This window comes from Canis aureus, chromosome 27 (genome assembly GCF_053574225.1).
Source record: "Canis aureus isolate CA01 chromosome 27, VMU_Caureus_v.1.0, whole genome shotgun sequence".
Classification (NCBI taxonomy): Eukaryota; Metazoa; Chordata; class Mammalia; order Carnivora; family Canidae; genus Canis; species Canis aureus.
The window spans coordinates 4,608,258-4,660,998 of NC_135637.1; the positions used below are offsets into that span (position 1 = coordinate 4,608,258).

Here is a 52,741-nt window from a genome sequence, read left to right on the forward strand (position 1 = left end):
CCGGGACCTGGCTTTGCCCGCAGCCTGAGCCGGGAGCAGCCCTGCCCTCTGCGTCCTGCCGGACTCCCGGTCCTGTGCTTCCCATCAGGTACGGACTCCCCAGCAGAGAGTTGAGACACGGTGGCCTCTGCAAACCCGGGCGAGGGTCTTGGTGGACAGTTCACGTGTCGACCTGGCTGGGCTGCGTGCCCCGACATGCGGTCGATGTTCCTGTGGCTGTTTCTGGATGAGGCTGCCTGTGACGTCAGTGGAAATCAGTAAAGCACGTTGCCCCCACCCCCGCCCAAGGGTGGGCCCAAGGGTGGGCGTCCCGATCAGGGGACGGCCCGGAAGGTGCTGGGGGTGGGAAGGACTCACAGGGGAGACTGGCGCGGCCCCCTGCCTCCGACCCTCTCTGGACGTCTCCCCTGGAGCATGATACCTCTCCGCCACCCGTCAGCACTGCGATCCTTCGTGCCCTTTCTGTCAGCTTCTCCCAGAAGGGACGAGCTCCTCCCTGAATCACGGGCTGCTGGGAAACGTCTCGAGTCCCACGCGTCCCAGCGCGGGCCCATCAGGACACCCAGCGCCGAGGGTCCCGCTCACTTCACAGGGAGCACGTCCCTGCATCCAGGGGCCCAGAGGGCTTTCTCGGGGTCTGAGGCGGGCTGTGATCTGGTGTCCGGCTGTGCAGGCAGAGAACGTGCTGAAGCTCGCAATATTTTTACAAAAACTCCTTCCCAAAATTTATGAGCCTGAGCAACACATTCATTTTTGTGACACAGGATGAAATAAGGCATACATTTCCCCCATTTCTTTTTTAATTCATTGCGTGCGTTGTGCATTCCTCCAGCCTGTCAAAATGTTTTAATTCAAGAATTTGTTTTCAAACCGTGTGTGATTAGCACGACGGTGGGGGAGGGTGGCCCCTGTGAGAGTAACCGTGGTGATTATTCCAATTTGTCCGTGAGGGGCCGTGGTGGGGACAGGAGAGCGGGACGGAGGGTGGGGCGGGAAGGTGCCGCCCTGGACAGACAGGCTCCCAGCTGCTCTGCTCGCCTGTGTCCACAGACCTGGGCTCAGCGCTGCCCTCGGCTCCAAGGGCTGTTGGGGAGGGGGTGTCACGGGCGGGGGACCTCCTAGAGCCTCCCCAACCTCCTGCGGGAACCTGTCCGCAGCCTGCAGTCCTGGGGCCCCACGAAGGCCTCGGCACGAGGAGCGGGTGCTGGAAGGGCCCCAGGTGTGCCCACCCCATGTCCCAAGACCCCCAGTCACCCCCATTCTCAGGCCCCTTCACCTCCCTGGGGGTTGAAGGAGCCCCAAACCGCAGAGCTTTCCCCCAGTGACCTACAGGAGCTCCCACCACAGCCAGCAGAGCTGGCCTCTGGGGAGTGGGGCACCAGGCACAGGAGCCCAGCTCCCCACTGCTCATCAGGGCTTTGCTGACGGGCAAGTGCAGAGCAAATGCCCCCTCACTGGTCGGGCCGGATGCTCTGCCTCCATAGCCACCCCTGGCTTGGGGGAACGTGCCATCCTCTGACCAAGACGGCGGCCCAGCCTGGGGAGGGAAGGTCCACCGCGTGCAGGGCTGCCCCGCCCGGACCCAGACGCTGACCAGGCTGCGGGGGCTCAGGGGAGGGCAGCTCAGAGCAGAGGGAGCCCCCCCAAGCGGCATCCTCCTCTAAATGCACCCCCTCTAAATGCTGCCCTGTGCCCTGTGGATTCTTCAGAGCCCTCCCCCGGCGCCAGCCCCCCTGCCCCTCCCGCACCCTGGGAAGAGCTGGCCCCAGGTGACGGCCCCCCGCGGTGACGGCCACTCCACCCCTGACCTCTGGGCAGAAGTAAGTCAATCGGAGAAGGACAAACAGTGTATGTTCTCATTCATTTGGGGAATATAAATAATAGTGAAAGGGAATATAAGGGAAGGGAGAAGAAATGTGTGGGAAATATCAGAAAGGGAGACAGAACGTAAAGACTCCTAACTCTGGGAAATGAACTGGGGGTGCTGGAAGGGGAGGAGGGCGGGGGGTGGGGGTGACTGGGTGACAGGCACTGAGGGGGGCACTTGATGGGATGAGCACTGGGTGTTATTCTGTATGTTGGCAAATTGAACACCAATAAAAAATAAATTTATTATTAAAAAAATAAAAGAAAAGAAAAAAGAAAATTGATGTGGGGAAAAAAAAAAAGAAGTCGGGCCTGGTCACAAAGGCCTCCCTCCGGCTTGACTCCATCTCCTGGGCAGGGCGTCCCAATGGAAACTCTGCCAGGAAAATGACTTTATTTAGACTTCCTCTCTCCTGCTGGGCGTCTGGTTTTACAAAGCTTTGTCCTGAAGTTGATGCGGCAGAGAAACGTCCCCTGGTTGTTGGGGGCAGCAGAGCGCACACGCGGGACAGAAAGTGATTTCAGAGCCTTGGGTTCACTGTGGGCTCCGCAGGGCAAGGCGCAGGGAGGGGAGAGGACGAAGGGCGGCCAAGGAGGAGGCCCGCCTGGTGTGTGACGGAGGAGGCGAGGTGTGTGCGCTGTGTGCGGAGCCCCCGCGACGGGGAAGTGCCCAGGCATCAGGACCAGGGATGTGTGAGGAAAGGTGAGAAAGGCCCATGGAACTTGAGAAAAGATGCCTCACCTTCCTAATAATCAGCAGGATCTGACCTTTCTGCCCTCCCAGTCCACACTGTTATAGTTGGAGTGTAGACAGGAGCCTGGGACACCAGACCCACCTCCCTTGTGGGGGCAGCTCCCGTGTCCCCCCAGAAATGCCCCAGGAGGTGGGCCTCTCCTGTGTCTGATGCTTGGAGGTTCTCCGTGTTCCTCTGGGCCCAGGGGGCTCTGCGGGACCACGGGACAGCGACCTGCCCGCCCCTCTCTGAGCCCTCTGGCCCCTCCCCGCCCCCGCTGGCCCCTCTCCGCTGCGTCTGCCCTCCCGCCCCCTGCCCCCTCCCCTGCGCTGGACCCCCACAGCCCACTGGCCCCACCCCAAGCCTACTGCCCCTTCACCGCCCTCAGGCCCCTCCCCGCCCCCGCTGCCCCCCCTTCCCCCAGGTCTGAGCTGGAGCCAGAGAAGTGCACGGGAGTGTGATCTGAACGTTTCTAATGATCGCCCACCCAGAAAGCATCTTCGTCACTTCTCCCTGTTGCTCCAATTCCTCTATAGGGGCTTTAAAGGGAGGGAGGCACCTTGTCTTAAGTTTATGGGTTTTTGTATTTTCCCCAGAGCTGCTGGGAGCCGGAGCCGGCAGGAGGTGGACATGATGCCCCCACCCGGGGCGGGAGCCCCGTGCCCGGTTCCCCCGTCAGACCCCCTTTCCCCCCTTTCTGAGGTAACTTGGGCCTCCTCCCTCTGCTTTCTGACCTGGGCAGCAGGCCTGAGGGACAGGTGCCCCCCCCTCCGCCCCAGGGCGACGACATCTGGGGTCTGGGCAAGAGAGTGGGGCTGTTACTGTAGAATTCCCCAGAGTGAAAACACCGATGAGGCCTCAGCCTCCTGCTCTGATCTGGCCCTGTCTGACCAGGGTCCACGCCTCCCGGGCGAAGGGGGTCAGCCCAGTCCACGTGGGGCCATCCTGGGTGGGTGGTGAGCTGCAGGCCTGCCTGGAGGGAATTATGCTGAGTGAAGCAAGTCAATCGGAGAAGGACAATCATCATGTGGTTTCACTCATACAGGGAATATAAGAAATAGTGAAAGGGATTATATAAGGGAAAGGAGGGGAACTGAGTGGGAAAAATTAGAGAGGGAGACAAACCATGAGAGACACCTAACTCTGGGAAACGGACAAAGGGTAGTGGAAGGGGAGATGGGCAGGGGGTTGGGGTGACTGGGTGACGGGCACTGAGGGGGTCGCTTGATGGGATGTGCACTGCGTGTTATCCTATATGTTGGCAAATTGAATTTAAACAAAAGTGACCGTCAAATGGTCCACGGATCTACATGTCTTAAATGTAAAAGTACAATTCTTAAGAAAGAAAACGTGGGAGAAAGTTTTGTAATTGGTTAGGCAGGGCCTCAAGCACATTCATACCAGAGATACTGGCAAATTCACTTCATCAACATTGAAATCCTCTCTACAAATACGGTGCCGTACGAGCTGCCATGGGCTGGCAGTGAGCTCTGCCATTCAGAGACCTGGCAAGGTGCTTGCGTCTACAAGACATAAATAACTCCTAAAGCTGCATAATAGCGAAACAAGGCACCCTATTTTTTAAAACTGGCAAAAGATCTACACAGACATTGTAGCAAGGAAAGCACACAGTGACAAAGAAGCACAGGATGATGCCCAATGTCATGGGCCGCTAGGAAAATGCAAAGTAGACCACAGGAGACACCAGCGCACCCACTAGAATGGCCAAATACTACAAATATGTTCACAGGAAAAGGAAAAATGACAATGTCAAGTGTAGTTGGGGGTGTGGAGCCACAGGAGTTCAAATGCAGAGTGGCGCAGCCTCTGTGGCGTAGAGCTGGGTGGTTTCCTACGCAGCGAAAGGCGCACTTAGGGAACGCCTGAGCCACACCGGTCCTGGGTATCATTCAAGTGCAGCAGAAGCCTGTGTTTAGACAAACGCATGTGCGCCCACACCCGCGCGCGCACACACACAGACACACACACCCTGGACGTATGACACATCGTGTCACTGAACAAACTGGAAACAATCCAAGTGCCAGTGAGTGGACTGCAGACCGCGGGTCCCCATGCAGTGGACTATGCCACACACGAGAGCGTGGGACGAGTCTCAAGTGCGTTTGCCGTGTGGCCCCACTTACCTGAAGTTCTGGAGCTCCGGAGAGCTGTGAGCAGCTCCAGGAACCAGGGCTGAGAGGAGGTGTGCACACGGAGAAGCCAGGAGGGTCTGGGCAATTGATGAGACCCCCTGCCGGCGGTGCAGCGTCCCCGACACCCTGCGTGTGTTCAAACTCAGAAGGGCCCGGCACAGTGAGTGTGTGGATCAAAACATACTTCACGGTGCATTTCCTCCCCAGCCAAGCGGTTCCGGGGCCTGAGCCCCACAGAGCTGCCCACGTGTGCGCACACACTCATCACTGGAAAGGACTGAGTTCCGTGAAACATCTCCCAGTTGGGATGAGTTAAATGAGTTCTGCAGCATCCAGGCCGTGCAGCATACTATTCAGCTGCTAAAGAAGGAGGCTGATCTCTATTTACTGATAGGAAACACTTTCCAGTGTGTGTGGTTTTATGAGAAAGCAGGTGCAGGGAAGCATATATCATGCACTACCATTTGTATGGAGATAAGAGACGTATCTATGTACTTCCTTTGCAGACACAGAACTCTCCGGAAGGATAAGGAGCTGATTGATAAACTGATTGTCTGGGGAGAAACCGAGAGACGGAGGGACAGTGGAGGATGGGCGCTGCAGTGAGGGAGTCTGCGTCATGTGTTCAAACAGAAATGATTTTAAAGCTGCCACGGGGCATGTGAACAGTGAGGTCCTGTGAGACGTCTGGGGGCAATGTGGTCAAAGCAGGTCCTTCAGGGGCAGCGGGCAGGGGCCAGGCTGGGGCGGAGATGGAGGGGGGGCTGTCAGCAGGTGGCTCTGGAGGCTCGGGGGAGGGGCTGACCTGGGAGCCTGGTCTACCAGCGAGCGCATCAACATGCAGGACACCGTTTGCCTTGAATTTCAGATGAAGAGCACAGGACCCCTGGCATAGCTATGCCCCAGTGTTGCATGGGCTATACACATACAGAAGCTACTCTGGTTATCTGAAATTCGAGTGTACCTGGCCATCCTATATGTTATCTGATAACCGCTGAGGAGAACACGTAAGGTGAGAAGAGACTGTGGGACTGAGCTCTAGGGAATTCAGGCAAGTGGGACCGGAGCTGACAATTCAGCCACACGGGTGGGGGTTGGGGACGCTCCCCCACCTTCTCCGCCTGAACCCCAGGACAGGATGGGGGCAAGGTGCCCCGAGGGGTATTTCTTAGGGTCCTAATCTTGGCACTCGGGACAGCAGCACAGAGCACAGGAGTCCCCGTGCCTCTGCAGATACGTTAAACACACGGGGATGTAAATACCTACATCACGTATGTCAGGACCTCATGCGCTGTATATACGGTTAGATCTATGTTCTATACTTCGTATACGATTTATGTACGATATAAATGCACACATTATACGAATATTTCATCTATTTATGTTGTTTTGAAGATGCGTCCGCTGAGACTGTGATTGTGACTCAATCGGGGAGAATGTTCTACCACTCGGAGCTTTTTAGACGCGGAATTTATTTCAGCGCCTCCCGTACACAGTCAGGGAGGACGGGGAGCAGTGGCTGAGGAGCCTGGAGCACCAGACACCGCCGAAGCAGGGGAGGCAGAAGGAGGGCTCAGAGGACAGGAGGGGAGGAAGAGCAGGTGGTCCTGCCACCTCCTCCCGCGGCTGGGGTTCAAGGGGGGGTCACTGAGGACAGGGAAGTCCCAGTTTCTTTGAGAAAGTCAGTGTTTGCAAGACCCAGAAGTAGATCAGCAGCAGGGTGTTTGCATTTGAAATCAAGTACTCCATCTGCGTGAGGGGCGGGTAGGGACGGAGTCTAGGAGAGGGGGTAGTTAACAGGGGGCACAGAGGACCCGGGGGGAGGGGAGGGGTGACAGAGAGGGGCGGGGAGGGCTCCGTGGAGGTGCAGGCCCCGCCCAGGGCAGCCAGCACCCCAGGGAGGTGCTGGGGGCAGCTGAGGACCAGGTCCTTTCTGCTACCTGGGAGGGGCAGGGGCATCCCAGGGTATCACCTCCTCCAGGAGCCCCCCACACCCCCCAGGAGGGGAAGCGCTGTCCTCATCCCCGCACCCACGGGGAGACTGAGGCTTGGGCCCACCTGGGGCCACAGGGCCCTGGGGAGCTGGGGTCCCCCGCTGCCTGGGCCCCCGCCCCTCAGCGAGCTGCAGGCAGGAGACAAGGAGCACAGGCTGCTCACAGGCACTCCGCACCCCGCTCTGCTCCTCCCTCGAAACAGCAGCGCTGCTGATGCTCCTGGCAGCTCCTGAACCAGATAAATTAACTTAATCTTCCCGAGATTCAGCGAACCTGCATTATCTCCGGTTTCCTCATAAAGTCTAACAGCTTCCATCCAATTAATTACCGGCACAAAACACAGACTCAGAAACAGGGTGGATTCCAAGACTTTGAGTTGCTCCCCACACCAGTTAACCCTTCCCCTCCTGCCGCACTTGGAAGTCTCGCCAGCAGCACAGCTTTGGCCCAGAAGCAACTCATTACAGGGGAGTCTCCTCACTTCCAAGGGTCCTTGGGGCTGCGTCTGTCCTGCTGCCACTGGTGAGCAGAGCGGTCACTCAGATGGCAGCCCAGGTGACCTGCACAAAATGCACGGGCAGCCCGGATGGTGACGGGACAGGGTCCTTGCAGGTGGGTGAAGGCTGCTCAGCTCTGCCCCCCAGGGCGGGCGTCCATGAGGTCTGGCCTTGCCCCCTTGTCCTGGCATCTCCTTCATTAGGAACCTGCGGGCCCCCGAGGAGAGAAAGTCGCCGGCGTCTTGGGGGCTAAGAGGTGGCAGCCCCATTTCCGGAGACGAATTTAGACACCCAGTGTGACAGCTCCTGGGGACCCTGGAGGGCAGCTGAGTGAGCTGGTCCTTCTTCCTCAGGTAACAGCACCTGGTTTCCATCGGGGGGCTCTCCCCACGCTGTCCGGGTGGTCTGGGTAGGGCTGATGGCACCCCCACCCCAGGTGCTCAGCCTCTGCAGACCAGAGCCTTCCGTTCCCAGGACGGGGTGATGGATGCAGGCGTGGCAGGTGGCTGCATCCGCTTGGAGAAGAGAATTTGTCTCGGTGGACGTGACACCGAGGAGATGCTGGTCTGGGACGACGTGGGCACAGGAAACGTGACCCACGAGATAGAGAGGTCAGGCCCTGCTGCCAGGGCTTGAGCTACTGGATCAAACTGCGCCTGAAGCTGCACCATCCTGAGCTTCTCATTACTTCCCCTTTGTGCCTGGGTCTGTTCTGTTTTTTTTTTTCTTTTTTTTTCTCTTTCTTTCTTTCTTTCTTTCTTTCTTTCTTTCTTTCTTTCTTTCTTTTCTTTTCTTTTCTTTTCTTTTCTTTCTTTTTTTTCATTCTGCTGGCTCACAAGCCCACCGGTGTGACATAGGACCCACTCCCCATCAGACATACACCTGGTCCCTGAAATCTCTAGGGGCTTTGGAACATTTCTCATGACTCATTAAGGGTCCTGCTGCTCTGAGCTGGCTCCGCCACAGCCCTGCAGACACCATGCTGGAGTCTGAGCCCCACAAACATCCTGCCCCTTCCTTTGCCACTCCCAGCCAAGGCCCCCGTCACCACTGGTCATGTCCCGCAGGGAGAGGCCCCTCCAGCCCGACCTCAGTGGCCCCCAAGCTCGGGGTGTGCAGAGGGTCCGAGGGGAAAAGCCCTGTTCAGCCTGTCGTGAGGAGGGGTCCGGCAAGCCTGCCCAGTGAAGGCAGAGGTGCCGTGGGCTCTGCCTCAGGGGCCTCGTCACAGCAGGTGGACAGGACACAGAGAAGCTCTCGGAGCAGGTGCAGCTGGGCACGGGGAGAAGGTGGCACCCACCCCCCGGTGTAAGAGGGTCTGCATCTGATCCCAGTCTTCAGAGGACGGGGGCCTGGGGGGTCAGGTCTGCGGTGACCCTGCGTCATGATGGGGGCTCATTTGCACCCCTCCTTCAGCCGCCCCCCAGCTGCGTGAGCACCTACCTCCTGCATCGACCCTGTACTACCGAAGCCTGAGCAACTTTGATCCCACACTGAGCCTGAGGCCGGCAGCAGCTGGACGGTCTGTGAGCACCGCGGTCCCGAGCTGGTGGTGGGGGGGTCTCAGTCTGCAGAGAGAACCTCTGTCCTGACCCATACTGACCCTGGCGAGAAGCCCTGGGCGCTCTGGGCCACCCCGTGCCTGCGGGGTCTTGGTGGGCCCCCGTGGTCACTGCCCCGACTGACCTCAGAGCAGCCCCTGAGGCTCTCTGCTGGGATTCCCAGTCCCACCTCACAGGCAGGGAAACTGAGGCCAGAGAAGCCTGGTGGACCCACCCGCTCCGGCCCCACACTGATCGGACCCATCAGGGCCGTGGACACCCCCACCTCCCCAGGGGCCAGGCTCCTTGACCAGCACCTTCCAGCGGGGAGGGCATGCGGTGCTCACCTCAGGCCTGGGGCCAGGTGTCACTGCGTACACCCCTGCGCCCGTCTCTGCTGAGTGGACTCTGTCCTGTCTTGCTGGGGGTGCCCGGGTTCAGACCGCGGTGCCCTGACCCTGCCTGTGGGGGGCTCCTGGCCTCACCAGGGGACAGAGGGAGGTGGGGGCACCGAGGGTGTGCATGCCAGGGACGACCTCGAGGAAGGAGGGGCCACGGGGAGCCGCGGAAGGTTGTAGGGGAAGGGCATCCTGCCCCCGGAGTCCCCAGGGAGCCTCTTCATTGGTGCTGAGGCCTTGGCCACGTCCACCCTCACAGCTGTGCCCCCCTGAGGTCGATGACCTCTGTGTCCCCTTAGCGAGGGGTCAGCTGCAGGAGGGCCATAGGGAGGGCGGATCCTGCTGCAAAGAGCTTCATTCAGTGCCCCAGTGTCGGGGGGAGCCGGGGCTGGAGCTAGAAATAGACCGGCAGTGGCCCCACGCGGTGCAGGGCACGGGACCGGGTCCCGGGGTCACCCTTCCTGCTTCTGTGGGAGGAAACCCCAGCCGGGGGAGGCTGTTCCCAACAAGGCCGCCTTGTGTGGCTCTCTGAGGACCTTTCACAGGGAAGCCCAGCTGCAGCCCCCTCCCCTCCAGCGACCCGGGGCCTTCCCTGTGGCCCAGGCCAGGAGGCCGGCAGACCCTGGGGGCCTGAGGAGGGCCTGGGAATGGGCCAGACCCACTGGGAGCCCCAGCGCCTCCTCCCAGGCAGAGACTTGGGGTGCTGACCCAGGGTTTCCCATGGCGCACACCAGGGGCTCCTCTGTCAGCCCACCAGGGCAGAGAAGTCCATCAGGGAAGAGTGGACCCTGCTGGTGGGCGAGTTGTGGGCGCACTGCTGGGGACACTCGGGATGCAGGGTGGGTGCAGATGCTCTTCCACCCAGATCCCACAGGGGACTGCGGTTCTGAGCACTCTGCCTGTGCAGGGGGACAGCCTGGATCCCCAGGCGAGCTCGTCCTCCCCGGGAGGGGCCCCTCTAGTGCTCCCCAGGGAGCCCAGGAGGCCGCAGACCCCAGGACCCAGCTGTCTCTCCAGTACCCCCTGCCCGCTCTCCCCGGGATCTGGAGAGCAGAGCTCTGTGGGCACCACGTCCCGTTGGGGCCGCACTCCACACCACCCTGCATGTCCTCACCAGACACACCCAGGGTCAAACGGACAGCAAGGCATTGACCCAATATTGACAGATTGATTGACTGAGTGACTGTGTGACCGGCGACAGGCTGGCCCAACTGTTGCTTGCTGTGAGCGTGGCCTGGAGCTCCCCAAGGAGGAGCAACTAGGGCACACATTGTAACTGCCCCCACGCGCCCCCAGAGCTTCCTTAGGTCATTACATCCCTTCCCGGGCCCGTCCAGCCTTATCGCCAGCATCAGCTGCCCCCAGGTCTGTGTCAAAGAAGGTTCCGGAACATCCCACTGAACCCTCCCTTTTCTGAAAAGGACGAGGACATATACTATGGCTGCAAATCTTCCAATTTTGGGAAAGGCAGGCTCCTGAATGTCTGAAGATGTGACCTGATGAGTTCTGGGTGACCGTGGGGAGCCCCTTCTCAGAGGCAGATGATCGGAGGTCTCCAGGATGGTGAGCTCTGCAGCTGTCCAGATGTTTGAGGGCGGATTCCTGCCCAGGAACCAGAGACGGTCAGCACCCAGAGGGCGGGCTTCTGCGAGGTTTGGGGCAGGTGGCAGATGTGGAAAAAGGCAGCGACAGGAGAAAGTCCTCTCACACAGGGTTATGCACATGGCACGGAGGTGGTGGTGTTTCCTGCACGGCCATGTGTGTGCCTGTGCGCATACGCATGTGTGAATGTCACTGTGCGCACCCATGCGTTCATGGGTGTGTGTGCATGCGTGTCATGTGCACATGCACATGCATGTGTGCATGGATGTGTATGTGTTCTGTGCGTGCATTCGCACGTGTATGTGGGTGTCTGTGCGTGTGCACATGCGTGTGTGTGCATGTGCTGGGGTGTGTATGCACGTGTGTGTCTGGGTCTGCTTGTGCACCCCTGAGCCAGGAGACAGCAGGTGGAGAGCTGGCTTGGGGGGAGTGCTCCGTTCTCTTTGTGGGCACTCTGCCCCACCCTGGCCTTGGGGTTGTCACACCAGTCCCTCCTGCGCCCAGATCCTCCCCATCTCCTCCCTGGGCCACATGCTGGAGCCGCACAGCAGGCCTGCTCTGAAGGAACCCTGAGCCTAGTGGATGCTGCAATTTTGGGGCCCGGTCCTGAGACTGCCGGTCCCCCCGCCCCCCCCCCCAGCCCTGATGAGGAAACAGCCTCGTGGACACAAATTAGTCCCCTGCGTGAGTCCCTGAGAACCTCTTCCTGGAGATGTTTTGTGTTCTCATGGGCTCTTCACAACCATCAGTGTGGAGACGAATCCTCCAGGGTCCAGAAGCAGCAGCATCCTCATTGTCCTCACTGGATCCTGATTGAGGAACGGGATGCGGACAGGGAGGGGAGTGGGAAAATGCTCCTGGGCCTTGGAATGTACTGAGCCGTTTGCGGGGAGCCAGGCCTGCAGGAGGTGGAGCAGGATCCGGCTCTCCAGCTGGGCACACCCCTGTTCTGTTCTGTCAAGGTGGCGGGGGAGGCTGACCTGGCGGGGTCCCCACCTGGCGTCAGGCTAGAAGCCTCTAGAAGGCCTGGTTTGTGTTGCAGGTCCCACGTCCGAGCCCAGACTCTCAGGGAGACCCAGGCCCTTGTCTTTAACCGGCTCCCAGGTGACCCGTGTGGGTCCCACAGCGAGAGAAGCAGCGTGCTGGTGGGAGCGGACTGTGGCTGGCAGTTGAAGCGCCCAGCACCCGCTCACCCACCCACCCGCTCACTCAACAGCCTCTCTCGTGGGGACTCGCTGGCGCAGGGGCCTGTGGTGAGCGAGCGGACCCGGGCCCCGGGGGCATGGCCTTCACACTGAGCTGGGGGACATGGTGTGTGGCCGCGGGGGCCATGCGGGAAACGGTTGGCACCAAGGGGTTACCTGCAGAGGCCGAAAGGAAGGCCGAGGGCTGGAACCCAGGGCGCTCAGGCCAGACGGCAAAGCTCCGGCGGTCTGCGTGGGATGACTTTCGGGAATCCAGCAGCCACCAGGAGCTCCCGAGGCCTCAGTGACAGCACAACTGAATTGCTTTTCAGGCCACTGGTCCATGAACGCAAGATGCGGAGTGAAGCCTTGGAAGGCCTGGAAAGCCTAGAGGCTGTGTCTGCGCAGGAGACCGTTCTGAACGCCAAGTGCTGCCGCGTCAGCTGACACACCACAGTTATTAATTATGGATGCTGCTGGAATCTCTGCTGCACAGTTGGGACCATCAAATATACACAGCGGCACAAACCACCCAGCAAATCGGAGGCAACGGGGTAAAGGACCCGCCAAGAGGGGCGCACGGGACAAACTTGGTGCCAAGTGCCTGTGGGAAGAGCCACCCTTGCCGGTCCCTGTGACCTCCCCTCAGGATCCCAGGGGAGGAGATCCGTGTGTCGGTCACCCAGGGGACTCGCTGAGCGCCCGCTGTGTGCTAGGCCCCGTGCCAGGCCCAGGGGAACGGCAGTGCCAGGGCAGGCCCGCGTCCTAGAGCACCTGCGCTGGGCAGCAGGGGGCACTGGGGCATCTGGGAACAGTGGAGCGCCTGTGGCTGTGTCTTCCCTGCTGGGGCAGGCTCGGAGGAGACCTGCTGGGGATGGAGTCTTGAGTCTGCCTTGGGCTCAGTTTGCCGTCACTGGTCCCCACACAGGTTCGGCAGCTGTGGGTGGGTCCTTTGATGAGGCCCTGTGTCTTCTGGATGCAAAGCACTCGGGATTCCAGTCAGGTCCCCTCTGAATAATGCCGGGGGGTGGGGGCATAACATGTTCTAGGTCCTAGCTTCCGGGGAGCTGGGGGCTGCTGGGCGGAGCCCACAGAGTGCAGCTTCGAACCATCGTGTCATGATTCAGGGGGAAGAGAAGCGTGGGCAGAGCCTGGGGGGGGAGCCCCCTGTGCCCGGGCCACTGATGCTCAGAGGAGGGCCTGCCGCGGGTTGGCCCCCTACCTGTTTCTCTGAGGGCCAGCTCCAGAGCAGGTGCTGCCGGGGGCTTCCTCTCGGGGTCTGGAGCCCAGGAGATGCTCAGCAGCCCTGGGGAGGGAGGTGTTTATGGCTCCATTCACTTGCCCACCAGGAAGAGCCTGGCCTCCCAGAAAACCTGACAGTCCCATGTCTGCCCGCTTGCTTGTCCAGGAGAGGCTTGTTGGTTAAGAATAAGACAGGGTTGTCCTCTGGTGCAGAAGGAGGAAACAACCAGAAACACCATCCTCTTCTCTGCTGTTGCTGGGTGTAAATGCCAATGAATCCCCTCTCGGAGGACAGTGCTGAGTAGAAGACCTGGAGGAAATTTCTTTTAATTTTTTGAATCCTGGGGAAACTCTGTGGCTAACCTGGAGTGCTCACACTAAATAGATGAAAGGGCTTTTCCTGCTCTCCTTCTTTACACAGAAATCACAAAGCAGTCGTGTTTTCATCCCTGGTGCTAATTAGCTCAGTGTGCACACTCAGACAACAGTATGGCCATGGGATTTCCCTGCTTTGTGGGTCTGGAGTCTGCAGTCTGCGGGTGTGCAGTTCTGAGGTCTGTCGTCTGCGGGTCTGGGGTCTGCAGGACCCTTTACTCCTCCCCTTTCCTGCTCTGCACTCAGGACATATGCCCCCTGGGCATGTCTTCTGCCTCTACTGTTAAGTTCTATGGCTCTTTCCAATAGTGTCCTATCCTGTTGCGGAGACAGGACCTCCTTCACCTCCCAGGGACATGAAGAGCCATGCTTTGGAAATTCCCTTCTTGTTCATTTGTAGTCTCTGCCTTCCTTCTGCATGTCTCTCTGTCAGGTGGGCCCACTGCCACCCTGCTGCTGGGGGAGCTGGCATGAGCCTGTGCTGGCACCATGTAAGGCCTCCACGATGGGGCAGAGGGAGCCCCCCCTGAGGGCACCTGGTCAGTCTCTCAGAGAGGGAAGGCTCCTCCATCTCACCAGCAAGGTTTCCACTCCCAAGTGGGTCTGCTGGCTACTGTGCCTATGAACACCAGTCACCTGGAATGTGCTGTCTTCCCCACTTGGGTAACGCCTCTCCTGCTGTCCTCACTTTCTGGTGGGTGTCTAAGGGGACCCGAGGGCAGTGTGTTCAACCTGCATCTTCAACTGGGAGTTCTGACTCTTGAGAGATGGCGGTGTAGACCTTCACAGCTCACACCAGTGTCAGGAGGGAACAGGGGTGCCTGGCCGCTGGGTGGTGGTGCTCCTCAGCCTTGGGTCTTCATGTGAGTCCCCGGACCTTTTGGCAACTCAGCTGGACCAGTAGGTCCAGGGCGGCCTGAGGTTCTGCATTCCCCTAGGCCCCAGCCATGTTGCTGCTGCAGGCCCACAGACTGTGCTTCAGTACCAGGGACCTAAGAGATAGTGCCCAGGCCACAGCAGGCAGAGACTATCGGGCCGCACCATCAGGCTCAAGGTGGCTGCATGTCCTGGGCCTGGCACACATTTCTAAACAGTTCCCTCAGGCACCACTCAGGCCTCCCTCAGGGGCCACTCAGCTGTCATTCAGGCCTCACTCAGCCATTACTCAGGCATCCACACTCCTTCGCCTGCAGGAGTAGCTACACTAGCCTTCTCATCCATGTGCATAAGTGTCACATGGCTGGGTGGAGGCCATGCTGGTCATGGGCCTGGAGGACCTGCAGCCCAGTGCCCACTGCCCAGTGCCCAAGGCCTGTCCTCCTTACTTGCTCCACCCTTCCTGAGGGGCTTGTCACACCCACCACTGCTGATGACTCCCTGTGTACATATCGTCTGGAGCTGGAGCTCTGGTGCCTGTACCCAGCAGGAAGCAGAGGGAAGGAGCCTGGGCAGTACAAGCCACAGGTCAGCCTCAGCTGTCACAGTGCATACCTGGCAGCCTCTGGTGGGAGGTCACAGAGGGGTGCAGGAGAGGGGTGGGGAAACATTCCTTCAGAGTTCAGTGTGTTCATCATCAGGTTTTTTTTTTTTTTTTTAAGATTTTATTTATTTATTCATGATAGTCACACAGAGAGAGACAGAGAGGCAGAGACACAGGCAGAGGGAGAAGCAGGCTCCATGCACCGGGAGCCCGATGTGGGATTCGATCCCGGGTCTCCAGGATCACGCCCCGGGCCAAAGGCAGGCGCCAAACCGCTGCGCCACCCGGGGATCCCTCATCATCAGGTTTAACTGACAATGAGGCTTTCTGGAGTCTGCCCAACAAGGTGGGACGTTTGGCAACACTGAACCGGCCTTTCCGTGTGGTCATCAGCTGCTGGAGGCCTTGGCAGCTGCCCCTGGAGAAGCCACGAGGTCTCTGACCCCACAGCCCACAGGAGGACTTCCTGTGGATGTGACATGCCTGCCTATGGCACGTGGCTGTATGACCTTGGCATTGGCATCTGTGTTATCAGCGCACCATGGATGAGCCATGTGGCCCTGAGCATAATGAGAACATTTTCCCTCAAACAGGTGTGGTTGGTCTCTGCTCAAGTAGTGAGGGAGAAAACCTAAAGTGCTCCTGCCAGCAGTAAAGTAATAAGAAATAGAGACTGGAGCCCAGAGCAGGAAGTGCAGAGACAGGTGGTGTACATTCGGGCCTATGTGTCGATAGGACCTCGAGATATAGATATTTAATTTCTGCTACACCTTTGTCAAAGGCCTCTGTGAGGGGAGTATCAGATCAGATCCCAAAATGAGCAAATAGAGAAATTGCCCTTTAAGTGAAGAGCCTATAGCAAAGTAATTTAATTTTGGAAAATATAATTCAAGAGTCAGGCAGGAGGCAGGAGAGAATCAGTGGCCTCCTCTCCACAGTGGGGGAGGGGACGGTGGAGGCAGGACCTCTGGCAGTCAGGCCATCGGGGTGGAGCAGAGACAGGGCAGGTACACCGTCCCAGAGGATGATCCAGGGTTCCAGTGGCCCCTCAGTCCCCCCTCGGGTCGAGGAACACATGCTTTGGGTTTCTAGCAGGACTGGAGGACCACTTGGTTAGCCCAGAGCAGGGAGCATGTGGGACTGTGAGCAGACAACCCACATACAGGGCAGGTGGTGCTGACACCGTGTGGCCATGCCGAGGAGGACACGGGTCTGCAGCCCACATGGGGCCTTCTGGGACAGAAGCAGTAGCCACCACCTGCTGGGCTGACATATCAGCACCAAGGGTCCTTCGTGGGCTCACCTTGCATTAGACGGCCATGGCCACATGGCCACATGCAGGCTGGACTTCTGTCTACATGTGCCCGGGCCTGGCCTACAGAGCACCCCTGATGGGGATCTGGTCTGGAAGACCCCCACCCAGCCCAGAGTCCCCAGCACAGCACAGCCCGGATAATGCAAGGAGTGGGCAGTGTACACTGAGCCAGCAGCCCCTCGGCCGGCTCTGCTGAGCCCCACACATCCAGACTTGCAGAAAACAGGCTCTTTTAGACAGCCCAGGGCACCAGACTTCTGTTGGCCACAGAGGAACTGAAACCCAGAATTACTCTTGGTGTGCACAACTGAAGAGGGGGCATTGTCGCTGTCCCCCACACTTCACACCCCTGTCCAGTCACGGCCCAACCCACTCCCTATGCAGCTCCCTAATGGTCTCCCCGGCCCACCATGACCCCTCCAGCCCTCTGCCTGTGTCCCCAGGAAGCTGCCTGTCTCTACACGAGCGTCGCGGGGCAGGGCCTGCGCTCATCCGGGGCCTGGGCCCCCACTTCTCTGTATGCCTGCAGGGGAGTCTCCCTTTCAGAAGAGACTAGAGACCTCTCCGCACCCTGTCCTGGGCAACCCCCTGTGGAGCTGGGCACTGGGATGGGCCGGACCTCTCCATAGGCTGAGCACCCTTCTGAGAGGGACACATGGTAGCAGATCGCGGGGACGCCCAGCCCTCGGTCTTCACGGTTCCAGAAAGCCTCAGGAGACCAGCTCAATCACCGAGGCTCACGGCCATGTGACTGTGCCAGCGGCCACCCCAGCTTGGGAGCCTGCAGCCTACAGCTCTCCCCACGAGGACAGCCACCCTAGGGTCAAATGAGTGGCCAGAAGGGCCACCCCAAGTGTGCGCAGCGGGAGAAGGCTGGAGTCACAGTTCTTCCTCAGACTAGACAATTTAGCTGTTACTTCAGTACTTGGGACTCCAAAGAGGGTCTTCAGTGTGCAGGGCACTGGGGGAAGAGAGTGAGCTGTTGGGAACTCATGGCAAGTGACTCACACAGGGCAGACACAGCCAGCAACAGTGTGACCCAAGCAGGGTGGGCGGGAGGCCCCAGGATGCAGCCCAGTGTGGCCTGATCCTGCTCCCATGTTGTGCACAGGGCAAAGGTGGGGGATGGGTTTCCCGGGGTGGCCTGTGGAAGATGAGGGGGACTGGGCCACATGGCAGAGGTGGCCCACTTGGGAAGGGCTCTAGAAGCACACTCATGGGTTCCGTGTTGGCTTAGAACCAAAGGTTTGTGTCCTGAGAAGGGAGGCAGGTGATGGTACTTGTGAGCTGGGAACACACCTAGAAGGGCAGGGGGTGAGGCAAGTGGATGCAAGGCTTCAGGGAGGAAGGAAGGGAGGGAGACGGAAGAAAGGAAGTTAGAGAGTCTGCATGAAGATGGGGCTGCACAGCAGGGAGTGAACTGACAGCTGGCACTGTGGAGCGTGGGTGCCCAAGAGGTGCTCAGTGTGAGCAGTGTGTGGGTGACATCCTGGTGGGGACACGGGAAGCCACTGGATGAACAGGGTGGGGGTCTGGGAAGGGAATGTCCTACACGTGGCTACGAGGAGTGCTGCACGCAGAGGGAACGGGGGGCCCAGGGCTGAGGCTTGAGGACCCTCTGCATTGGGATGTTGTTTAAAGAAGGAGGAGTAACATTGACATTTTCACAATATTAATTCTGCCAATCCATGAGCATGGGATATTTTTCCATCTCTTTGTGTCTTCCTCAATTTCTTTCAGAAGTTTTCTACGGTTTTTAGGGTATAGATCCTTTACCTCTTTGGTTAGGTTTATTCCTAGGTATCTTATGCTTTTGGGTGCAATTGTAAATGGGATTGACTCCTTAATTTCACTTTCTTCAGTCTCATTGTTAGTGTATAGAAATGCCACTGATTTCTGGGCATTGAGTTTGTATCCTGCCACGTTGTACTACAAAGTTGTGGTCATCAAGACAGTGTGGTACTGGCACAAAAACAGACACATAGATCGATGGAACAGAATAGAGAACCCAGAAGTGGACCCTCAACTTTATGGTCAACTAATATTCGGTAAAGGAGGAAAGACTATCCACTGGAAGAAAGACTGTCTCTTCAATAGATGGTGCTGGGAAAATTGGACAGCCACATGCAGAAGAATGAAACTAGACCACTCTCTTGCACCAGACACAAAGATAAACTCAAAATGGATGAAAGATCTAAATGTGAGACAAGATTCCATCAAAATCCTAGAGGAGAACACAGGCAACACCCTTTTTGAACTTGGCCACAGCAACTTCTTGCAAGATACATCCACGAAGGCAAAAGAAACAAAAGCAAAAATGAACTATTGGGACTTCATCAAGATAAGAAGCTTTTGCACAGCAAAGGATACAGTCAACAAAACTAAAAGACAACCTACAGAATGGGAGAAGATATTTGCAAATGATGTATCAGATAAAGGGCTAGTTTCCAAGATCTATAAAGAACTTCTTAAACTCAACACCAAAGAAACAAACAATCCAATCATGAAATGGGCAAAAGACATGAACAGAAATCTCACAGAGGAAGACATAGACATGGCCACCATGCATATGAGAAAATGCTCTGCATCACTTGCCATCAGGGAAATACAAATCAAAACCATCATGAGATACCACCTCACACCAGTGAGAATGGGGAAAATTAACAAGGCAGGAAACCACAAATGCTGGAGAGGATGCGGAGAAAAGGGAACCCTCTTACACTGTTGGTGGGAATGTGAACTGGTGCAGCCACTCTGGAAAACTGTGTGGAGGTTCCTCAAAGAGTTAAAAATAGACCTGCCCTACGACCCAGCAATTGCACTGCTGGGGATTTACCCCAAAGATACAGATGCAATGAAACGCCGGGACACCTGCACCCCGATGTTTCTAGCAGCAATGGCCACAATAGCCAAACTGTGGAAGGAGCCTCGGTGTCCATCGAAAGATGAATGGATAAAGAAGATGTGGTTTATGTATACAATGGAATATTCCTCAGCCATTAGAAACGACAAATACCCACCATTTGCTTCAATGTGGATGGAACTGGAGGGTATTACGCTGAGTGAAGTAAGTCAATCGGAGAAGGACAAACATTATATGTTCTCATTCATTTGGGGAATATAAATAATAGTGAAAGGGAATATAAGGGAAGGGGGAAGAAATGTGTGGGAAATATCAGAAAGGGAGACAGAACATAAAGACTCCTAACTCTGGGAAACGAACTAGGGGTGGTGGAAGGGGGGGGGGTGAATGGGTGACGGGCACTGACGGGGGCACTTGACGGGATGAGCCCTGGGTGTTATTCTGTATGTTGGCAAATTGAACACCAATAAAAAATAAATTTATTATAAAAAAAAAGATGGAGGAGGGAGGGATGACTTGGTGGCTCAGTGGTTGAGCATCTGCCTTTGGCTCAGGCATGATCCCAGGGACCAGGGATTGGGTCCCTCTTTGGGTTCCCCGCAGGGAGCCTGCTTCTCCCTCTGCCTGTGTCTCTGCCTCTCTGTGTTTCTCATGAATAAATAAATAAAATCTTTATATATATATAAAAAAAAGAAGGAGGAGGGAGAGCTGCCCAGGGGGTCACAGAAGAGGGTCCAGAGACCGGGCACAAAACCAGGACAGTCTGATGATAAGGAAGTCAGAAGATGGAGGGTCCCGGGAAGAGAAGGGGCAGCTCACTCCTGCTTTTCTACACAGTTGCTCATTGCTGTTGGCTGCTGACCAGACTTCTCCAAGATCCCATCTGTGGACAGAAGACCCCACTCCCCAAGCCCACCCACCACACACATTGGCCTTGCGGTCAGACATCTCCTCCATCCGAGAAGCAGGTTAGTCTGAGGAAAGAATCTCTTGGCTCCAGGGCCAGTTCCCCGGGGAAGGGACTCAGGTTGGGCCAGCTTGTGTCGGGTGCCACCAAAGCCCTGATCAACTGCATCCTGGATGGTGGGGTCATGTCACAGACCCTTGACATCTGAGACATGCAGAGTGACTGCAGTTTCCGGCTCCTAACATCAAGCTACTCCGGCGACCAGATCCTCAGGCCCATGGTGGGGTGGAGGTGCAGGTCTTAAAGCCTAGATACGAAGCCTAGATGGAGACCCATTGTCTCCATCAATGGTGACACACTGTGGTTTTCTGCCTCAGGTCCCGCCGTCTTCCCTGGGAAGGAGAGCCACTGAGGCCACATAAAATACTGTTTATTTTTAACCACAGCCACTGAGGCCAACATAAAATACTGTGCCAACTTCCCCATGATGGAACTGCTATCTGAGTCCCTCTGTCAGACCCCACCCCCGTCCTGGTAACCTGTGCTACCCACACGGGGCCAAGGGGGAGGCTCAGGGCTGTCCCTGCCAGGCCCCACGGCCTGCCCCCCTCTCCAAGCATTCGAGCATGCTGGGCTGCAGCCTGCTGGGTCTCTGGCTTCAGTTTCTGTCCTCTGAGGCAACAGAGCCACCAAGTTGATGAGCTGCATTAACCCTGCTCAAACACGGTGCTGGTCATGCTGCTTTCTCTCTGGGGTCATTCTGAGCACAAACTGTTCAACCCCAACCTTGTCTGCCAGCACAGGGGATATCTTTAGCCGTTTGAATAAGAACAGACAGCTCCGACATCCCCTTGGAGACCAGTCATCGAAACTTGTATTTCTATTTGTGGCAAAGCCCCAAAATCCATGTGCCGATCGAACCCGGGGACCTCCAGCTCAGCTCATCCAAAGATTTTAAATGCAGAAGTTTCCAAAGCAAAACCTGCGCATCATCTACCATGGAACGTGGCCGGAAGGTTGCCTCCGCATCAGCTGCACGTGCTCTGTGCCAAACACAAAACAGCAGCAAGGAAGCATCTGCATACGTGAGGGCGATATCCAAAACGAGGCTTAAAAAGCAAATCACACATGATATTGCATTTTATCATAAATTATGTATGTTTCCTTAGAAACGACACAGAAATTAGAGGCAGTAAACAATGAACATGAAGTATGCATTTAATTCCATCATAAACAGACCCAGAACTATTCCCCGGATTGCTTAAAATGATCACACGGCAGAACAAATATCTCTAATCTGTTTTTATTTCTATCTCATTTGTCCACTGAACTGATTCCCTCTGAAATGCAAACAAAATAATTACAACAGAACCTGGATCATCCGCAGCTGAGGCAAGTAATAAGCTCAAGTCCCTGTGGTCTTTTAATTATGACGAGGGCATCTCAGATATGCAGTAAGGAAAAACCCACACCAGGACATTTATAGTTTACAGACACCTCCCCATCCATCGAGGTGGCCCACAAGCCTATTTAATATTAAATATTATCACAGCTTCTTACAACTGGCAGGAATCTCAGAGGACTGCTAACTCGACATGTCCAATAGTGTGTGACCGGTTGTCAGTGGATGGTGCCAACAGTCCTGCTTACCTTTGCTCCCAGGGGGCACCCACGTCCAAAAGATGGCTTGCCTGAGGACATCGCACAGCCCATGAGGAAGCCCAGGGCGAATCTGGATCCTGACACCAAGTTGGTGAGAAATGATGACTGGGAGCAACCTGATGAAGGAAGTTTGTGCAGGTGTAAGTGAGGGCACAAAGGTGCAGCTCCACAGCAGTGAGCTAGGCTGGTGCCACTGAGCTTCTGAGTCACAAATGCCCACAGGCCAGGAAATGTGAAACTAATCCCCTGAGTGCTTCCCAAAGCAGAGAGACCTATCGTGGCGCTGCAGGCATCCACCCCGAGAGACCTGGGGAAAGGCCTCAGGAAAAAAGGTAGGCAGTATTAGCTACATAAAGCTCCGAGAAAATTATGGAAAAAAGATATAACCCTGGAGATTACGGTGGTGGGGCAGAGAGAAGGAAGAGTGGTATGTTTGCAGGTAAGGGTTTTTACCATATTGTTAGCGGTGCTGGAAATTTGCTTTGTTGTAGACCTTTCACTCTTCCCCAAATCACAGAATGGGGGGAGGGGCAAACAGATAGAAACCGGGCTATAGGGCAGCCCTGGTGGCTCAGCGGGTTTAGCGCCCCCTTCGGCCCAGGGTGTGATCCTGGAGACCTGGGATCGAGTCCCGCGTCGGGCTCCCTGCATGGAGCCTGCTTCTCCCTCTGCCCGTGTCTCTGCCTCTCTCTTTCTCTCTCTGCGTCTCTATGAATAAATAAATAAAATGTTTTAAAAAAATCTTTAAAAAAAGAGTGGTCATCCTTGTTTAGAATCTTTTTTTTTTAATTTTTATTTATTTATGATAGTCACACACAGAGAAAGAGAGAGGCAGAGACACAGGCAGAGGGAGAAGCAGGCTCCATGCACCGGGAGCCCGACACGGGATTCGATCCCGGGTCTCCAGGATCGCGCCCTGGGCCAAAGGCAGGTGCCAAACCGCTGCGCCATCCAGGGATCCCGGTCACCCTTGTTTAAAAAAAAAAAAAAAAAGAAACCGGGCTATAGAGTTGGGGGTGGAGTGTAGGCATGAAAGGTGGGCTTCATGGGGGCTAGGAGGCATGGTGGGGGAGGGTTCATTGGGTGGGGTGGGGGGCTCACCCTCTCCTAACATTTAAAGCCCTGAGAGAGCACCAGTGACAAAACTCTGAGCCTTAAGCACAGAGGCTTCTGGTATTTTCTTCTGTGTACTAAGGATCCCTGAAGTGAGGGGAGCAGAGTTCCCAAGAAATCTAATCACAGCGCTGACTCTGAATATCTTCCCAGGCTGGAGCTGTGCACCCCGTTCCCCCCCACCCCCACCCGCCACCGCCTGCCCCAACAGAAGCAATTACACAGCAGTCTGGCTTGAGTGCAGCCAGCTCTGCCATGGACTCTGGAGCTTGCCTCCTGTCATTACCTAACTCCACAATTCATGTTTAAAATTTAATTTTTCTCCGTGGGCAGCAGCCTGTTTGGCCCGCACAGAATCTCACTTTGAATGGCATGAAAGGAATTCTTAAATGTAGCCGAGATATTTGGAAAATTTTTCTTCTCCAAATCTTGCTGAGAATTCTTTTCCTCAAAAATGTGCACCGGGAGCTGGGTTGGATCCCCACAGTGGGCAGTTTCTGAGCAGAGACGCGGGCGGAAGCACGGGGCTTTGCTATGGACACCGACTCTGCTGCACAGAGCTTGGAGCAGGAAGACCCGGGCCCACCAGGCAACCTCAGGCTCCCGCTGCAGAAACAGGTCAGGGACAGCTGAGCTGCCCAGCAGCGGTCTCTCCTGCAGTGCGGGGGTCCTGCCACCTTCTTCTCCTGTGCACGGGAGCTGGACTTGTAACGGTCTACAGTTGGTGCCGCCCTACTGCCAAAATGTCCCCAGAAGCTGTGCAAGACAAACCTGTCCTGGGCAGGACGGCAGAATGGCCCTCAGCTTCCCACTTCCCTGGGTACATGCCCTGCCACCTGTCCCCAAGTGGGGGAGAGACTTTGTATATGATAGAATTTCACTCCTGGAATTAGGTGACATTTTTTTGGCCAGAAGGGATTTTTCAGATATAATTAAGGTTGCAAATCAGTTGACTTGAGTTCACCACAGTGGAAGTTATCTGGGGTATGCTTGGTCTAATCAGGTGAGCTCTTTACAAGAGAATCCAATTCTTGTACTCTTGCCACTGAGCCTCCAGGCCATGTGGAGACCAAGGCCATAGGACAGGTCCATGTAGGTGCCTCACCCAACACACCAGCACTGACCACCAGACACCAGCCTGCAGAGGTCCCAGCACGGTCCTCACTCCAGCTGCTGTCTGACTACAACTGCATCAGAGGCTCAGGCCAGGAGCATCTGGCTGAGGCCAGGCAACCCGCAAGACCTTGGCAGGTGATACTAAATTAATAGTTGTCAGGGGAAAAAAAAGAAAAAAAGACAAACGGGTCCAGGCCTTCCCTAAATCAGAGCCTTGAGGCAATGGTCTCTTTCCACTGCCAGGTTTGAAAGGATGCTATGAAATCTACAGCCACAAGGAAATGAGCTCTGCCAATAACTGGAAGGGCCTTATCGGCAGCTCCATCCCCAGTTGAGTCTCCAGATGGGAGCAAGGCCAGGCAGCACTTTGGCTGCAGCCTTGTGAGACGCAGAGCAGCAGAGTGTCCAGAGCTGCAGAAACCAGATAATGTGTGTTGTTGCATGCCACTGAATCTTGACAACTTGTATAGGCACATGACCCTGACACAAAATCTGAGGCCTGGGCACAAAGAAATTTTGGAGTACTTTTATCACATATGAACTACACACGCCTTCCCCGAATGCAACAAGCCCTAAGCACTCACATTGTACTCCCTCCCCCAAGGCCCTTAGAGATGCTCTGTAATCTCTGCGGTGCACATTTTCTGGAGGACAGGAGATGCTGAGAGTACCGGGGACCCTCAACTCACATGAGATGACAAGGGCCTGGCACAGCCTTGACCCCTGGGTCAAGGGCAGGATGGACAATTCGGTGCAGAGGGCAACAGGGAACAATGGGTCATTAGATAACTGTCTCCTCACAACTAGTATGTGGACCCCACAAGATCAGACACCTTTGCTTTGCTCAATGCTGTCCTTCCAGCACATAGTAGGAATGCAAAAAGTATTTGATTGAGAGACTGAGCCATAAGCAAAGGAGAAACAGAAGCTTTATGCGTATTTCACATGGCTCTTCCAGAAGTGGTTCTTAACGTCCTACTCTCTTAATGTAAGCTCCGTGGGTCAAGTGTGACTGGCCTGAAATGACGTAATGTGTGGCACTCAGCTTTGATTGCAATCATGGACCTTGCTCCCAGTCAACAAGCCTAAACCTGCAGGCAGGGCAGTGAGAGAAGCTCCTGCGAACTCATTTTATTTTCTGCTAAAGCTGCCAAGTGTGTGTCTCCCAGGGAGAGATGAATTTGGCCCCAGAGCTACAGGTAGGATGTCTGACAAAGGCAAGACATGTCCTGGTAAATGTCAATTCTCTTTGGTCCCTCGGTTTCCAGACCACGGCAGGACCCCATGCTCCCATGCAGTGCTCTAGGTGGGCGTTTGCTCTTAAGGGGCTCAGGGAAAGACAGTGCCATGTGGTGGATGCCATGCTGGCCGTAAGCAAGAGGTGCCTGGCCATGTGTGAGGTCCAGCAAAGGCTTCCCGGAGGAGGACAGAGCCACCAGTGCCGAAGAGGACACAGCCCGGTGGAAGGAGGAATGGGCAGGTGGGAGGCCCCGGGGAGCAGGGCAGCAGGCACATACTAGCAGCTCTGAGCTGGGGAAGGCCAGGACACGAGCCAGCAGAACCCAGCTCCTCAGCACGTGGTCCCTGGACTGGCAGCACTGGTCTCACCAGGGTGATGCAAGCACGGCTCCTGGATAGCCCCCCACAGAGGTACCCAATCCCAGCCTGCACAGCACCAGCTCTCCGTTGACTCCTAAGTGCCTGGATGGGGAGAAGACACTAGCTGAGGCTGTCACAATGCTCGGGTCAGGGATGAGACTGGCTCTCCCCAAGGTGGTGGCAGGAGGGATGGACGAGAGGACAGAAAGAAATACCAGCACGTGGACCCATAGGACATGGTGTTAGATGGGGTGACTGTCAGATTTCTAGCCAGAGAACCCCATGGTCAAGCCTGAAAATTCCTGTTGGGTATAGGAATAAGGCAGCCCTGGGTGACTGTGCTTGAGGCGATCCAGGGCAAGGGGGCAGGCCAGGTAGGGTGCAGGAGGAAGCGCTCACAGGGCAGGGACACCACGAGGACATACCCCTTAAAGTAGCTGGGAGGTAAATAAGTATAGGGGGAGGAACAAGTGGGGGGCTACCCGATACGTGGCATCAGCGTGGGGACTCAGAGCGAGCTCAGGAAGCTCACACCTGACCAGGAAGGCTGGTGTGCAGGGAGTTGCTCACAGGAGGACAGATCTGTCCTCTGGTCTGGTCTCTCTGGGACATAGGGCCAGCCACCCACAGGGCCTGAGGTCAGGGAGGCTGGGGAAGCAGGGGGAGTAGGAGGTGCCCTCTATAACGGGTTAGGGGGAGCCACATTCCAGGTCAGGTTGAGGAGGCAGTGTTAATGAGCAGGAGAAAAACAAGCGCTAGATCCAAACCGCCAGGGTTTGGACTCCCACCCCCTGAGCATGTCAGCTGGGACCCTGGCCTTGCCTTGCTGATGAATCACACATACCGTATGCCGTGTAGAGCAGGGGTCAGTATCCCTGGTCTGGGACGGACACCCTCTGCAGATGGGTCTCGTGCCCCGATGCCACTGTAGTGCTACTTTTTTAATAGTGTTAAACACAAAAAATGAGGGGATTCCAGTTGAGAATCATGAATTTTTAGCTTTTCCTTGGAATAAGACAATGCGGTCTACAGGGTTTAGTCTTGTGTGGTAATGGGCTGAGTGCTTGCTGCCCCTCCTGTCAGCCATGTACCCTTCCACAGCCCGGTGGCCATGGAAACCACATCCTGGGATGTACCTTCCCTTGCTCCCTGTGCCCCAGGCTCTGAACCCTGGAACAAGGACATATTGAGTCCGGTCTGGTTTGTCAGTGCCATGCCTCGCCAAGCTGTCAAACATTTTGAGCATCACCTTTGCTTGGGGCATTTGAGTTGGTGCTTCTGTGTTAGGTGGCCAGGATTCTCTTTGAACTGCTCTTTGAGACTGTGGGATGTGGGTAAAATATAATTTCTGCACCTAAAGGAGGGAGGCAAGTCAGACCTATACCAGGTATTAGAACCCACCAAGGTTGATAGTGACCAAGTCTCTTAAGAAAGAGGTATCTGGGGGAGCCCTGGGTGGCTCAGTGGTTTAGCGCCTGCCTTTGGCCCCGGGCGCGATCCTGGAGTCCCGGAATCAAGTCCCGATCAGGCTCCCGGTGTGGAGCCTGCTACTCCTTCTGCCTGTGTCTCTGCCTCTCTCTATCTATCTATCTATCTATCATGAATAAATAAATAAAGTCTTTGAAAAAAGAAAAAAAAAGAAAGAGGTATCTGCAGAGTATATGGATGGCTCAGTCGGTGAAGCGTCTGCCTTCAGCTCAGGTTGTGATCTCAGGGTCCTGCGATCAGCCCCACGTCAGGCTCCCTGCTCAGTGGGGAGTCTGCTTCTCCCTCTTCTGCTGCTCCCCCTGCTTATGCTCTCTTTCTCGATGTCTTTCAAATAAATTAATAATAATAATAATAATAATAATAATAATAATAATAATAATAATAGAAAGATCTGCTTAAAAGTGGAAACAAGACTGCATGGAGAGTAGGTTCCACATCTCAGAATGGAGATCTTTGCTCTTTCCTAGCCCTAGCTGGAGTTGTGTGCTGATCACACAGAAATCCTCTAACTCCTCCAGTTTGTCTGAGAATCTATGTCCATGGGACCCTGAGCACCTCCAACCCAAGTGGCAAAGTGTCTCATGCCTACGGGGAGCCCAGCATCAACCTTGTGATAGGGTCTGAGCAGGATGAGACCAAGCATTATGAAGATGGAGCTTTTGATGAGTTCATCATTTGGGAGCGGGTCCTGACCCCGGACGAGATCGCGATGTACTTCACAGCTGCCATTGGTCAGTGGGCATGGCGGGGAGGGCTCAGGCCAGCTCTGCCCATCTCTGGAAGGGCAAGGCTCCTTCTGTCCACCTCCCTTACTAGCATTTCTCACTTCCCACTCTCCTGAGGTGGCCGTCTGTGCTGCAGGCTGCGAGGAATCCTAATGAACCTCATAAATACAGCCATTTCTCTAGAACACCTGTTCCCTAAGATAGAGGAACTGGCAACTTAGCAGAGACACACTGAGATGAATATTCTCTTGCTGATCATTATGGGGTTTTTGAGGTGTACATGATAGATGATTATAGAAAGTTTGGGGTAGCAATTACTCTGGGTTCATTAGTGCATTGAATAAATTTGATCAAGAATTTTATCACATGCCTCCTGCATGCCAGACTCTGCTGGGCTCTCTGAGAAGTGCAAGGACGCCCCCTTCCTGATCAGCACAGAGCGGTTGTTCAGAGCTGGGGCTGCCAGCAGGTGGCCCCAGATTCAGATCCCCCTGCTGTCAGGATAAGTTGTGAGATGGGAGACAGGATGTAAGAATTCACTCTTCACTTCTCCAGCTGTGAGTTCCCCCATCAGTGAGGTAGGCTTTAAAGGTGCCCAGTGCACGGGATCTACGAAACCAAACAGAACAGAGCACGTCAGGCCCCAACAGAGGCTCCCATGCTCAAGGAGGGCTTGTTGCTATCAGTTCATTCCTTCCACGTTCACATTTCCACTGTAATTTTGTTGGCACACAGTGAACATTCTCCTCTTGAAGACCTGCTATTGTTCATTAATTTCCACATGCAATCATCTGTCAGAAAGTCTTCTAAACAGTGGACATCCAGAACAACAAGAAAAGTGCAAGGCTAGGAGGTTAAAAGGTCTGGGTCCTGACCTTGATCCCTGGTTCTGACCTTGAGTCCCTCACTTGAGTCATGGCTCTTCTGATCTCAAGACAGAAAATCCATCTGCAGTAGGACTTAGGTAAGAAAGGAGGAGTAAGGGAGAAGTCACTTAGGGATGGCTCAATCCAGGGTTTCCAAAGACATGACCAAGGAGTCCTCACTTAGACTCTCCTTCTTTCCTGTGGGAGATCTCCCTTGTGGGTGTCAGAGTTACATCTCTACCTCTCTGACAACTTCCGCACAAAGAGAGCGACAACTTCCACACAAAGGTGGTCCCTTGTCTCCCGGGAGCCAACCACAGTGACTAGGAAGATAGAGGTGGGGGAAGGCATGTAGTAAGCTGACAGGCCTAAGCCAGGCTCACAAGCCACCTCCCTGCAATGGCAGCAGGGTCGGGCTCACCAAAATCATGTGAGACGGGACTCCAAGAAAACGTCAATTCGGCTGGTCTCAAGGAAGAAACCAGTTTCATGCAGATGGAGAAAATGAAACGGCGTGTGTTCGTTATACCCTCTGATATTCCATCCTTAGCTTCCACTGTGAAAAGTGGCGTTGTTCCTTCCACGGAAGCGACAGAAGGACTAGAGAGCCTGTCATGCAGGAGGGAAACTATCAATCTCCTGCATCTTCTTGCCAAGGATTCCGAGTCGTTACTTTGAGAACAAAGATGCCATTTGTGTTTGTATTATCCAAAGCCCCACATAAATCCTGCCTTTCTTGGGCACCTGGGTGGCTAAGCTGGTTAAACATCACTCTTGATTTTGGCTCAGGTTATGATCTTAGGTCATGATCTCTGGGGCTGGGGGTGAGCGAGCCCCTAGTCGGCTCCTAACCAGCAGGGGGTCTGCCTGAGATTCTTACCCTCTCGCTATCTCTCCCCAGTGCTCATGCTCATGTGCTCCCTCTCTAAAATAAATAAATAAAATCTTTTTTTTAATCCCCCATTTCTGACAGTTCATTGTATTAATAACATTGGAAAGAGGTGCCGTGGTTTCTAGTAGCTGTCACAGCAAACCTTTGTCTGTAGGACATCTCTGAGCTCAGGACATCTCTGGGCTCAGCAGTGTGGAGCATCAGCTGCATGGAGCAGCACATCAGGGAGACTTCCGCCCTGCCCACCACCTAGGGAACAGTGACTGTGATGCTCTGGCAGGTTTGGGAGAGTTCTGTGAACTCTCGGGGGCCAGGGAGCACCCTGCTAGGTGACTTTTGCCCGGAGTCCCAAACCTCCGAGGTTTACAGGCCTCAGAACTGGCCAAGTGGAACAGGATTGTCATGATGGATCAGCCAATCAAAAGCTAGGGGCAGGGCCAAGGCTGCCCCTATGTCAGCACTTCCTGGCTCCTCATAAGAAGTACTTCTGGAGCAGGTGTACAGTGAGAGGAATGTTCTAGAAGTCCCCATCCTGCCCCAGGGGCACCTCTGAGCCACACTATGAGGCCAAGCCCAGAACCACACCCTCCTGGTTTTGTGGTTCATTACCATGTGGACAGTGTCTCCTGTGGTCTGTGGAGACTGACAGAATGTAGTGATAGCCATTGGACCACAGAACCTAAGCTGCACATGAGGGGGTTGTGGAGAGTTGGGTGGAAGTGGGGACAGGACATGACAGGCAGGGGGATGGGGGAGGAGACTGGGCAGGACAGTTGGGGTGAGGGGGACAGGGGGACAGGGCAGGACAGATGGGATGGGGGGACAGGGGGATAGGCAGAGAGTGAGGGTGAGAATAGGGGGATAAGACAGGACAGAAGGGGTGAGGGGGAGGACAGGGGAACAGGGCAAGACAGGCAGGGGCCAGGCAAATGCCAGATGTGTGTAGGACTCCACATGAAGCCAGGTGAGTGCAGGTATGCAGATGCTCACATGGCAGTGGCCACCCCGGAGGGTGGCGGGAGGCAGGACACCTCGTGCTGCCTCCTAGGAGGAGTGTCCCCCCCCCGGTGTCTGTGTTGGCGCTGGGGGTCCGAACGCAGAGTGCTTGGAAGCCCTTCATGTGTCCAACCTGCGAGCTCTCTCCCCTTTGTGGCTGCAGTGACAGCGCTGCCACCTTTCAGAGGCTCCACGCAGACGTCTGCTTCCCGCTGAGCAGGTTCCTTGTGGCCATGGGGGTGCCCTCCTTGCAGTGCCCCAGGTGTCCTGGCTCTGCCCACCATCCAGGGCTCCAGCCTCAGCTCGGGGCTGCGGGGTCAGGCCATGGCTGGGACCCACTCCTGACCCCGGTCTCCACATGGGTGGTCGGAGCATGGTAGCCTGGGGCTCACTCTGCAGCCCCCTTGGGTGACCTCTCTGGTCACTCCCCATTGGGGGAACAGGTGGTGACATCGCCCACATCCTGGGGCGGCTGTGAGGGCAGCCCAGGCCCGTAATGAACACACGGTGCGGCACGGTGCTGTATTTGAGAACCGGACCGTGGCGAGCACAGGCAGGGGTGTGTTTTGTGCAGCAGAAGCACGCAGCTGGCACAACTGGTAGGCGAGTTTGATTGTAGGTGTTTCTCTGGCCTTATTGAAGAAAGTGTCCCCATGCTAAGCTTGAATGAAGGGCAGACACAGCCATGGCGCCCCCCAGCCCCCTGCCGCAGCCTGCAGCCCCAGCCTGTGGGGAGCCCCAGGTCACCACCTGAGTCTGCTCTTCCAGAAGGGAGCAGCCATTCCCATCTGGGGGGGAACGGAGTGGAGGGCGGGGGGTCCGTAGCTGGGGAAAAGTGTCTCATGGTCGGGTTTCATCCTCGGCCCGTGTTTGGCGTGTATTAAACAGCTTTGGGGGCCTCCACCACTCCCAGGGTGCTCCCAGGCCAGGTGAGGGGCTTCATGTGCCCCCTGCCCTGGGTTCCGCCTGCCCCAGTCCAGTCCCGTCTCCTGACGACAGAGAGGCCCAGCAGGCTCCAGCTGTCCCCTCCAGGGAATGCCCCCACACCTCCTGGAGGCCTGCTCATGGTCCAGGCCGGGATGGTAGGAAGCTCTGAGATCTAGCCGGGGCAGGGGTGCATGTGGTGTGGGCCCTGACTCTGTGCCAGCAGTCTCCTGGGGCTGGCGCAGGGATCTGGCTGTCCCAGACCATTCTTTAGAGAAAGCCAGTTGGTGAAGGATGGAAACCCTGTGCCTTGTTCAGGGCCCCACCTCAGCCAGGGCGGGGGTCCTCACACAGTAATGGTGACAATGATGGGGAACGGGGCATAGTCAGTGCTGTGCAGCACTGGAGGCACATGGGGCCCACATGAGAGAAGTAGGCAGAGGGCCCAGTGACCCGTGTGGGGCTTAAATGATTCCCTGTGGCAGGAACATGGTACAGTTATCATTTATTGAACACTTGCTGTATACAGAGTTGGTGCCAGCTCAATTCTGCGTCAAATCCCAGGGAGATAAATACTTTACTACCAGGCAGGGTGTTTTAATGGAGTTGTAAATGACACAAAGCCCAACCTGAAGTGCCCAAAGCAAAAGTAGAGTTATTTTTTGGCCCATGTACTCGGGAAGGCCCATGGAGCCACGAACTTTGGCAGCAGCCCCATTCAGTGTCCAGCTGACGTACTCTGCAAAGTCTTTCTGCTCTCCTGCCAGCCAGCTGGCTTCTCTATCTGTCCCCTCAGGTATGACAGCCACTCCCGGGGCCTCCTGCCTCAGGGCTGGTGTCCAGCAAAGAGAAGAGAGCCTCTGAACCAGCATTCCACCCAGAGCTTCTTGCACCTTCCTGGACATGACCAGGGCCTGGGCTTACCCCCAAACAATCACGGTGGCTCAGAAGGGCTGGGCAGTCTTACCCAGACCTGGACCACAGGGCTTGCTGCCGAGCCATGGATGGAGTCAACTTCAGATCACAGGGGCTGCATATGGGGAGGGGGCCATCCCCTGGAGGAAAGTGAGGGCCTTTCTTAGGAACTAGGGGCAGCCGGGCGGCTGGACAGCGGAGGTCCACTACAGTGGGTGAAATGGGCCACCTGCGCATGGGATCATGGTGGGCCGAGGGCTCGATGTGAAATTGTGAAGGAGCAGATACAAAGAGAAGCCCTCTGCCTGCGCCTGTTTACCCAAACTCAGGAGATGACTTGACAGAAGCGTCTTTCCTCCCTTTCCTATAAGAGGAGTAGGAGTGAGCCTCCAGAGACAAATGTGCATTGGGGCCTGCCGAGGCGCAGCACCAGAGGCATGCACATGTCACATGTCACCAACAGGGCTTCGTCTTTCATTTCCCCCAGTGCATTTACCTTCCTGTGATTTGCCCACCCCAGAAATGCCAGCCTCTTCCTGTGTCTTGTCAGTTCTCTAAGCCCGACTACTAAGCGCCATTTGGAGGCATTCATCGCCGAGCACTCTGATAGACGGGTTCAAAGGCCCCTGTTCCTGGTTCTCCTGTCGATCTCTCTGGTCCCTCTAGGGCCGAAGGCCTAGCTGGTGAAGCTGAGAGGTGTAGGTGGGAAAAGATTTTTTATTCCTCCCCTGCACCACTCCATGACCATTTATCACACTACTTTATAATTAGGAAAATTAAAGCTCAGACATGGTAAGTAGCCCCCCACAGTCACAGCTGATGACAAGGGATGGCTGAGATTCTTGTCCCCGGTGGTATGGGCTTTGTGTAGTCTGACAGTGTCCTGGGCTATTCTGCTGGGCCTTCACTAAATCCTCTGTTATTTGTTGCCAAGGGATCATATTTCATCTTTTTCCATATCCTCTATAGGTGCCAGAATAGAGTCTTAAGTAGACTAGTATTCAATAATAGAATTGAAAATTTCACCCAAAAGGATCACTGGCTCAATAACTTCAAGTTTAATATTAAGTTTTAAACCCATTTTCTAGCTGAATGCCCTCCTTTGCCATTTTGTAATAATGTCCCTTTTATTTTCAAGGATTGCTGAGGCAGTGAATTTCAAAGACTGTGTGATGCCTGCAACTAGTTACCACGTTTCCCTGGAGGAGCCATTACCACCCACTCTCCCCGAGTTTATTAGGCAGCTCCCTCACCACCATCCATCTCGGGTGTGGATAGGTGACTTTCTTCTTTTTGATTTGGTTTTGCATTTAGGACAATTGCTTATCTGTGTGATCATGAGTCTTTGATGGTGGTGCTGGTGGGCTGAACCAGCATTCTTCTCCTTGAGGAGGTCCTTCCTTTTCTCTGTCTGTAGCATAAACATCCCCCCAGTGGCAACGAGGATTGATCTCCAGGCATGGATGTGGAGTAAAAGTCCTCTGAGGCCACATTGAAGATTGCATATAGTGGCACAACAACCAAGAACGTGTCTACAAAAGAAAGATATGTTTCAGGGGCAGGAGGCTGTGCTTTCGGGAGGAATGGGGACAAATTGGCCAGTTCTCGGTTATCTGGTCTGACGGTCCATGACTTCTGCTGGAGAGAAATGCTCTTGAGAGTGTAGAATAGACCAGTAAGATTTGCCCTGTTGCATCAAAGCTTTAATTCTCTTTTTTAATGGATGAAAATGCCCAAGTTATCAGTAAAGCAGATGCAAACAGTGTGCTCACATTTTAAAAAGATTCCTCCTGATTTAGTGAGAAACATTCTCACAAAAATTATGTGATTAATATTTGCCGTCACTGTGACCGCAGCTCATGGGTGTTCATGAAATGCTTATTGACCCCAGGGTAGTGATCTTCCCAAAATAGTTACTGAGGGGAAGCCAAATATGTCTGGTAGATGTAAGAGAGGTTAAAGAAGAATCCTCGTAAGGACTTTCAATTCCATTCCATTCACACATTCATTCTATTCCATCTCACCCATTCTACCCACTCCACTCTCTCGCTCCATCCATTCCATGCCCTCCGTCCACTCCGCTCCATACATCCCACTTCATCTGCTCTATCCACTCCATTCCACCCACTCTACCCATTCCACTCCATCTACTCTATTCCATTCCACCCATTCCAACATTCCATCCCTTCTATGGGGGATGCCCCACTTTGTCTTTACAGTAGTTACCCATCTTTCCCCATCTCAAAGAAGATCACCGCCAATGATTTAGTCATGGATTGATGACCAAACTTGGGAAAGTGAGGACTGTCACTGTCACTGCAGTCTCCTGTCCAACCTCCCCAGGCCCATCCATACATGAGGGCCTTTCCTCCTCAGTATACTCATTTGAGCATAATTCCCTAGAGATACATCTAAATTTCTCCATATGTCAACAGTTCATTCCCTTTTATTGTTGCACAGTGTTCCACGGCATGGGCATACCACAGTTTGTCCAGCCATTCACCTATTGGAGGACAGCTGGGCTGTCTTGGGTTTTGGGCTTTTGTGAATAAAGCTACTAGAAACATCCACATGCAGGTTTTTGGAGGAACTTTTTTTTTTTTTTTTTTTTTTTTCTGGGATAAGTGCCCAAGAGCACAATTGCTGGATGGTATGGTTGTTGTATGTTTAGTTTTATGTGAAATTGCCAAACTATTTTCCATGGCAGCTGTATCATTGTATCTTCCCCCAGCAATGTATTAGTGATCAGTTTTCCCACCTTTTCCTAAGTATTTGTTCTTGTCACTTGCTATTTTTTATTTTAGCTACTCTGATAGGTGTGTGATTTTTATTTGAATTTTCCTGATGGTGGGATCCCTGGGTGGTGCAGCGGTTTAGTGCCTGCCTTTCGCCCAGGGCGCAATCCTGGAGACCTGGGATCGAATCCCACGTCGGGCTCCCAGTGCATGGAGCCTGCTTCTCCCTCTGCCTATGTCTCTGCCTCTCTCTCTCTCTCTCTCTCTCTGTGTGACTATCATAAATAAATAAAAATTAAAAAAAATGAATTTTCCTGATGGCTGGTGATGTTGAACATCTTTTCATGGGTTTATTTGCCATCATATGTACTCTTTGGTGAAATGTCTTTTCATGTGGTTTGCCCATTCTCTAACTGGATTGTTCATATTTTTACTAGTTAATTCTGAGATTTTTAAAACATTTTTTGGATATTTTTCTTTGTTAGATCTATGGTTTTCCAGTATGTTTCTCCAGTCTGCAGCTTATTTTTCCATGCTCTTCACATGGGCTCATGCAGAGCTGAATTTTTCATTTGGGTGAGGTTCCCTCCTATACACATTGCTAACCTGAGAATTTGACCTCTAAAATGTCCCTGGACTCCAGTCATTTGCCTCCACCTCCATGTGTCTTTCCTAAAGCTGTGTGTTGTAGGCTACTCCTCCCACACTGGTGGGGGGGAGGGGACCTTCCCTTCCCTTCCCCACCCTGGAGGAAGTGGAACTTCCAGAGAGGAACTTCCTCACAGACCCTCCCTGAGGGGCCCGCAGCCCGCCTAGTGCTCTCCACCAGGGATCAGACAAGGCATCTGATGGGTTCTGAAACAGACATGTCAGAGTGTGCCATTTGTGCTCAGTCACCAGTGGACTTTAGAATCTAGGTGTCATGTTGGTGTAGCATTCGAAATTTCCGTTTTATTATCCTGAGTTTTATTTTAAAGGATGACAGGAAATTGTCTTGTTAATGTGAAATGAGTTTATTCAGTTCTTTTGGAGGGATGTACACATTCTAATATTTTAGTCTTATTTATTTTTCTTTTCTTTACTGGCAGTGGCAGGTAGAGTGAATTTATGAATTTACAAACCACTGCTTATTGGAGTGTATTTGTTAGCTTCTCAGTTCTCATTGTCCTGGAGCAGGAAACTTCACAATGAAATAGTGAGACTTTGCCATAGGTTAGAAATGTGGATCAGCCACTGGAACCACCAGCTTCCTTTGTTTGCAGATAACACAAACAGCCTGACCTGCACGGAGATCAGCCAGGTACTGTAAAGCCGCCAGGAGTTCACATAAGAAGTTAACAGAGTAGAACGCTAAGTAGGGTGCAATCTCCTGTTTCCACAACAGGAGATCTGGAGATGAGACGGCAATTTTTAAAAAAGATATATTTATTTATTTTAGAGCGAGAGTGCTTGTGAGCAGGAGGGGCAGAGGGAGAGGGAGCAGGGATCCCAAGTAGACTCCACATTCACTGCAGAGCCCTATATGGGGCCCAGCCCCACAACCCCAAGACCATGACCTGAGCCGAAACCAAGAGTGGATGCTTAACCAACTGAGCACCCTGGCACCCTAAGACAGCGATTATTAAAGAGACTTTTTAAAAATGACAAAAGCTTCTTTTCTCCTCATCAGAGTGGGAGATCCCAGGCTTCAGCATCAGAAATGTATTCAAACCCTCAATAGTGTGTTTGATACAAATGGGGCTAAACCAACCAGCTCCACCAAGTTCCATTTGGGTAACGAGCCATGAGCCTGCTCTTCCCACCAAGAACGGGATTTCAAACTTGACAGTTGATCAGAAAGAGATAAAAAAATCCTATGTTTTTATATCTCCTCATCTCAGATGGTCTGAGTATCAGTTAGCACCCCAAAATTTTAAATCAGAATCTACTTGATCTACTTGATCTACTTGATCTGAATCTAAGACGAGTGGAGTGTGTTCACAGATTTGGACGTGTTGCCTTGAGCTCTGCTTCCCTCACCATCTTCGGAGCACCATGGGAGGTGGGGTCTATAGGGACCATGACTTGCTCCACAGAGATGGGAAAGTTGTGTTTGAATTCGTGCCCCCATGGGATACAGCAGCTGCTACTGTAAGCGCTGGTGGGGTCTCGGTTACTGGAGGAGTCACAGTGATTTCACCCTCCCGTATTTCAGGAGTACTGCAGTGCCACAGGGACATGTTTCCTCTGGCAAGAAGATAGTTTTCCTGGGAGGACAGTGTGACTCGGGAAAATGCTCTCTCCTCCTGGCAGGTGCTGTGGAGCGGACAAATGTCCGCTGGACCTGCTGGAGCACGTGGCTCATGAGCCTGCTCAGTGTCAGTGAATTTGACATCCAGGATGTATTTCCAGGGATCCAGAAGAAGAGCACTCAGGGCTCTTTGGGGAAGGACTTACAAGAGTGGAATGTGAGTGAGGTGGGAGGTGGTCACGGACCATCCAGTGGGTCTCCCTGGTCTTGTGAAAGTCACACCTGGGTGCGGTGTATGGAGCAGTGACTCTGGCGCGGCAGCACGGAGAGCCCTGAGTGCCTCTTGCAGACCACGCAGAAACCTGGGTCCCGCCACTTCCCATTCTCAGGGCTCTCACGGCAGCTGCTACGCAGTGGGGCCTGCTTGCAGGTAGGCATTTCTACTGAAAATCAGCTAAGAATGCAGGATTCTCAGCTTTAAAACAACAATAATAACAAACACTTTGTGGATTTGTCAGCATAGGGCCTGCGTTTCCATGGCCAGAGCTGCCTGCAGGGGCCACCCTGTTTGCACGAGGCATGTTTTCCTAGACCTGTGGCCCTGCCCGCTTCATTGTTATGTCACCTTCTGGACTGTGAGCCCCTTGAATTGGACCCTACTTCCAGGCAGTAGTGACCGCCCTCTCCAGTATGCCGTCCACCCCCTAGCCACCCCTGCCTGTTGCTGCACGTCCCCCAGAGCCAGGCCCTCCTCTCACATCCTGCCCCGTCAGAAGCATCTCCAGCTGCACACCCACTCCTTGCCAGCAGACCTGGCCCGTTTTGGTTCTTTCCCACACACAACGCTGACATTTCCTGCTCAGGCCACTGATGCCTGAGCATCACTAAGTCCGTCTTCCAGTGCAGCTGTGGTCGCCCCGCACACTTGACGCTGTTGCCGGCCACATCCTCTGTGCGCACCCTTCATACACGGCTTTGCAACAGTGTGCCAGCAGGGTTCCTCCTGCCACCTGCTCCTTCCCGGTCCTCTTGTCAGGCTCCCCTCCTCTGCCTGGGTGTGAGGTGTCCCACACGGATGGCCACAAGCTCTGGTCCCTGTGTTCATTCTTCAGCCCTCAAGACGGCCCATACATTGACAGATCCCGAATTTCTGTCTAGAATGTTCCTGTCTTCTAGCTCCCGACTCGTAATCCAGGTGTTTACTTGACGTCTGCATTTGGGTGGCTCATGGGAGGTGCAGTCAGCAAGCCAGGAAGAAGCTCCGTCCAGAACTCACTCTGTTTCTTTTTTAAATCTTTTTTTTTTAATTTTATTTATTTATGATAGTCACACACAGAGAGAGAGAGAGAGGCAGAGACACAGGCAGAGGGAGAAGCAGGCTCCATGCACCGGGAGCCTGACGTGGGATTCGATCCCGGGTCTCCAGGATCGCGCCCTGGGCCAAAGGCAGGCGCCAAACCGCTGCGCCACCCAGGGATCCCTGTTTCTGACTTAATAAGTGGACCACAGGCCATCTACCTACTCATTCTTTGTATTCTGTCTCGCTCCTCATATCTGACCCAGCACTAGCCTGTTCATTTCATGTCCCCAATTCCCTAGATTCCCTGGAATCCATCTACTTTCCCCATCTCCACGGCCTCCACCCCAAGGGAACACAGCATCGTGCCTTGCCTGCTGCCTGTAGGTAAGGCCTGGTCCTGTGACTTCACAGATGGTCCTTGCCCCCTCTGACCTTCCTGTGGCGGATTGAATGCCCTTCTAAAGAAGCATGTGGGGTCCTCTGCCTCTGTTGCTGGGGACCTTCCCCTGCTCCCCTCACAGCAGGACAGAGAAAAAACCCCTCCCCATGGCCCTGCATGCCCTCTCAGCCTCCCTGTGCCACCCTCCCCGTCCACCCCTGTCCCAGCCGGCCACGGGTCTGTGCCTGTGCTGTTCCCTCTGCCTGGGGCCCCCTCCCTGCTGCCCTTCCTGACCACTTGCGGGGTGCCCCCCCGTCTCAGCTCTGCCCCCCAAGGGGCCCTTTTCCCTCTCCTTTTTGGACCAGGTGGGTATCACTGTTGTCTCCTTTTCCCTGGTGCCACTTACACACTTCATGTGCTCATTCAGTTCCTGTTTGTCTTTTCCACTAGACTGTCTGCTTGTGTGTTTTTATTCATCATGAAATGCACAGCACATGGTATAGAGGAGGAGCTCAGTTAATACGGAATGAATCAGTGAGTTACAGACAATAGTCTTGGTAACTGGAAATCAGAGGCTAGAAAAGGTGGACACTCCAACCCAGGTCTTTGCGACACCAGCATCCACTGCCTGGTCCTCACAGACCTGACCTTGTCTGTTCTCTCCATAGGCGGGTTCAGGGCCCATCTGCATCTCCTTGTGTGTTCTCATTGGCATTTGTGCCTCAGGAAGCAAATGTGGTGTGTTACTGAGTCAGGACTTGACACACACAGACCTCCAGTCATCACCCGGTGCTGGGTTCACTAAGAGATTTGGAGGTCAATCCCCGGCAAAGGTCAGGCACTTCAACTGCAGGACTGTTCTTCTATATTGGGAAAAGATCATACATCAAGTTTAACATAATTCACAATAGAAGCATGGAAACACACACTGCTTTGTCAAGAATTAAAACTGAACATAAATTCTCTGAGACAGTGCAGTGTAGATGAGAGTCTGATTCTCACAATCATTGTTAATGTGACCATAAGAGGCAGAATCACAAGTCCTACGGATGAAACCAGCTCACTAAATGTGCCCTCCAACTCTTCTGTCCTATTTTTGAAACCACAAAAGCCCATGTGGTGTGGCACAGCCTGGCGTCTAGCCTGCATGGGTCAGGCGGGCTGCGAGCACTCATCATCTGCGGGCTCCCGGTTGCTCCGTCACGTGGTTGGGGTCTGTCCTTCTGTGATTTTTTCCAGTTGTTGAGGCCTGTGTGGACAAGTGACCAGGCTCTTGGTGCTTCCACAGACTGGAAACCTTGCCTTCCATTTCCATGGGGCCAGGAGCCCCCTACTTGTGTCTGACAGGGCCAAGTCCCTGCCACAGCCACCAGCTCAGGGCCCAGGTGGTGTCCAAGGGAACCTGAGCATCCAGTCCTCGGCAAGGCCCAGTGGCCCGAGCTGCTCCCTCTGCCTGCTCCTCCTGCCACCTGCTCTATGAAGTCAGGGGCCATCAACCAGCCACGGGTCATAGCACATTTCCATGTCTGTGTCCCCATCCGCCCCTGAACTCGGCTGCGGCCCGCACACCTTCTGTTGAGAGCAGGAGTGCTGTGTCCTCAGGGAGTTATTGCCCTGGTTCACATCACCATCACTGACGCTGGGGAGCCCAGGGATGGCTTCCAGGGCTCCTAGGGGTGACGGTGAGGTGGCGCCACATCACCAAGCTCAAGTCACTCCTGCAGCAGGGACAGGCTTCCCCTGAGGATGCTGGTGGCAGGGGTGGCATCTACCCTTGCATTCTCCTCGTGTCTTCATCCATAAGGACTTGCTGAACATAAGTGGAGCACACTGACCCTAGCTTCTCTGTACAAAAGAGGAAACTGGCTCGTCTGACCTGGAAGGGCAGCTGGGCAGGACTGGTGATGCTTCATCAGAATCTCTCCCTGATGGCATGCCACTGCTATTGGGTGCTGAGGTATCCAGCAGCCACTAGGCTGCACCTGTCCCAGTGTCCTCTCTGCCCTGGTGGCATTGCTGCAGCTACAGAGAAGGTGCATGGTCCGGGGTGACAAGAGTCAGCTCCAGGGGAGGCAGGGCCCTTGAGGAAAATCAGGGCACAGGGAGCCAGGAAGTGGGTCCATGGGTGCTGAGAAGCCGTAACATTTTCCTGAGCCCAGGGCCAGGCGGATGTGGGCTGATAACGTGAGCTTCTGGGAGCCCCTTCCACAGAGCAGCTCATGGAGCACAACATGAAGCAGAGGAAAGGACAGATAGGGGAGTCAGTGTGTCCATGGGTCAGAGGCATGTGGCTCACGTGTTGGGACCTCCTGGGCAGCTCTGTGGTGCAGAATGCAGCTTCCTAGAAGCTGCTTTCCACGGTGAGTAGAAATGATCACTTTTTGTGGCAAATAAAATAGAAACATTTGGCATTATTCCTAACAGCCCTACAGCCAGGCTTTGCTCTAGATCGGCCTTTCACAGTGTTTTAAACCCATACTGGCTCTTACAGAAATGAAAATATTCAGAAATAAAAATATGACCTCCTTGGGTGGTGCTGCTATAGTCCCCTTGGGGGCCGTGTCTCTGGTTGAGGAGCTCATTGTCTACAAATCTTTCATCCAAGGAGATGTGCTAGGGAAGTTTGTATTAGTAAAACTGTATTTTTCCCAGGGGAAGACCATTTGAGAGACACAGAGAGAAAGACAGACAGAGATTACTTATATTGATCATAAATAAACTCCTTTGGTCAGGCCTAGGCTATGAAGCAATTTAATAAATTAGAAAGGAGATTTTCTTTTGACTGGAAAATCTGTGTCTTTGAGAAATGCCATTGCAAACAAGAAGTGTTGGCACAGTTAATGCAGGGAGCTCTGCTCACCCTTTACTGTGACAGAGGACTCAGTCATAAAGCCCTCTGCCCACCAGCGGTCTCACTGGAGCCCCGGCTCTCTCCAACAAATCAGGAATGTGCGAGTAGAGGACACGGCATGGAAGGGCCAAAGGGTCACTTCGGAAGCTGGATGTGAAGCTCAGCTCCTTTCTTCTTACACTGAGATCAAATGACGTGTTAGAATGTGATCTGCAGAATGTCTGCATTGGAGAAATCCCACCCAGGGTGTCTGGGATAAGTGATTTATAACCCGTTTATCCCATGGGCAAGAAGCTCCTGCAGAGAACATTCCAGAAGGAGGTCCAGAGGCAATGACTGGGATACTTTTGATGTGGATGGAGGATGGAATCTGACCCAGGGCCTGGGAGGCCCCAGGACGGGTCCTAGGTGGGATGTCCGCTGTCCCAGGTCTCCTTCCAGATGGCACCTGAGTATTTGTTCTACAATACAACAAAAGTCCGTATCTCAGGAAGCAAACATGGTAGGCACTAATACCAGAGCCCAGGAAGGCAGGAGGCGAGGATGCGAGAGTTGGAGACATGATCTGGAGGGTTGGGGTGTGTGAGCTGCCCATGACTCAGGGTGGGCTGTCAGCTGGGGGTCGGATGTGAACACAGGAAAGAGATTACCCGGAATGAGGTTGCATTGCCCACGGCCATCAGTTCAGGGAAGCAGGATGACATCAGGAGGGGTGCTGTTGGGGCACCTGAACATGAGGCCTTTGAAGCTGAGCAAGCCACCTGGAGAAGGCCACGCGCTCCCTGCCCCCTATGGAACTGCTGCATCTGCCCCTGAGACCCCCTCCCCCAGCGGGGTGCAGGGAGAGCTCTGCTGTCTGCTGTAAGAGGACCAGATGCATCTGAGCTGACTTGCAGAGACAGAAATGCTTGGGACCGAGGGGTCGTGGCGGGTGCCTCAGTCCCTCGGCCGCTAGAGCAAAACTCCACAGAGAGAGTGAGGGTTAAGCGACACACATTTGTTCCTCAGGTTCTAGAGGCTCAAGTCCTAGATTAGGGTCCAGGGTGGTTGGGTGTTGGTGAGATGGCTGCTTTCATGTGTCTTTATGAGCCCTGGGGGTCTCTTCCATAATGGTGCAGTCCCATTGGTCTGCTTTGTTCTAGACCAGCCTTTCACAGTGTTTTAAACCCATACTGGCTCTTACAGAGAGTAAGAGCAGGAGTGCTGTGTCCTCAGGGAGGACTCCCCTCCCTCAGGCTCTGGTGATGCCTGAGCACTGTGCACATGCACCGTCCTTCCAGGGGACAGGGCACTGCATTTGGGAGGTGTGTCATGCCAGCTGGGAACTTCATCTCCCAGGAACCGTGCACCATTCTGACCAACAGGATGCAGGCAGAGGTGCGGACTCCCAGGCAACAGGTTCCTTTATGAAATGGGCTGGGTGCTCCCTGTTCTTCTGTCAGTAATGCAGCTGGTGCAGCCCTCTGGGAACCACCAAAGTAGCATGGAGTGCCTGAATCATGTGCCACGGCTGATCGTGAGGGCTCCTCGGGCGTCCACCACCATCGCCATCATTATCACTGCATTACCACAACCATCATCATCATCATCGTCACCTTGACCACCACCACCATCATCACCACCATCATTATCATCACCACATCATCACCATCATCACCATCATCCTCATCATCACTGTCACCATGACCACCACACCATCACCCACATCATCAACACCATCACCACCACCACCATCAACAGTCATCATGCTAATCATCATTGTCACCATGACCGTCATACCATCATCACACCATCATCTTTACCATCACCATCACCACCATCATCATTCTCAACAGTTACAATCTCCTGGAAGCTTCCATTTACAAGGAGCTGAGCTACGAAGTTTGCACACATTCACGTACTGCATCTTCCCACCACTCACATGTTGAGTGAGCTCACTTATTCACCAACACTCAGTGGAGATCTTAATCACCTGGACTACTATACATCTGATGATAATCTTCCTCCTACTGCATTATCCTCCCAGTAGCACTCACTGAGTGCTTACTGTTTGCCAGGAATGATAAATTACTCATGCAGTTCTCACAGTGAGCACTCGCAGTAAGGACTGTTGTCATCCCCATTTTACAACCGAGGCAACTGAGCCTCATGGAGGTAAAGTTACTTGGCCAACACCAGCAAGCCACGGAGCAGCAGAGCCTGCATTTGAGCCAGAGAGTCTGGCCCCACAGCACAGATCAAAGAGGACCACTCCACTGCCTGCCAGACACACAGGCCACTACAGTGTGATCTGGTCCCTCCTCCTTACACAAACTATCTCCCAAGTCCCTGAAGACCCACCAGTAGGAGGGTAGAGGGGAAAACACATGGTCTTCAGATCCTAGCATGGGAGATTTTTCCACATATACGCAGTCGAGCTGGGAAAATGTGTCCAGGAAGCAGACGCTCTGACTCGGCACAAGGCTGGCTGCTATTCAGACCAGGGCGAGGCTTCCACTCCAGACATCTTAGCATCTTGCCAGGAGGCTCTGCTCCTCATTTCCCCTTCATTGCAATTCCAAGGTTTTGCTCAAGGTAGGACAGGTGAGAAACTGTCCCTACCACAAAGAGCAGACGGCGTTCTAGACAGAGCAATCAGGGGGAATGGATTCTAGGAAACGGTGCAGGTAAGACAGGCTGACCTGGGGGGAGGGCTGCGTCCCCTGACTGATAAGCAGCTGCAAAGGGCGTGTGGCCCTGTCCCTCCCCAACTGGCCCCCAAGCCCAGATGTCTGCAAGTCTCCCCACGGTTCGACTCCAGAGAGGCAATCGGGCTCATTAGATCAGTGAATGCCCGGCATCAATACTCATCAAGAATGTATGCTGGCTAATCCTCCCTCTTCTGCTTTGCTCTGGAGACGGAGGTCTCAGCCCTCCCAGGGTCATTCACAGCATTTCCAGAACCCATAGCTGGGCTGTATATGCGCATAGGATCCTGGAGTGTCCACTCGATGGAGCCCGGGGTTCTGTTCTCCCAGGACCGGGGTCAGGGATGCCAGTGTCCTCATGGAGAGGAACCTTGTGGGCCGCCCTCATTGCACCTGCTCAGGCACCAGCTCTGCACCGGGATCCAGGCTCTGCACAGTGTACGTGGCTGCGGATGGATGTCAGCTCAGGACCCTCTGCTGGGACTCCAGAGCCCCTCCCTGCAGGGGAGGAGACAGAGAGGTGCTGCGCTTGGGTGCCGATTGGACAGAGGCCCCGAGGACGCGCCACTTTCCCAGCAGCCAGAGTGGGTTGTTTTCAGAAACAGACTTGGAGTCAGAAGGGATTTACTTCAGGATTCACGTGTGTGTGTGTGTGCATGTGCGTGTGTGTGTGTGTGTGTGTGTGCAGGTGGAGGACGCTGTTTCCAATGCATGCCCTCCAAAACAAACTCCCAGGACAGCTGGGGTGGGAAGTGCTGTGTCTCTCCCTCCCTGTTGGAGATTCATAAACAGAGGAGCTCCAAAAGCCTCTAAGTGAACCAGTGTCCTCGGGAAAACAGAGAACGAGGTTCCCCATGGTCAGCCCAGAGCTCCCAAGGCTGTGTTTGAACGTAGGGCCCCTTTTTACAGAATGACTGAGAGCTCTGGGAAATGCTGATCCAGAGCAAGTTTTTCATTATTTTCACTTCATTATTAGTATGAGAGTTTCTTCCAACTCCCAATTCCCAAACAGGCCCTGACGTGGCATTGAAAACTATAAGGCAGATTTATTTTTGTCTTAACTCAGTCTCAAGTGGCGGAAACACAACGCAAAGCAGCTGTTGCAAAAACTAGAATTTACTGCCTCATATAACAAAAACATCTAGGGCGATGGCTTCAGGCATGGCTCGATCCAGGGGCTCACGTGACACTCTCAAGATTTTGTCTTCCTTTCCATCTCATAAATCTGATTCCTGCATTTGTGCTTAGGCTCTCCCCGTGCGCTATCAAGGTAGCTTCCTGGACCACAGTGTCACTAATATGTGCATCTTCTAGAAAGCTCAGCACTCTTCTTTCTCAATCATTTGAGTGAAAAATCGAGGGCTGAGTCTCACTGCTCCACCCAGTGCTCTCCGTCCCCCACTAGGTCAGACTCTGGCAGGGGAATCTGATGATGCAGTTAGCTGGGCTTGGGTCGCAGAGCCATGTTAGCTGAGCAGAGGAACCAGCCCTCTGACCACATAGAACGATTCAGGAGATGGCTCTCCAAGGAAAATGCAGGGCCAGTTACCAGAAGAAAGTGGACTGTGTGCAGATCCAGCCACACCAGCAAATGCCCATCATCCTTCACATTCCAGATCACCTGCGGGCCCCTGCCTTTCTACGGGTGCCTCCTCGGGGCAGGTCCCCATCTCCCGAGCCTGCAGGCCACACCTGGTCCACTCCGCTCACTGTCCTCACGGTGTGTGTGTGTGTGTGTGTGGTACCCGTTCAGTCAGACCAGCCCTGGGAGAAACGCACCTGAACTCACGCTTGCTCTGTGACCCCAGCTCTTAGCACACATGCCTGTGATTCTCAGGTGTTCAGGTGACGCCGCAGGACACAGGAACGAGTGACTGAACAGAAATTGGATCCGAGTCAAGGCGATTTCCTGCTCCGATCTGTGCAGGTCCTCCTCTCCGTCTTAGACAATATCATCTACCAGGATAGCCAGCTGGAGGCAATGAGCATGTGTGTGCAGACTAAGCCTCTGCCTGCAGTGACGGCCACGGGGCATCGTGTCGGGGTCTGAATGTCCAGGTTCAGTGTGATGCCTGGTTCCCGAGGCTGGAGGTCTGTGAGGCTGGTATGTGCAGGACCTGGGCAGTGAGGACCGGAAGGCTTGAGAAGCACCTCCAGCTCAGCTCTTCCCAGACACACAGATCTGCTCACTCGTGGAGACCAGTTTTGTGACCCTGGCGCCCACTCCTGGGGTGGGGGTGGGGGGCACGGTGTCACCACAGGGTCCAGTACACAATCACTAGTCAGTCGATTCCAGCCGAGGCTTGAGTCAAGTGCATGGGGTTCACTGCACTCCTGGCAGGTGTGCTGCAGAATTCCCACACGTGGGGAGGACGGGTGGGGGTCCGTGTGGTCCAGACCCCCATACTGAGTCGGGGAGGACATGGGATGGTGCTGGGGGCCCAGATGCGTTTCCAAGATCCGAGGAGATTATTCTCCTTACAAGAAAGTGAGAAGGGCTTTACTCGGTGTCCTTAAGAAGTCCCCCCTCCTCACCCCCAGGCTGAGGAACCACTGCCTGAAAACACAAAGGGAAGTCGTCCTCCAGAGCCTTCCAGAAGACAGAGGGAGTGAAGCTTCCAGACCCCCTTGGGATGAGATGACTGTTCTGGCGAGTCGCTAAACTGGGAGGAACCGGCCTCTTCTCTGTGCGGCCCAGCTGTTCTGGACATGAAGCATTTACAGGAAGCTTGTCTGCGAGCTCCTTGAAACAAGATGCTGGACAGACCATTGTCTGCCCAGTCTCTTGGATCCTGGACACGCCCAGAAGGGGAAGCACTAGCTAAAAAGCAGAATGTTCTTGCCAGGCACATGTCCCGGCATCTCTTCCCTCCACCCGTCAGAGCCTAGGGGTGCGGGTGGGTGCCCAGGGTGCGTTTCAGCCCCAGGTACCCACGCACCTGCCTGCGGGCCTGCCAGCCCCAGCAGAGGTTCCCAGAGGACCGTTGGATCCTCCTCCGGGTAGGGGTCTGCAGGACAATGAGGGAAGCACACCACTCTGGGTGCAGTCACCCCTCTTTGGGAGCCCAGGTGGCTGTGCAGCTTGCAGAAGGGCCACTCAGGCTATCTGTGCATTTCCCGGAAACACTGCCTCCTCAGAGCAGGCGTCCTGCCCTGCTCTGGTCCTGCGGGTGTCAGGAGAGGAATGGAGGCACAGAGGCACCTGGGGCGTGGACCAGGGTCACCGGACCCCTCTGGGCCTCAGCTTCCTCATCTGGGGGCTGGAGGGCGCTGTAAGGTGGCCGGGGATGCAGACCTTGGGTGGTTGTGCTGGGGGCCGTGGGCTGCTCAGTGAGGGGTCACAGAGGCAGTGAGTGAGGCCACCCCGCGGGGACATCCATGCCCTACGTAGTGAGGACTGTGCCCTGCAACTGCCTGACCCGTCCAGTGGGCCCCCCCGGGGCTGTCCCCAGATCCCAGGGATCCATGTCGCCCTAAGCCTCCCACCAGGTTGTGTGAGGCCAGCCTCCGAGCAGCCCCGGCACGCGCGTGGTCATTATCACACCTTGTACTGGGAGACGGTCACAGAGCGGTCCGAATCAAAGTCGTGTCCCAGCCAGGGATAAGCACAGTTGGCTTGGCCTAGACCTGACCGGACTCCCCCTGCGGAGGGGGTCCCCAGACAGCCCAGACGCAGCATCTTTGCTCTCTGCTCAGGATGGGCCCAGCACCCCGTGGTCCAGAGCAGGACCCAGGGCTGGGTCGGCTCCTGAGTGCAGCCCCCTCGCCAGCTGTTCCTGCCTCCGTCGCCCATAAGGAGGCCTTTCTAAGGCCGTGGTGCGAGGTAAGGAGCTAGTAGCCTCACCCAGAGAACCGTCCACAACTGGGGGCGTCCAGGCAGCATCCCGTCCCATGTGCTCGTGAGAAACACATGTTAACTACGCGTATATACTTTACCATTTACGTAGCATTTCCTGATACCTGCTGTGTGACTCCCGGTGGTTAGAACCGGGTGGTGCAGTGTCCAGGTATTTGGGGATTCTCCGGGTACTGACTTCTAGTTTAATTCCATGACATCCCAGAATGCACCGTGTCAGTATCAACTTGAGTTTCCTGTGGCCCAGATACAGCCTGACTTGGCGCCGTCTGTGTGTGCCCAGAATGATGGGCACTCTGCCGTCAGCGTGCAGAGTGTTCTGGAATGTCTGCTGAGTGCAGAGACTCGGGCGTGTGCTCCGGGGCATCACACCGGTGGTGACGTCCCGCCTGCTGGGTTCCCGACCTCCGAGGGGCAGCAGGGAAGCCTCTGCTCTAAGTGGGGCCGTGTGAGTCTTCCCCTGGGGGAGGCACGGCCGTGGAAGAGCGTGGACGTGTCCTGGAGAAGACACTGCCCGTCATTCTGTCCCGGCCGGCTCGGCCCTGCTCTCTGCCCTGCTCCGGAGCCCGCTTGGCCCGAAATCAGCAGGTTCCCTCGTGCTTTATGGTGTGGTGTGTGTGGTGCTCCTCCGTCCTCCTGTGCCAGCAGAGAAGGTGGCTTTCCATGGCCGGGGACAGCCGGCTCCCGCCAATCGCTGCCCCGAGGTGCAGGGTCTCTGGGGCCCGGCCGCGTGCAGCTGCTTCCGGGCAGCGCGGGACCACGACGGCGGTCCTGTCGCTTCTCTTCCCTGCGTGTGTTGTTTCTCTTCCCCGAGTCTTCCGGCGTCTCAGTTTAACTGCAGGTCCCAGGGTCCCCGTCCAGCGCCTCAGTGAACCTATGATTCAAACCTCGTTCTGAAACATTCGTCATGGTTGAAAGAGGATCTTGAAATCACGGGCGTCCACCTGCAGATGACGACAGCCTGTCACGGCGTGTGCGACCATGTGACCTGCACTCCTGGTGCCCTGCGCCCTCGGTCGGCCCGGCCCGCGGGCCTCTGCACCTCCCCACAGACCCCTCCTCAGGGCTGGTTACGTTTCTGCTCTGGCTTCGTGGCCGCCCTCCTCTGCGCTCCCCGTCAGCCAGATGCCCAGTCACCCGCTTCTCTGCGGGATGCCCCGGCCTGCCGCGCCCTCAGCTCCCCACAGGCCGGGGCCGCCGCCAACTGGCTGCGATGCAGCTCCCTCCTCGGGACCCGGGGGGCCGCCAGCGCCTGCTCCCCACCTCCCTGCACTGAAACCACAACCGAGAACCGGGTCTTCAAAGTAGCCTCGGCGAGGGCACAGACGCGGAGAACACCATGGAGCTGAAAGCAGCGGGTCAGATGGAAATGGCACATTAATGAATATCCCATCCTCCCGAGGCGAGGCGCCTCCGTTTCCATCTGGAGCTGCCGTGGGACCTGTGAGCCGGCCTGCCAGCGATTTCCTCACGTCTGGTGTGGACGGAAGCCGGTGGGCAGGTAGCCGATGACCTGTCATCCCACCTTGCACAGCCTCACCCGGGCCCTTCGGATCGTCCATGGGACGGGGGTTAGCAGACCCCATTCTGTGTGGAATGTTCCTGAAGCATACGGGGTTTGGGGGCTCACGGCCGCCAGCTCCCCTGGACTGCACCCTGAGGCGGGACTGAGGCCCATCCCGCCACCTCGCCTCTGTCCCTGCAGAAAGGACCGTGCTACAGGGCCGGGCGTTCTCGCCCGAGGAAAACACACGGAGCCCAGCGGGGAGTGCAGGGCAGAGGGGAAAGGGGGCAGGATGTTCAGGTGAAGGGGGCACGCTGCTGAACTGCAGCAGCCAGCACCGCCAGCAGCTTCCCCACTGCCGCCCCCTCCTTCTGGGTCCCGGTAGAGAGGCCAGGAGATGACAGGAAGCCTCTGTCCCTTATCACTCATGGACGCTCGCATTCACGTCTTCACAGCACTTCATCATCCTTCACTATCCTCTGAAGTCGGTGTGGTCCGCGGACTTGGGGTCTGGGCTGGGGGGCCAAGGGCACGTTGCACTCCCTGTGGTTGTTACTCCTCCTCTGGCCTCACCTGTGCAGCTGGGCTTAGGGCGTGGCCAGTGTGAACTGGACTTCCCCTGGCTGGCAGGAGGCATCTCAGTCCCGTCTTTCTGGAAGTATCCTCAGCCGTGGAGAGCAGGAGCATGGATCCCGAGCTGAAAAATAAGCTCCTGGGACCCGGGGGCTTCCAGCTACAGTGACGGACGCCCAGGCCAACGTGCTGGGGTCCGCGTGCAGGTGGGGTCGGGCTGTGGCCCAGGCCTTGGGGCGGAAGGCAGAGTGCTAACCAGAGATGACCTGGTCACTAGGAAGGGAGCTGGGGTGAGGAAGGAGGTCTGCGGTTAGCCCACTGCATTCCTGGCTGTGGTCAGCAGGGTGGGCACAGGGTCTGGGGCTGCGGGGCGAGGGGGTGGGCAGGGACACAGAGCAGGTGGCGCGTTCTCGGGTCCCACCACGGATTCCTCCTGGACTCAGTCTCCTGGGAGGACAATTCTGCGTTTCCCCGCACCTGCTCATCCCCAGTTCCCACCTGTGCTTGCATCATCCCCGGGGATGCGCCTGAACCTCCTGCTTCCTCCCTCAGCAGGAGGGTGTGTGGCGTGCGGACCTGCAGTTCTCGGTGCCATGGCTCAGACTTCCCGGAGGTCACAGGAACCAGCGGTGGACGGTGGCACCCTGTGGCCCCTGGATGGGGAACCCCAGGAATGAAGGGAGCCCAGCCCCTGGGAGCACCAGGAACCTCGTGAGGGGAGGGTAGCCCTCAGGGACCCCTGTATCCTGATCCCTGACAACCGGAAAACAACAGTGGGTTGAATCTGACCCTTGTGTTAGGGGCCAAAGGGTTCACCTGGCGCCTGTCAGCTCAGTCTGTTCCAGGAGCATAACCACCCTCCTCACCACAAACACCAGTTGCTAAGGATTGCTAAAGACCGCATCACTGTGATTCCCCTTGTGCTTTCGGGCTCCGTGATCCTAGGTCCCGACCTCTGGTCACAGCTGCCCGCCCAGAGTCAGGGAGCTACAATCCACAGCGCTCTCCCGTGGGTGCTGGCCGAGTGGGGCTTCTCTGCCACGCCAGCTGAGCCAGCCTCCTGAACACTTACTTTGGGTAGACATCCCCTCCCCCTCCCCAGACCTCCCCACCCCCAGACCGGAGGAGACAGTGCTTAGAATCCTCTGTTTGCAAATAGGAAGACAAGGTGGTTCTGATTTTTCAAATGACCTCCTGACTCGTCCAGAGGGAAGAGAGGGTCCTGGTCACAGCGCAGCCCTGAATCCAGCTGTAGCAGCAGCAGGAAATCCGGGCTCTCACCTCCTTCCCCTTGCTGCCTCCTGCCTTGCCAGGCTCAGGTCAGGGCCCCGGAGAGCTGCCCGCGGGACCGACAGGCTGTGCCGGAGCCTCTGCAGAGATCCCCCTCAACCCCGACACCCAGCCCCACTGACAACCCCCCCAGCCTCCTGCAGATTCCCAGCCAGCCAGAAGGCACCACTGGGCAGACGAGTCCCCGGTGCTGTGGCCTCCGTGGGTGAGACAGCCCTAGGCCTGGGTGGGCCGGGGAGTGTAGGGAAACACACACACACACTCACCCTCAACCCTCTCCACAATCAGGGAAGAACTCCCTGAGGTGCCCCGGGGCTGGTCCTCCTGGGGAGGGGCTCCACCCGAGGGTCCCTGACCTCCTATCATGAGGGCTCCACTGACTGCAGGTGACAGAAGAGCCAACACAAACTAGCTGAAGAAAAGGGGGGACTGATGCACACAGGTAGTCCCAGAGTCCAGGAGGGAGTCTAGAATTGCTTAGGCCAGGGGGCCCGGCTCCTCCTGCATCCTGCATCCCTGTGTGCCCTGTCGGCTTCATGCTCACATGGACCTGCCTCCTGGTGACACGGGAACACCCTCCCTCCCACCTGTTTAGACAGAGGTCCGAGCCTGGAGGCTGGCGGCTCGCATCGGGTCCCGGGCCTACCCCTGCACCAGTCACGCAGAATGCAAGTGACCAGTTCACCAGCGCCTGAGTCCCACGGTCCATCCTGGCTCTGGGGTGCACTCAGCACCCCCAAACCACAGGGCCAAGAAGGGGGGAGGTGGGTCCTCACAGGGCACCCGGAGGCTGTTGTGAACATTCAGGACAGGGACGCTCGTGGGCATGATAGCTGAGATGAGACCTTCCAGAATGGGGCGGGGGTGGGGGGAGGTATGTGGGATGTGGGAA

General features: G+C 55.2%; 3 long non-coding RNA genes across 3 annotated transcripts; all 3 read left to right on the forward strand.

The window, feature by feature from the left end:
- The first annotated feature begins 7,224 nt into the window (after positions 1-7,224).
- Positions 7,225-9,329, forward strand: LOC144299470 (uncharacterized). Its single transcript, XR_013366178.1, has 3 exons — positions 7,225-7,597; positions 7,719-7,855; positions 8,658-9,329. It is a non-coding gene; the product is annotated as an uncharacterized LOC144299470 (long non-coding RNA).
- Positions 9,330-10,648: 1,319 nt separating this feature from the next.
- Positions 10,649-12,492, forward strand: LOC144299471 (uncharacterized). The gene is made up of 3 exons (XR_013366179.1): positions 10,649-10,802; positions 11,825-12,035; positions 12,299-12,492. It is a non-coding gene; the product is annotated as an uncharacterized LOC144299471 (long non-coding RNA).
- Positions 12,493-41,995: 29,503 nt separating this feature from the next.
- LOC144299689 (uncharacterized) lies at positions 41,996-47,751 on the forward strand. Its single transcript, XR_013366352.1, has 3 exons — positions 41,996-44,605; positions 46,464-46,553; positions 47,168-47,751. It is a non-coding gene; the product is annotated as an uncharacterized LOC144299689 (long non-coding RNA).
- The last annotated feature ends 4,990 nt before the right edge of the window (positions 47,752-52,741 follow it).